The 67,516-nt window shown below is 42.2% G+C and overlaps 1 pseudogene; it reads right to left on the bottom strand.

The window, feature by feature from the left end:
* Positions 1–31,391: 31,391 nt before the first annotated feature.
* LOC123813962 lies at positions 31,392–31,976 on the bottom strand (annotated as a pseudogene).
* Between the last annotated feature and the right edge of the window lie 35,540 nt (positions 31,977–67,516).

The raw sequence follows: 67,516 nt of genomic DNA, 5'->3' as shown, positions 1-67,516 counted from the left end.
CTCATTGTCACTGCACTGTGACGGGCACACAACAAAGCAAAAACACCAGTGACTAGAAACCACAAAAGCACATCTCCCTCCTGCAGGCCACAGGGCATGTGGCTTGAACTGGTGTGTGCTTTCACTGAGCCAAAATGCAGAATTAAAATCATACTACTGCAGGACCTAGAGCGCATCTAGCTAATGTCCATTATTTTACAGTGAAAGAAACAGGCCTAGGGAGGGTATACATGACTTGCCCAAGGTCACAGAACTAGTTAATGATGCAGATGGGACTGCAAGGCCAGAGCAGTGGTCCATTTCATACTGGGCTTTTTGTTACTCTCTGATGGAAAAATAGGATGTATGGCCACAAAGCAAGAAATCATGTGTAATTCTTACTCTTCTTTTTTGAGACATTAATTACATCATGACAATGAAGACCCATAGACAAATATGGTAGAGGTGAGCAGTAGCATAAGCCTTTCACATAATCCTATCAGAGAGAAATAACGGCTGTGTTTTTAGTGAAAACCTATAGATTTGGTTATTTCAGAGAAAAGTGGGATTCTTCAAAGCTAGTGAAAAGAACTTTAAAAGGATATATATTTCCTTTTGCTTCTCTGGATGGGCTGGTGCCACATGCCCTTGACCAGACTGGAGTGGTGTTCCTGCAGTCGCCAGACTCTTCTGCCCCACCCCACACCCCCACGGGAAGGATAACAGGATAACGGGCATTCCCGAAGATCAGGCACTTCAGTTCCAGGGGAGAGCTGCTCGGCAGTTCAATAGCTCTGCCGCAGAAACAGGACTGAATTTTGGGAAAGGACCACTCTTCTAATAAAGTGGCCAGTGCTGCTCACACCTGCCACGCAGCACAGTCATCAATTGCCCCTGGGCTGGGAGACAAGTTCTCCAGCTTTGCTTTCCAGATGGAGTGGCTGGGAAGCCACGGGGCTCTTGACCACCTCGCGCTACATTTTCAGTGACCAGAGATGGAGTTTTTAAAAATTGAATTCATGTCAGTCTGACCCTGAAGTCTTTGACTTTTATTAACTTTTGAGTCTCCTTTAAGAATGAGAACATTAAACAAAACAAAACAAATTTTAACACCTCCACACTGTTCCTTAGATGTATTTATTAATATCTTTAGAAATACTTCATTGGAGTTGAGGTTGGGACATTGATGTTCTGAATACTTTTTCTCCCCAAAAAATCATTTTTATTTTTAAAAGTTTTAAAATGTATATTGTCTCTAAGGAGGGCAAGCAAAATAGATTATTATTTTTAAAATAACAGGTTTATTGAGATGAAAGTCACTCAAGTGTGCAATTCAGGGACTTAAGAATAGTCACAGAGTTGCACATCCATCATCACCATCTAATTCCAGAACATTCATCACACTGAAAAGAAAACATCCTGTACCTATTACCAGTCATTCCCCAATCCTCCCTCCCTCTCCTGCCCCACAACCACTAATCTACTTTCTGTCTTTTTGTTTTTGCCTATTCTGGACATTTTATATAAATGGAATCATAGCATATGTGACCATCTGTGTGTCTGGCTTCTTTCATGGAGCATAATGTTTTTAAGGTTGGTCGATGTCACACGTGTATGAACTTCTCTTCTTTTTATAACAGAGTTCTATTCCATTGTATGGATGTATTACATTTGGCTTATTCATTTGCCAGTTGATGCATATTTGAGTCTCCTACTTTTTGGCTGTTAAAAATAATGTTGCTATAAACGTCCACGTACAAGTTTTCATGGACAAGTTTTCAATTCTCCACCCAAGAGTGGATCACTTTTTAACGACACTAGTCATCTTTGGCGTAATTGGTTTGCAAGCAAGCAAAAGCTGGTTGCAGATACTTCCTTTTTAAAAGGGATATGGGCTCTTTTACTTAAGTGAAATTCATTTCTTTGAACTTCATTTTAATGGCACTTAGTACTTCTGTACTGAAACAAGGGGTTTTATGAAGTCTTACTGTGTGAAAGTGACTCTAGCACACTGTTCTCCATGAGCTAAAGGGCTGGGGAAAAGTCAGTTAGTTCACTAAACCAGGAATGACTCAAATGCTGATTGCCAGCTACGATTTCTTTATCACAACCTCTCCTCTCTGAATACTGTGATGGTTAATTTATGTGTCCCCTTCGCCAGACCACAGGTTGCCCACATAGCTGGTCAAACATTATTCTGGGTGTGTCTGTGAGGGTGGTTTTGGATGAGAGTAACATTTAAATCAGTAGACTGAGTAAAGCAGATTGCCCTCCATGATGTGGATGGGCACTTAGTGTAATGCCTTTCACATGAATGGAGACTAAATGATAGAATACGCTTCCTTCTGATTTTTGACGAGGGTCTGTCTCTGTCTCTAAATGCCAGCAGAGAAGGACTCAGTGGCGTGCTGGAGCTGACTGTAAGGACCTGTTGTGGGCATCTTTTTCCAGCTGCACAATCAGAGAGAGCACGCTCATAGTTGGAAGTTAGCCTGGGTGGGAATAGTTACACCGTGGAAATTGGCAAGTGCTATGACTAAATTTTCAGGGTTTTTTTACCCTTCTTTGATTGCTGGTTATTTAAACATTCACCAGCACACTACTGGGAGAACTAGGTGTTTTCTTCACCATTGTATCCTCCTTGAATAGCAAAGCCCTGGGCCACTTAGAAGCCATCAATCAATACCTGCTGAGTGAGTGAATAATTCAGTACCCTGTGCCCTACACCCCCCTTGATAGGGCTTTTTGTTCTTTATCATCTAACTCTCATTATGACTTCACAAGGAGGGCATTGGGCAGTGGCCTGTTTACGAGTTTTGAGTGGTTTGCAGCAATAAAACCATCAATGTTTTTGTTGATAATTGTTACTGCTTTTTTGGATGGTCTATGGAACAATATTCTTCTCTCTTATCCCCCAAACTTTCTGGTTCTTCAGAGTCCACCTATTCATTTCATTATGGTAAATCAGATGACCCAGAATGAGACAAATGGGGCCTGACAGGAGGAAGTGAGGTAGAGAGAATATATCAAACTTCATAGAATGGGAATCGATTAAAGTTCCATTCGTGCAAAAAATCTGACTGAGGCTCTTCTGGAATTATTTTCTTCAGCACGTGTAGAATATATATGGAGGACAGTCGAGGGCTCAGTGGAAGCTGTTGACCCAGTTGTTAACTGTTGCCTGTGGGAAGCAGCACGATGGAGCTCCAGGTTTTCCACATGGTAGACGCCCATGCTACCATTACAGCTCTGACCATGACCTCATGGACTAACACATCTGCAAACCAGTTGCATTATTATTTGTAACATTTAATATTTTCTTTCAGTTGAGCAGCTTTTAAAAACATAAATTTATTTTTTAAGACATTCTGAATCATGTCCTTAAACATAAAACTATCTTATCCTCAGAAGCTGACCTGGGACAAACACGTGGAAAACGTCCATCTGTGCACACCCACACTGAACATCGTCCGTGCACTGCTGGTGGTATCCCTAGCACACTCCGGGGAAAACTAATGACATAGAAAGAACATACAGTAGACTTTGGAGTTACCTACATTTGGTTTGGTATCTTAGATTTTCCAGAAGGGCACATTATGTCTCTGAGGCTCAGATTCTTCATCTGTAACAGGCAGATCCCTGACTTCCAGGGAGACATAGTAACATGATGCTCAGAACCCAAAGACCAAGGGGTGGAGCTCAGAGGAGATGCTCCATAGATTACTTTCTCTTTCCATATACAATTCGCCTTCATCCCAGGCTCAGTCATCTCTTTCTTGCTCTTATTTTTTCATATTTTTATGGAGTTGCAATTTTTACTCAGTAAATTGCATAAACCTTAAGCGTACAGATTGGTGTTTTTTCGTTGTTGGTTCTAGATTCACTGTTTGAAATGGGTGTCTGAATATCTCACTTCTGATAGCAGATCTGATATTTACTAAATATTTGGTTTGGGAAGTGTTATGACTTCTGTGATTCTCTTTACTTATAAAAAGAATGCTGTGTGAATCTGAGTTAAAAGTACTGATTGTTTACAAAAATACTGCCCAAGCATTCTTGTTAGTAATGTTTTCTATTATTCTTATTATTAATGTGAAGATTGGGGTTTTCTAACTTGGAAAAGTCTATAATTTGTTCTCCACACCCTGCCTAGGGATGCACAGCAGCCTTGCATCATGTGAATGAACCACTTAGTAATCAGCAACTTGCAACTCAAACTCAGCAGCTGGTTAGGGGTAGACTCTGAAGTACAATATGAAATAATTATCCAAGGCTTGCTGATGTGTGTTTCTGCCTCAAACTGCAAGAAATTAATAACTAGCCACCTTTGACATCACAACTGGGTCTTGAACTAAGCTCAGGCAAAAGCCGAAGTCAGGAATGGTGATAAAGGAACCCTGCTTAGAGATACTGGGTTGTCTAATGCCTGCTCAACCCATTCGTCCACACAATTTAATAAAGCAATTTATTATTTGCTTTACTAGGAGCATGGTCATTCTGGTACCACCTCTGCCAAAATCCTCCCTGACCACACCAGTTCTCACTGATCTCTCTTCTCTGAGTTCACATTTGTGGGCTTGCTGAGCTGTTACCGTCTTCACGATAAACTCTTCCCAGTGACCCACATCCTTCATGAGGGCAGGCAGCAACTCTGGGAGACACAATATTTTTGTTACTATTTTGTGGGGAGCATGTCTTGTTTCAGTAAGTTCTCCCTCTTAATGGACACATAGAATGATGAACGATTCAGTGGAAGTTTGGGGAAGAAAAATTTCTCCTTAACATAAGCAAGATCTTTTTCTTGGGCAGAAATGTCTACTAAACAAGATGGCTGTCGCAAGAGCGTGAGTATCCTCCAAATGGGTTTTGTTCAAGCAAAAGCTACACAATTACCTGACAGTGATTACGAGACCAGCAGTCCCCAACCTTTTCGGCACCAGGGACTGGTTTCGTGGAAGACAATTTTTCCACGGACCATGGTGGGGAGGATGGTTTCGGGATGATTCAAGCACAGTACATTCAAGCTCACCTCCTGCTGTGGGGTCTGCTTCCTAACAGGCCCGAAGGTTGTGCACCCCTGATGTAGACAGAGAATCGAGAGCTCAGAAGGACAGTTAGGCTGGTGGAGCTCCAAGTCCCTCACATATGGGTTCTATAATCCCGTGCGTACCAAAGATGTACCCTGGGGGCTACCAGTGCATGGGATAAACAGCAGAGCTGGAGAAACAAGATCTAGAGGCCTAAATAATCAGCAAATAACTTCTAGTGAAAACCAGCCTTCTCCAATGACACACTAAAAAGTATAAAGTTAACTAGCGTTGTGTTAGTTATTTACTTCAAAATACTTTAATGTACAGATTCGGACATTATGGCTGTCATTATTAGTCAGTTAAGGTAAACTCAAGTAGTCCTAGTATTCTAATTGTATCCTCTTGTATTGTAATCAAGAAGCCCACTTTCCAGAGGTAAATTCTATAAATGTTTTGTTATCCAGAAGGGCAGATGACTCATGAAGACTGCAAGCTCCGAATAACAGGGGTCATGTTGGAGTATAGAGAGATTAAAAGTTAGGCAATAAGAAAAAACGAAACACTGCCATTTGTGACAACATGGTTGGATCCCGAGAATATCATGCTAAGCAAAAGAAGTCAGATGGAAAAAAAAACAAGAACCATATGATTTCACTCCAACGTGGATATAAAACCAAAAGCAACAAATGGACAGATACGACAAACAAAAGCTGGTAGACCCAGGCGGCAGCGTGCTGGTCACTAGAGGGAAAGGGTGGGCGGGGAGGTGGACAAGGGTGAAGGGGGTCAAACACACGGTAACGAAAGGAGACAACTTGGGGTGGTGAACACACAATGCAACGTACTGATGGTGTGTTATAAAATTGTGCACTTGACACCTATATAATTTTATTAACCAGTGTCACCCCAATAAACAGCAACATTGAAATAAAAGAAGTCAGGCAAGTTGTTTCTTTTTGGCTGGGTGGATAATATGTACCTTCCTAATATAGCTTTTCTTACACTTTTCAAAAATGCTTTTCTGCACACGGGTACCCCCTAGACCCCAGAACCAGTGGTGTTAGCTCAGATCTTCCTTTGTCTACCTTTCTGCAACGTTTGACCTGTGATTTACTATCCCTTTTGCAAGATGCCATGCACAAAGGTGGCGATGCAGGCCTTGGGCCCCTAAGAGAGGTGGGGCTGGAGACCCAGATTTGGAAAAGGATAAGTGCTGAGGCAGTGGCAAGGGGTCAGATCCCTGGCCGGCACTGGGGTGCAGACACAGAGAGGTGTGATGGCATCTTGGAGAATGACGGCGTTTAGAGCACAGGAAGACAGATGGGCAGGGAGCAATGATCAGAAGACAGGAAGGGCACTGGGGAGCTTAGAGACAGAAGCCGAAGGCCACTGTGACGGCTCAGCGAGGCGTTGTGGCCGTGGGCGGGACTGGGAGTTGCCTGAGCTGGGAGGAGTGTGTCACCGCGCTGGCAGTGAGGAAAGGCGGGACAGTGATTACTCTGTGGCAGGCCGTGGGAGAGCAGGCGATACATCAGACCTGCCTACTGATTTATTAACTTCACGGATGCATCCACCTAGAAAACATCGTGATTCACTGAGATAATGAGTTTTCTTGTCTTCCTCTGGTTAGCTTTCTTTTTATTTTTTAACCTTTTCCTGTCGCTCCTTTTCTCTGCTTCATGGGTAAATTGAATCACCAAATGATGGAACCTGTGTCTCTTCTTGACAAAGCTCAGGCCCTGTTGCCATGGGACCCCCTGCAGTTTTCCATTATGAGAATTATTACAAAGATACGTGCACAAAAAGGTCAAATAAAAGGTCTTACCAAGATGAATGTGTAATTACATTTTTCTACAGCTCTGTCTTCTAATCAGTGGGAAATATTTGCATTTTAAGCATTTGGAGTTTAAACAACTGATTTAATCTATTCAGTGTTTCTTCCTGCAGGCCCTGCACAGCCCATATTGATGGTCTTTCTTCAATTTTTGAGCAGAATGTGAAGGGCAATACTGTGGATCGAGCCATTCAGTGGTTGAGTCATGCATCTGCCCAACAGGCACTTCCTGGAGGCCCCCCGGGGCTGGTGAGTGGTTGAGACGCTAGAGATACAGCAGTGAACCTGATAGGAGGTGGCCCTGCCCACATGGAGCTCACATTCCAGATGCTCTGCAAAGGTCAAGCAGACAACACATTTTGATATACCTTATCAGCTGTTTTACTTACATTAGGTTTTTTTTTAGAAGATTTTATTTATTTATTTTTAGAGAGGGAAGGGAGGGAGATAGAGAGAGAGAGAAACATCAGTGTGCAGTTGCTGGGGGTCATGGCCTGCAACCCAGGCATGTGCCCTGACTGGGAATCGAACCTGCGACACTTTGGTTCACAGCCTGAGCTCAATCCACTGAGCTATGCCAGCCAGGGCTATACTTAGGTTAGTTTGTAAATCTGTCTGCCTCAGTTTCCTATCTATGAAATAGGGCTGTTGTGACGACTTAGGACACAGTTAAATAGCCAACAAATGAAGTCAGGGCACAACGTATGCGAAAGTGCTGTGAAAACTGCAAAGCAAGGTAAGTAATTTACTTAGTAAGTTTTCATGGGTTGGACCACCTTGGAGGCCATTTGACCTCTGACTTTTATACTGTGTACCTTTGGAAGAGGAGCAATAATGTCCGATGCTAAATCCCTTCCTGTTTCTGGTGTACTGCTGGGTGTTCGTGAGCATTACAAATGCCGGGGATCCCACCTGCATGGCCCTCGCCCAGTGGGAACCTATGGTTCACTTGGTTTACATCTAGTACCAAGAGCCTGAGCAAACATCTAAACTCTTTACTCTGCCCTATATCATGTTTATGAAAAGCTAAAATTCCCTTTTAACATTTATAAAAAGCTTTTGTTATTATCATGCTTAATTTTTTCTTTTAGGACAAAATAAATGGAACTTTCTACTACCTTTCTCTACAAAGCTAATCAGGTCCTAGTTAATTTATGATGATTGGAATATGCAGGCTTAGCTGAGGGCCTTGAGCTACAAAGAACAATAAAAGGGAGAGTGTCATTGCATTGGCCTATAAGGCACTGGGTAGGAGTTGAGGGACATAGCTATTGGGTCTGCTTTTGGCAGAATGATGACTTGGGGGCTACAAGGTCTGGGAAAACAGTTGCAAGATGTCTTCCAGCCTTGGTGATTAACATTCACATAAAATCTAATGAACACCTTGGTTTCCATAGTGAAGTTAAGTCCAAACACAGACTAACGTGAAGCTTGAAGTGTGGGTAGAAGGTAGTGTAATGTAAGAACAACTCGTAGGTATTGAATGCTTGCTGCTTGACTAAGCAACTTACTTGCCTCTTCTATTTATCTGTATAATAACTGTGCAAAGTGGGTACAGGAGGAAGCATTTCCAGGAGGAAACAAAGACTCCGATACATAAAGTAGATCTCTCAGGTTACTCAGTTGGTAAATGACAGTGGTGGACCCAGGCCCAGGTCTCTGTGACCCAGAGACTCCCTGTGTGGAAGAAGTCTTCCCCAGGGCTTCTCTCAGGTCGTTTTCCTGGGGCTCTTTGGGAAACTTGGGGTGCTGCAGCAGGTAGAGGCCTTCTGTCCCTGTGTCCCACTATCTGCCCATGACCTCTTGCCCTCTTCGTTTCAAGTGTCCAGAAACCTAGCAGGTCTGGGACTCAGGGGATTTAAGCTAATTCTAACACTGCTTCCCAGCTTTGCCATGCCCTGCCTGGCCTCAGCTTTGCTCCAATGTCCCCAAGACTCTGCCCAGGAGCCATGCCCCTTGCCATGCCTTCATCTCAAAGACTCATTTGATGGGCAGTGGCTGTTCCTAGACCTTGTGTTGGTCTACTTGTGGGACAGAAGAAGCCACCAGGGAGAGGATGGTGCTGGAGACCCAGCTCAAGCAGCATGTGTACACATGGCCCGGTACCCCCAGCACCTCCCTTTATGCCCACCAAGGAGGACTTATCATCCTGGATGGCCAGAGTGGCCATGAGTCAAGACTACAGGCATGGCCCCCCAGTTCCAGAATTGAACATTTATCTTCTTGATAGAGAGATCTAATATGCAACATAAATATATGACAATGATTCATGAGTCTTATATATTGTCTGCGGCTTATTTGAAAGTACTTTAGCACAAATAGTACAAAGTATGTATGGGTATACATTTATTCTACCGTCTATGATGAGTTAGTGTTAGGAATAACTTAATCAGTCTTCTGCACACTAAGAGTTTGTAGTTAGCATCCAAAGACCAAAATCATGAGTACACATTACAGAATGACTATAGCAAGTGCTTCAGATATTGTTAGTGGATCCACACTGATAGATTCCCTTAACTAGCTCAAGGATTGGGAAGAATGCCTTTTTATTGGAGAAATGTAAAACATGTAGTTGGGTAGGGAGACTATACGGACACTCCTGGCCTTGCAGGGGCAAAGTAGGAGAACACAGCAAACCCTGCAGCCTGCCACCCACGGAAGAGTGCTCCAGATTCAGTCATCTCCTACTTACTTACAGACTTTGTCACTGAATCCTACTAGAGAGTTAGACGAGTCCATGATCAGAATAGTGTTATGTGAGTCTTGGGAATGCTCTTGCCAATAGCCTGTAGGGTTGCTTCTGAACAGAGAGCCGCAGCTTTGCTGAGCTTGCAGGTACAGCGTATGTTTGCTTTTGTGCTGGGAGCTCACCAACGCTTGTATCACTCATTAGTAGTGGTGCTGCTTTGCGCAAGCTGTGTAAGCTTTCTGAATCTGCTCCTTGATCCAAAAAAATGGGGATAATAATGTCTATCTTATAAGGATTTTGATCAAGATTAAATAAGAGAATGTGTAAGTTTTTAGCTTAAGTAGGTGCTCAGTAGAGTTTCCTGTCTCCCTTTTAATCTTGAAAATCTATTAATTCACCCCTAAAGGACAATATTTGTTCTTATGTATACCACTCTGTACCATAAATTCTACCTAGAAATGTAAAAAGTATAATGCGATATGTAGCATACAATTCTGTAAAAGAATCATGCTCATAAATTAAGTCAGTCAAGAGTTCTAATTTATGTAATTTCTAACTTGTTAGGACTTTGTGTTTCTCTTCATTGCCTATTAGATTACTAATTCCAATAGTTTTGTATTAACTCTTCAATTTCTCCCTTGAATCATCCACACCCACTCACCTGGAAACCTAGACAAGGTCTTCTACTTCTTTGTCCATGGTCAGAAAACTCCTAAAATTCTTCTTAATTCTTTCTGCAATTTTATGGAATATGTAGTTACTGTTTCAGGTTTGACTGTATCAAATAGTCATAGATACCCATTTACTTTGTGGAATGGCAGGCAGAATTACCAGGCAATTTGAATTGTTCTTGCTCATTTTTCTGCTCAATGTACGTAATTGAAAATGCTTAGATTAAAAGTACAGTGACTTTATTGCTTATGAAATTATGTTGAAAGTTACAACATGCTGCAGGCGGGTAAATGTTGTTACTATTGATGCTATTATTAAAAGCCTTACTCTGGAAAAAGGAAGAAAGAATAGAGATTCCAGACAGGCATCGGTGGGGTCCAGACCCCAGAATGGGAAAATGCTCCTAGTGAATGGATAGCCAAAGTGAAGACGGGAAATGCTTTTGTAGGTTGGGCCTCCCATCCTGAACCAGTAAGTGCATGCCCAGAGAGAGGCAGTCACTAGGGTTACCAGCTAGAGGAAACAAATGACAAGTGGGTGGGTCCTCTGGAAAGCAAGTATTGAGATAAAACCAGCCAACACCAGACTCTGCCAAGGAGCTGCCACCGCAAACTGAACATTTGGTGGGAGTACTGGGCCTGGCCATTTTTGCTCAACACGAGTCTCCTCTCATGAGCCATCTTTGCTCCACTGTTCACTGTTGGACTTTCTGGACTTCATCTGTGGTCTGCACGGTGGTCTGAGGCTCCCTAGCTCAGGGGGCATCCTGCAGGCCCTGTAGCTGAAGGCTGTAGGAAAGCAGCACTCTGCTCTCCCTGCGAGTGAGCGGCAACATGAGACCAGGCTTTCCACAGCACTGTATGTTACTCCAAGGCCAGACACAGGCTTGTCTGGGAGGCACCAAAGCTAAGAACAAACAGTATCTTTTTTGGAAGAAGATGCTCTATAGCACCGAATCCCTTCAAAATCAGTTTTCATGTGGAGTTTGGCTCACTGAGTGGCTTTCCTGTTGCTGTCTGCCACGACTGTGCACTTGAGCTTCTGCTCCATGTTCCCGTGGCTCCTGTGGGTGGCAGACGCAAGTGAAGGCACTTCAAGGACTTCCTGTATCAGATTGTGAAACTTATAGCCTTGATTGAGTTTCTAAGTCATGTGAAAACAAATATTATGTGACCAAAAATAATAAAATTATTTTTAAAATGGAAAAAAGCATGGGTAGGAGATTGTTAACATGTTTATTCCAGTATTTACTACTTGGTAAATATTATCCTAAAGATTGGTCCAAAAACAAGAAAATTCATACACTATAATTTCTAAATTATAACTAATCTTTAAAGCTAGCCCTGGCTGGTGTGACTGAGTAGATTGAGCATCAGCCTGTGAACCAAAAGGTCGCAGGTTCGATTCCTAGTCAGGACACATGCCTGGGTTACGGGCCAGGTTCCCTGTTGGGGGCATGCAAGAGGCAACCAATGGATGTATCTCTTCCATATCAACCATGTTTTTCTCCCTCTCTTTCTCCCTCTTTTCCCTTCTTTCTAAAAAAATTAATAAATAAAATCTTTTTTAAAAAGCCAAAAAACTGTTCAACATCCACAGCCTCTTATTTTTCAAAATGCTTTAAAATAGAGGCCCCATTAGTCCTAGTGGCTGCAGTGCCTACCAGCTAATCCAATTCTTAATGGCACAGGGGACAAAACACTTCACTGTTAACAGAACTCAGAGGATATAAACCAGAGTTGGTTCAAAATATCTCTTCAGTGTTCTAGCTCTACTCTAGACTCAGAGGATCAGCTCAGTTCAGTGGAGGACAGGCGTCCCCATGGACCAGATGTTTGACTTCTTGCTAAGGAAGGTTGTGAGTACATGGGAAAAAGGAAAGTTTTGCTGTGAGATGGCTTACATAGGCTTTCATGTAGATAATTTTTTACCTGCCTCTTCTTAGCAATTGGCTTTCAGAGTTGGTCGCTTTAGAACATCACATAAATACAAAGTATTTTCTGTTTCCGTTTTTATTTTTATTGAATTTAAAATATCTTCTTTGGTGCTAATCATCAGGTTGTCAAATTTCTGTCAGTTTTTCTGGATCTGTTTTTAAAAATCACCCACAGAGTTCAGCGGGAGGGGAGTGCAACATGTGAGGTCTGGTGCCAGCCAGCCCCCTGCGTCTGGCTTCCTTTCTGTCAGGGTCCTGTCTGATGGCTTTCATGTCTAGAATACATGGTCTGTCCAGAAAAAGTCCAGCCATTGTTAATATAACAAGAATGGGTTGCATACGTCTATGTAACCTGGCCGCCAAGGAGAATGGACTGGAATGCACATATGTGAACAACAACTTGACTGTACTAGTCAGTGGGGGCAGTAGACACAGTTGGGTGAGCATGTGTGGCTGTTGCATCCAAAATGACTGAGCAAGTAGAGCAATGAATCTGCCATCAAATTTTGTGTTAAATTTGAACATTCCTCTGTGGAAACTCTTGGGATGATTCTGACTCAGAAAGCCACCGCTATGGGCAACTGGTGATTGGCAGCTTCATAATGACAACACGCCTGCTCACGCCACATCTCGTGCAGAGTTCTTTGTGAAACATCAAATCGCCCAGGTGACTCAGCCCCTCTATAGCCCCCAGATTGGCACCCTGAGACTTTTTGGCTTTTCTCAAAACTAAAATCACCTTTGAAAAGGAAGAGATTTCAGACCATCTATGCAATTCAGGAAAACATGACAGGGCAGCTGATGGTGACTGGGAGAACTGTGTGAGGTCCCAAGGTGCCTCCTTTGAAGGGGACTGAGACGTCCTTGTCCTATGAACAATGTTTCTTGTATCTTGTATCTTCTTCAATAAATGTCTCTCTTGACTTTTCATATTACATGGCTTCTGGAAAAATCTTTTATTTCCTCTTCCTTAAATCAGCCTGTTTGGTCCCTGAGATAGTTTGGTCCTTGCTGTGGAGATGATGCATCAATTTCTCACAGACAGGTGTGTTCAGGCATTTATTAATAATATACTTTACTTTTCTAAGTCCATTATCTCCCTTAATTTGGTCCTGCCAAGTAAGTCTGCATTTGTCTCAGAAGGGTCTTCAGAGTCGACAGTGGAAAACAAAGATGTCATGTTCTTAGTTTTCAGGTGCAGCCTAGGTGTCAGACAAACATATTCAGGAAAAATATTTGCTGACTGAACACGATCCTCCCTCCAGCCAACACTAGAGGGGTGCCCTGTAAGGCAAGAGAGGGAATGGCAGCAGAGCACCGGAATCAGATTTAAGGGCTGCTAGACTGGGACTTCAACAGCTTGATTTTGGGAAACACAGGAGTAGAGCAACATGTGTCCTGCTTTTTGCCTTGAGACCAAGAGATGGTCAGCCCCACCCAGAGCAACCTTGCCGCTAGAACCCCGGAAAGAGAGTAGAGATGTCTATAGGAGTGCCCAGGAACAACAGGCCAGGCTGAGGCATCATGGGAAAGAAGCCTTATTATGCAGGGAGTGCGTTCCCCCCACAGCTGAGAGAGGGCCTGCTGGCCCGCAGGGTGAGGAGGTTGTGGCTTTCCACCAGAGAACCGCAGGCCTAAGAGGTACCTGGCTGTGTCAGAAGGAGAGTAACACTCTCCCAGGGATTTCAAGGTCAGAATAAGGAAGATGCCAGGGATCCACGAGAGAGACCCTCAGGGACATCAACAACCCAGGAGGGGCCGCAGAAGAGAGACGTTGGGTGCCATTCATTTGCCTGTAGTTGAGTCACCCTGAGTAAGGGAGGGATCTAGGAAACCAATGGAGTGACTTCCATCCGAGACAACGAGAATCCACACCTTGAAGTCAGAGCCTTCTTCGGCCCCTGTGGATTATTAGGATTACATTTAGCTGATTTTCTTTTCTGTGCCTTATACTTGGAATGATACCTCTCTTCATTATGAGATATTTTACCACCTTCTTTTTTTCCTTTACTCCATGCAGGAGGGTGAAGTCATTAAGAATGCCAGTGTTGGGGACTGACTGCTGAGGTCGAACGCTGCTCCCAACACTACTGGCTCCGGGCTTGTGGCTGAATTGTGTTCTCTACTTGGTTTCTGTATCTGTGAAAACATTTGCTTCACAGTGTTGTTCTGAGGATTCAATACGTAATACATGTGCAACATTTAGAATGGTGTCTGGTGCCTTGTGCTTGCTCAGAAATATTAGCCAGTAGTTATCCATGGCTAGTAATTAGTTTGATTCTACCCAAGGCATTCTTCTGGCCTTGGGGAAAGGTTAGAGATAGCTCTTGGTGTCAAAGGGTTAGCTCTTGGTGGTGGAAAAGAGAGTCCCTCAGGAACCCAGGGTCCCTGCATTTGGAGAGGACCTCACTTCTTTCTCCATTCCTGTTTTATGCCCCTGTGACTTCTGCAATCCCATCCCTGCCATTTTCTGAGGAAGAGTGGTTGAAAGCTCACTGCACTGACTTTGTGCATCAGGACCTGCCTGGGAGCCCCAGCTGCCCTTGCTGTGACTGACAGGTCTATGAGGTGTGTTCTTTACCAAGTCCCCACCCCCAAGCCCTAGACCCTTTGACTCCCTATTTGGGTGCAGAGATGTCTTCACTTTGGAAGAACCTTCTTTCCTTGTGCAGGCCAACTAATTCAAAACAGGTTTGTCCTGACTAGTGATGCTTACAACTCAGGGTACCAAAGTATCGTCAGGTTAGACATGTCCTTCAGTCCTTTATTTCAGTCTAAACTGAAGCATGATTAACTTCAAGTGTTGTTAAAAACAGAAACAATTGCTTTAAAAGATAGAAAAGATCGCATAATAGAAAAGAACTAGAACAGTTATGCAAAATGATTTCAATTAACGTATTCTATATGAAAAAGAATACTTCATGGCTGATACATAGAATATGTTGTTTTACCATTCCTTTTTTAAATAAGAAATTCATTTTCTGTTTTGATAATAGAAGCTATGCAAGGACATTGAAGGCAATTGAGAATTACCCACAATCTCACCATTCATATTGAGGCATATTTAATATTTTGCTAATCTTCTGGGCATAGATGAGGGTAATTGTTAAATACAAACCAAGATCCATTTAAGGATTTTTTTTAAATCACTGCTGTGGAAGGAATGTAAAAGGAAGAAACAGTGGACAATTTCTCTTGGGGCAAAAAAAGTCTCACCTCTCTCTTATTTAACAATGAGGAAACAGAGGCCCAGGAAAGCAATGTCATTGTCCAAGGTCATACTCCTTCTTAGATTTGTTTTTATTTTGCTAAATTCCCCTATCAGCGATCCTCATATTGGCTCCTCCATTTTTCTGAACAAGGTGCAGAAGTTCTGCTCTTTTCTGACGGTGCATGTGAGCAGAAGGTTTTCCTGGAAATGCGATGTGAGCCTTCTGCTTTCTGTCTGTGTAAACTATGTATTTTAGGTTACCCTGGCAATAGCCATTCTATCTTAATGATGTTGTTGTCTGTGAATTTGGCATTGTCTTGCATGATCCAAAGCTAACAGGTACATTTAGGACCCTAATTTTGAGAACTATCCCGGGGACATTCATCTTCAAGCAGTTTTCTTTGTGAAATGCTTTCCTGGCACTGCTGGCCCCAGCCAAGATCACGTGGCTCCCTCTGCATCAGGAGTTCACGTATTCCCAATGGAAGAGTCAGCTGGCATTTAAGTGAATTAAGAAAACAGTGTAGATAGATGGGAAATATGTGGGCTACTCCCAAAATGTCAGCAAAATATCTGAACAAAATCCAGGGACATTGAAAATACTCCATGATTGCCAGAGTCATTCACAGAAAGCCTCACAGACTCTGTCTGGTTCAGCTCTGTCCTATAAAACCCAAGTGTTATTATTGTTAATAAGATTTTTATCTATGTAAGCATTGACTCAGTTCCTGCATTTCAGTTCTCACCTTTTTTTAATCTTCACCCCAGGACATTATTTTTTTCATTGCATACAGAGAAAGGGGAACGGAGAGAGAGAGAGAGAGAAACATTGATGTGAGAGAGAGACATCGATTGGTTGCCTTCTCGTACGTGTCTGGACTGGGGATCAACTCGTTTTGCTGTGGCCATCTTCTTTTCTGCCACTTTCTCTCCTGTCTTCACGCTAAATCCAAGCTCAGAAGGACAGAAGTTGAGCTACCTGCTCTAGCCGAGTCTCCCAGAGCCTGGTGATTTCCCTGCAGTATCATTTGCTGTTTCTGAGCATCTGTCCAGAATGGATGATTGTTAGGTACAAGGGATTTGTTTTGGAATGGAAAGTGAGATGTCTAGATTTCTGGAGTAATGGATTGTCCCTGAAAACTCAAATCGAAGGTAGGTCAATATGCCTTTTGGCAAAAGTCAAAAGTGATTTGAAGGAATGTAAAAGAAGATGGTTGAGGGAAAGTTGCTGGTGAGGTACAGGGGATACTCAGGCATAAGTGGGACCTGAAGATCAGAAGAAATAAGCTTTTGTGGGCACCTGAAAAACTCACTTGGGGATGCTAAGCCCGGCCTGAGGGCAGGGTAACGTTAAAATGGGACTGGCCTCAAGGAAAGCCAGGACAGAAAGGAAGAGAGGAAAAAGGCAGGGATCTCTGCTCCCTCGCCAGCACGCAGAGGTCCTCTTTTCTCTGGTTCTCTGGCTAGAGAGAGGGCTAGAAAGAGGGTGTTCTTTCTGGAGCTTCCATCGTCCCTGCCAGTTCTGAGACTTGCCCACTTTGGGGTAAAAGTCTAGAGATAAGTCAAGGGAAACGACCCCAGTAAATTCACTGCTACTTGTCTTTTACCAAGGTTTTTCCCTTCCTAATTGTCCTTCTACTGTTTCATTTTTGGAGTTTTCAAATAGCTGCTTTGTCATGTTTTCTCCAGAGTTTATGGTTGTAACCAGTACTGGGCTTACTCCATCCTGGTTGGTACTAGCAATCGGCGATTCCTTTGAAAATGTTCATTGTGACATGAAAACCATTCTGTATGTGCCTTTCTTTGCACCTTACTAATTATCTCTCTTTCAGTAAACACATATCAAAATTATATCTTAATCTGGAAAGCAAGGGTCACCCCTGACTGCAATTCATATGCGTTCAGTCACTCAATCCGGCTGACTTCCACAAGGAGCCCGTAGGGTGGTGGTGAAGGTTATTGGCTATGATGCTCTACTGTCTTTTTTGGTTTGACTCCTGGTTCTCCTACTTACTAGTTCTTTATGCTGAGATGTTTATATAACCTATTTATTCCTCAGTTCCTACAACCACAAAATGGGGATGATATTACCAATAATATTAAATCTTACAACATTGTTTTGGGAATTGAGCCAAAGCATATAAAGCAATTAGAATAATACCTGGTATATTATAAGCTATGGCTATTATCCCCCTCATCTTAGCTATTTCTCAAATGTGTTTAATTTCCACCATTATCATCCCAGTTCAAGCAGAAATTTGAAACACTTCAAACAATATCATCCTGGGCCCTGAGAACTGTTCAGCATAAAACGTAGGAGGATTTAAGTGATTTTTGCAGCATTTCAAACTTTTGTTTACTGGCTCAAAAAAGTAAGTCACAGTGGGTAAGGCAGGATTTAAAGATAGGCAAGAGGTAAAATGCTCCTTTTAGGGGTTCTCATGTTCTATGCTGCTGCACAGAATCAAATGATTTAGAAATCCTAATTCAGTGGGTTAGGAATCTACCATTTTAACAAACACACCATCAACATTGTGATACAGATGATTCTAGAAGCAAACTCTGAAATCAATACTGCTTCTCTGGCAGTGTGATAAAAGTTGGTAATAATGCTAAATTCTGTTGGAAGTTGAATTCCTTTGCTGTGTATAAAAGATGACCTGTTACAAATCACCTCAAGTCTGAGGGCACAAGAAATGGCCAAATGACCCATGCATCAGTGTTAGCCTTCCCCATGAATGCTCTGTGTTTTGTTCAGTGGAAAATAATGTGTCCCTGAGCGACGATAACCTTTTACAGCTCACTCTCTGTTGACGCGGTTATCAGCTATCAGCCATCTCTCGGCTCTCACGGCTGACCGCTCTCCCCAGCTCGCTGCAGTGTTTCAGACTGTAACGCGACACATCATTTCCTTCCAGAACGCACTGCTGAGATTTTGATCTGGGTTAAAGGACAGAGAGTGGGCCAGACATCAGGAGACCTGGCTTTTCCCTCACTGTTGCGGTAACTTTTGTTCATCACGTCAACTAATGTGTGTTGCTGCTCTACAAAATGATGTGATTTCTTGGACTTTACTTTAATTTTCAGTGCATTCTCTCTCTAAAGGAGACTAAAAAGATTATAATTATGATAATAAATGGAAAGTCCATCCAGTATGTTACTGTTTTGTGGGCATCTGCCATTGGGCATTCAAAGTGGCCTCATTTCTAGATTTAGGAATTTGTTATTAGGTTAGGATTCTTTTTAGGTCCAGTAGTCAGATGGCAAGATTATTAGGAATTTTTCCAAGTAAAAGTCTTTTGAGGGCTATTATGTTTAGTTTTCATGTTTTTAGATTTATAAACCTCCACTGAAGCTCTTTGGCAATACCTTCCAACTCTTCCGGCACCTAAACACAGCGGCTAAGACAGAGCACCCAAGCACAGCATATTAGAAACACCTTGGACGCAGGAACCCTCCCTATATCTGTGAACCCTGGTACACAGCGTGTTCTCCATAGTACTCACCGCACACTTGTATGAAGCTTGTACCCCGTAAACTTTAGTAGACCGCATGCCCCCTGCAATACTCAGCAAACACTTGGATGATGGAGTCATGTCTGTTTTGTTGAAGGATCTCATTTCAAAAGCAAGAGAATGAAGTACTCTCATCCCTATCTTATAAAGATTCAGAATTTAGGATGGAAATGTCAATGTTTGGATACGGCAGACAGAAAACAACCTTCTTGAATGGTGCATATAAATTTGAAGTAGCTCATGTTACAAAAGCAGCTCAGAAAATAGCTTGTAGAAAATTGGGGGGATTGTAACAATTTGGGGAAAGACATCTGCTCCAGTTCACAAGTCTCACAAAACATTGTTGATGAGATTTCTTTCCCATTTCCAGTACTAGATTTTTAAATATCAATTGCTTTTTATCTAAAAAATCCTATATTGAGACTGATATCAGGATTCCACTAAGAATTCATTGGTGCACTGTTTAGGCAGTTTATCCTTGGGTTATTAAGTTTAGTTTTATAAAATTAAATTTCTTTTTTTCACTTCTTATTTAAAAATTTCTCACTTCTTATTTTAAAAATCACAGTTGGCATTCAATATTATATTAGTTTCGAGGTATACAGCATAAGGGTTAGACATTGACATAACTCTCAGAGTGACCTCCTGTACCCACCTGACACCATATAGTTATTACAATATTTTATTTTTAATAATATTTTTAAATTATATTTTATTGTTTATTCTATTACACTTATCCCATTTTCCCCCTCCCCTTTATTCCCTTCTGCCCTGCACCCACCTCCCACCAGCATTCCCCCTCCCTTAGTTCATGTCCATGGGTCATACATGTAAGTTCAGCTTCTCCATTTCCTTTGCTATTCTTAACCTCCCCCTGTCTATCTTGTACCTACCATTTATGCTTCTTATTCCCTGTACTATTTTCCCCATTCTCCTCCCCCGACCCTCTCCCTACTGATATATTTTTTTTAATTTTATTTTTCAATTACAGGTTACATTGATATTATTCTGTTTGAGTTTCAGATATGCAGCATAGTGGTGAGACGCCCATGTACTTTATAGTGTTCCCCTGATATATCAAGAACCCATCTAAAATCACACATGGTTATTATAATACTACTGACTATATACTCTATGCTGTACTTTATATCCTTATGACTATTTTGTCATTACTCACTTATACGTCTTTAACCCTGCACCTTTTTTGCCTGGTCCCTCCACCCCACCCCTCTGTCAGCCACCAGTCTGTTCTCTGTATCTATGGGAGTATTGCTATTTTGTTTGTTTGTTTGTCTTGGTCTTTAGATTCCACATACAAGTGAAATACAGATGGTATTTGTCTTCCTCTCTCTGATTTATTTCACTTAGCATATACTCTCAAGGTCCATCCATGCTGTCACAAAAGGTGAGATTTCGTTCGTTTTTATGGTCAAGTAGTATTCCACTGTGTAAATGTATCACAGCATTTTTACCCACTCGTCTGTTAATGGGCATCCGGTGTGCTTCCATTTCTTGGCTATAATATTGAATTTTAATTCTCTTTGTGGTGATCCTTTGGTTTTGGGTGGTTATTATTTTTAAATTGCACAGTAAGAAGAAAGATCTAAATTTGAGGATCAATGAATGTTAAGGTAAATGGATGATTCATTGATCCCAGAAATATCTAATTTGTTGAAATTTTCAGGTAACACTGTTTACTGGTCAATTAAACTGGATGCTGTTAACTTGTTTTCCAAAATGAAGGAAAATTGAATGAATTAGGCCTGAACTTTTGTTTTAATGACTCCCATAGAAAGCCTGTAGGGTAGCAGCTGAGAACATTGGCTATTATGCTCAGTTGTCTTGTTTTAAATCCTGGTCTCCCGCTTACTAGTTCCTCATGCTGAGATGTACATTTAAGCTGTTTATACCTTACAAACTGCAAACTGGGAAAGATGTTATCAGCGATAATAAATCTTACAGCATTTGTTTTGGGGCTTGAGTTAATGCATATAAAGCAGTTAGAATAATGCTTGGTACATTGTAAGCTTTGACTATGACTCCCCTCACCCCGGTCATTTCTCAAATGTGTTTAATTTCTACCATTATCACCCCACTGCAAGTAGAAATTTGAAACACTTCAAATAGTAGTATACTAGTCTTTAAACCAAGGATGTACTCTTTGCTAGCCAAGCACACTATTTCACAAGCTCCAGACTTACCGTGATGCCCATCAGCTTGTCATTAGGATAAGGGCTCTGTTTCAAAGCCCTCTGTTACTGCAACAGGGAACAGAGAGAAAGGATCAGGAGCTAGAGGGAGATACAGGGTCAAGGCATTAAAAATATTAGTTGTTACTGCATATTTGATGCTGGTGTGAATAATAGAAAATCTACCTTTTGAGCGGCCTAAGCTCTCATTTCACCATTTTAGGGACATGCCTTGGTCTGTAATACACCCATCCTTAACCAAATGTCCCTCTTTGTGTCTGATGGTTTAAACAGAAAGGGTCCTTAAAGATCATCCAACTCAGCTCCCTGTGTTTTATAGATGAGAAGGCCAAGGGACAAAGAGAGCAAATATCTCTTTCCTAGACGACCCTGTCACTTCCTAACTGGGCACCACGTCCTCTGCCCCTCCAAGGCATTCTTCGCATGGAAGTCAGTGACCTCTACAAAGTGCAGATCTGATGGTTTTCAACTCCTCTCTCCAACCCCCTTGCTCCTAAGGGCCCAGGTCTTTAAACTCCAAGTCCCAATGATCAATTATTCCATTAATATTAATTGACTCATGGTTGGTGTTTTTGCTGTTTATAAAAATAAAGTTATAGATTAAATTGATAAAGGCTAACCTGGTTGAAAAATTTTGAAGAAGTATTGTCTAATACAGTGGTTCTTACTGCTTCTAGAAACTTCTCAAGTCCTCCTCCAATCTGGCCCCTGCTTTCCTTTTTAATCTCCCATTCCCTAGCTCCCTGTACTTTGTCACTGGGGCCTCCTGCTATTCCTGGAGCACACCACGTTCCCTCCTGCCTCTGGGTCTTGGCATATGCTGGTGATCTCTGCCAAGGTTTTTTTCTCTTCTCAATTGTATGCTTAAACCTGACTTTCTCTTTAAAGATATCACATCATTTTTCTAATTGCCTTTCCTTGACTCAACAGTCTACATGAGGATTCTGGGTTACCTGCTCTCAGGAGGGCTTGACTCCTGTCTTTCACTGCAGTCACCTCAGCATGTAATTATGTGCTCCTTCCTTTGGGTGATTACCGTTCCTCTTCCCCACCTGACTGGGAGCCGCATGTGCGTAAGGTCAGACACTGCTTTGTTTGCAGCTGTAACTTCAGTTCTTAACAAAATTGCTTCTTAGGCACTCTGCAATGTTTTGTTAGGCGAATGAATGAATAATGATTTGCCATGGAGAGGTTTGAGTAGTTTCTGTGAGGCAGATTAGACATCAAGGAAATAATGTAGTTATCTGACAATTGTTTCTCAGTGTGTATTGATTTTTCTCCACCCTCCTACAAGTTTCACCAGTTTTCTACAGGACACACGGGGAATAGAGCTTTTATTGTTAGGCAGAAATGTCTAAAGATGTTGGGAGATACTTAAAACAAGCTTCGGCATGAAAAATATATTCAAGTTTTACTTTGCTTTGTTAAAAAGTCTTTCCACTCGGGGCTTAGACCAAATATTTCAGTTTGTGTGTCCTGCGAGAGCAATGTTCTAGCTGATACACCTAATAAAAATATTATAACTGTTTATTGGGATGCTCAAGTAATTCCCATGGTCTCCTACTTTCCAGTCATCATTCTAATACAATGGTTTTCCTTCCTTGCATTAATTAATGTTTTATTAATATTCCAGGAAAAATAGAATTACAAAATTCTCCTTGAAGATACATGTTGTACATTAGTGTAGATCATTAGATTTTTATCTCGAGCATCTTCCCAGGGTTGCTATCTCTTCTTATTTCCTTTGCCCTGGATTTCCTTTTTAAATGAATTTGTTTGGTGGCTTTTCTTGCTTGAGTCACATTCTGAGGTTGGGTCCCATGCATTTGTTAAGCCCTTTAGTATAAGGAAATGTAAATCCCATTAAGTAGAATGATTTTCTTTTGGGTAGTATCTATCATTGGCTCTTTGAGAAAAAGAATAAGATGTGACAAATTCTTTCTATTTTTTATCACAGTAGGATACATTTCTTGAGCAAGTCATAACTTTGATCACATTTGTTTCTGATTTTCTACAAAATTTTAAGGCTTAGGGGGCCTCCAAAGAGCATCAGGGTGTTAGTGGGATGAGCTGGATGTGGGGGACAGTCAAGTCAGGTTCAAGCCCTCATTTTCACAGTTATGTGAGCTTGAACAGTCTTAATATTCTTGACCAAAGGTGCTCCTCCTCTATCAAGGACAGTTTGCTTCTCCCGCCAGGCACACAGCTTTGGAAGGGAAGCACATGCGGTGCTGAGGGAGGGAAGGCCTCGCCAGGCTGATCGCAGAGTGGGTGCTGGCCCTGGGGACCCATGGGGTCACAGGTGCTGCAGCCAGGTCATCCTTATACCTTCAGTACGTCTTTTCCATGGGAACCTCCCACGACCTTCTCTGCCCTTCCTCTGTGACCATGTTTTCCAAATGTGCAAAGTCAATGGAAAGATTGAAAAGTTTAGGATTCACAATAATACTACTCAGTATTTAATGAGCACTGTAATCGACCCTGGTCCCAGCAGGAAACAGGTGGCATAATGAGTTAGGGGATTTGAAGACATACTGTGTGAAGGAACTATTTACGGAGAAGTGAGCAGGATGAAGGGAACCAACAAGAAACGAATGCTGTAGCGTCCTGGAACTAGCTCGGTAGAAAAGTCATTGTCAGCCCCTGACATAAAGGGCCAAGAAAAGAACAGTATTCCTGGCTGATTCAGAGTTGGAACTGTTATGAGAATCTATTCAGCCTGAGCTGTGGTCATGAGAGGCCCCTGCAAAAGGCGAGAGCGGGAGGCATAATTTCCCCCCAGTTCTCACTCTGCCTCCTCCTGTCCTCTTTTCCAATCTCCTGACAGTTCCTCCCATTTGCTGGAACCAGACGGGGTGCAAGTTTGGGGGCCTGGGTAATGTGGTCCTTACTGGTCAGCAGAGAAGGGGCAGAGAAGTAGCGAGAATGAGTTGGAGCAAATGGAGAGTACAGCAGACATCATATGAAGTGGGTATTAGTGCCAGTTTACAGATGAGGAAACTGAGGCACAGACAGGTGAAGGTCACACAGGTGGTAGGTCACTGAACTGGGATTCAAACCTGGGTCTATGGACCCCCGCAGGTGAAGTCCTTCCATCTCAATCATCAGTCACGCACTGCCACCTCCTCCTAACCAGACTGGATTTTCCTGCGGGGTGGCATTCAGTGGAGAACATAGCAGCTGTTCAACACAATATAGACTCAAAATGTCGCTTGAACTTATGTCATAATTCTAAACAAGAGTCTTTTATTTTTAGTACTTAAGTTATTTAGTTTTTTTCCATTGAGGTATAAGGTACATACAACATATTAGTTTCAGGCTGACAGTTTGTGATGAGGGCTTTTAAGACCTCCTGCCTCAGCCACCTTCAAATCTGCAGCACAGCGCTGTGAACTAACGCCCTCTCGCTCTACAGCACGTCCCCATGGCTCATGGTTTTTTTTTTTTAAGATTTTATTGATTTATTTTTAGAGAGGGAAGGGAGGGAGAAAGAGAGAGAGAGAGAGAAACACCAGTGTGTGGTTTCTGGGGGTCATGGCCTGCAACCCAGGCATGATTCCTGACTGGGAATTGAACCTGCGATACTTTGGTTTACAGCCCACGCTCAATCCACTGAGCCATGCCAGCCAGGCCATGGCTCATGTTTTTATAACTGGAAGTTTGCACCTTTTGACGCCTTCACCCAAAGAAAAGGCTAACCCAAATGTGTTTAACACTAAAATTAAAAGTTTAATTTTCAGTTTCAACACGTTTCATCACACTTTTTTGTTCTTTTTGCCACATTCCCATAATCATTACCTGTTGGATTTTGGAACAAGATAAAACACAAAAGAGAACACAAAGTTATTTTCTTTTCAAAAAAATTGTTAAATTGAATTATGAGGTGACATGGGTTAATAAAATTGTAAGGTTTCAAGTGTGCAATTCTATAACGCACCAACTGTATACTGTATTGTGTGTTCCCCACCCATAGTCCAGTGTCCTTCCATCACCATTTATCCCCTTTTACCCTCCTCTGCCTCCCCACACCCATCCCCTCTGGCAATCACCACACTATTGACTGTCTCTGAGGGTTATTTATTTATTTATTCTGCTTAATCCCCTCCACAGTTGTTTTCTGTGGGTGTAAAAGTATAATGTTTTAAGCAAGAATAGTGAATATTCACAATGATGACCCATATCTGGCACCTAGAGGGAGAGAGCTAGCAGCTTCACAGAGGTGAGTGACAGACTCCGTGTGGGCACCCCTGAGAGCGGCGCCAGCAGGACCAGGGTCAGGGCCTGGTGTGAGGTCTGAGGCCCCCACTCCCCCGCCCTGTGATCCGGAAAAGTGCGTGGATGTCCCCAGGCTCTCATTCTCAGCTCTCACACGGAAAAACTACGGGTATGAAATTACGGAGGCAACAGTGAGATTGAGTTAAGTAATTTTTTAAGATTCCTTTCCAACTCTCAGAATTTATACCATGTATCTAAAAAGTGCTTTATAATTGGTGAAGAACTATTCAAATATTAAAGCTTACAGGATAATATGAGGCTCTACATGGCTTAAACCATTCTAGTTATGTATGGCACTTTAAAAATTGAAATAATGTTGTATTAGTTTCAGGTGTACAGTGTAATGATTCAATATTTGAATATATTGCAAAATGTTCTCTCTGGGATGTTTTATGGACAAAACTTTATTTTAATTTTAAGACATTATTAGAAGAACTAATTGTTACAGAGCCAAGATAATGGCTCCCAATAAGGAGGACGTTAGAATTTATTTGAAAGGGATTTTTTTCTTGTCATGTTCCCCTTATATTAACTTCATTTGAAATTACTCTTTGGATTTTGTACATTTGGCACCTTGAATCAGGAGGAGAAGGCAGAAAGGATGCTTTGTCCCCGTCATGCCATTGTTCTTGGAAGCAGGTGATGACTAATTGGTACACGGTGTCCTGAGCAAGCTGCGTGCGGCCGGCAGCCGCAGTCCCAGACTCCACTCAGCAGGGAAAAGTGGTTCTTGGGCTGTCAGGGGGAGTGCCAAAGATGCCATTACTGTTGCATTAGGTAGTAAAATAAGGGAAGAAAAGGGAATGTTACAGTTTTGTTTTAAAATTTCAAAAATGTTGCTTCCTTTTTGATGCTTAACTTACCTGTTTACAAAGGAATTCCTATGAGATTTGGTGTTTGAATGAAGTAACATGTGTAAAGCCTTCTATTAGAACATAGACAACTCTCAATAGAAAATAAAATAGTTGCATTCCTCGGTTCTTCCGAATGGAAGGCAGAATTAAACCAATGGGTAGAATTCACAGGGACATTTTGGTTCAATGTGAAGACTATTGTAACGATGAACTCTGCTTAAATAGGTCTTTTTGATACTTCTTCAACTTGCCAAATGAAATAACAAAGCAAATGACATGCACATTTACCTCTCTCTCTATATTTGTAAGTATCAGTCAACAAATGTTTACTGAGGGCCTGCTATGTCAAAGAACTACAGAGTATATATAATACAAAGCATTAAAAGCTATGGCCCATGCTCTCAAAAATTTACTAATATCAGAACATCCTGAAAATATTATTAAAACAGCATTTCAATAGGAACAGAGCAACATCTATCCAAAGATTCCATGAGTTCAATGTTTTTATAAACAACGTATCTTCTGGGGCACTGTAGTCTGAACTGAGCTATTGGGGTCAATAACATTTTAATTTATACACAAAAAATAGTAACATTTCAAATTTCAACCTTTCTATATTTTGTATATTATAAGGTGGGGGGTTTACTAGCTGAGATTCTGAAACTTGATCGCCTTTTCCATCTGATTGAGCATTTAAAGATAAAAAGGAATCCATAAAAGTTTTTTGCAATCAAAATTAGTGAGTAATGTGTACCACAGTTATGGCTATTTATTTTCTGTCTTCTTAGATGTATTTCCCTTAGGACGGACTCAAATGTGAATAAGACCAATCTCAAAAGGACAATTTATACTTTTTCTAAATTATTTATCCTTTGGTCTTCTGGTCATCCCTTCAAAATGATATATCATCTCTATCTTTCTATTTGAGATCATTGCATGTTTTGGAAAATAGAAACTTTTGAAGTTAAAAAATATTTTCTCAGGTTTTTTTCAAGCCTTTTTCTCAGAGGTCTGTGCTTTAATGAGGATTGTTCTGGCCATACTGTTTAAAATTCCATATGCTCTACTCCCTGGCCCTTTTAATCCTTCTTGCTTAGTTTTGCTTTTCCTTTTCAGTGTTGCCATCTTCTAATATGTGTTATAACTTTTTTATGTATTGTGTTTACCACTTCTTATTTATCTCCCCCTGGAGAATATAAGCTCCTTGGCATTGGTCTGGGCAATTCCTTTTGGACGTGACAACAAAGGCCGTGCAACAAAGGCAAAAATAGACGAATGGAATTCTATCAAGGAACTAATGTAACTCAATAACAACAACAACAGCAGCAACAACAAAGACAGGAAAATGGGCAAAGGACCTCCTGAATAGACATTTTTCCAAAGAAGATAGGCAAATGGTCAACAAGTACATGAAAGGTGCTGACACTTCTAATTATTAGGGAAATGTACATTAAAATCACAGTGAAGTGTCACTCCACACCCGTTGTAATGGCTGTTATTGAAGATTACAAGACAAGAGATTACCGGATAAAATTACCAGAGGATCCAGCCATTGCACATCTAGATTATATTTCCAAAGGAAATGAAATCAGGATCTTGGAGAGACATGTGCACCCCCGTGTTTGTTGCAACATCATTCGCAATAGTCAAGACATGGAAACACCCAAACTGCCTGTAGGTGGATAAACGGGTAGAGAAAATGATAAAATGGGACATTATTCAGTCTTAAAAACAACAAAATCCTGCCTCTTGCAACAACTTGGATAAACCTGCAGGACATTACACTGAGTGAAATAAGCCAGACACAGAGAGAAAAACAGTGCTTGTTGTCCCTTACACGTGGAATCTAAAACAGTCAGGCTCATGGAAGCAGCCAGTAGAACGGAGGTTGGCAGGGGCGCAGGAGGGACGAAGGGGGAAGGAGCTGGTCAAAGGTGCAAAGCCTCAGTTGTGCAGATAACTAAGCTCCGGAGACTGCACATGCGACATCATGGCTGCAGTCGGCAACATTGTATGGCCTGCTGGACGTTCTCTAAGAGGGTAGGTGGGTCTTCGTTCCCCTCCACACACAGACACAAAGAAGAAAGTGGCAGTTAGGCTAGGTGATAGATATGTTAGCGTGATTGTGATCATTATTTTACAAAGTCTAAACACATCAAAGCATCATATAATATATACACCCAAAATATAGGCAATTTGTATTTGTCAGGAAAAGAACACTGGAATTGAAACCTGCTAGAAAGTCTAGTTTGTCCCACTGAATTTCCACAGAGTAGCCTGACACGGTGCTCATCACATAGCATGTTGGCTTAATACCTCTGGTTCTTGGCTAAAAACCTGATCCTCTTACAGCTCAGGGTTTTCTAACGACTTAGGGCACTGTTTTTTACAATCAATTTTCTGCTTTAACAGATTTTTATTGCTTTGGGTGAAAGGCTATCTCTGTAATGGTTAAGGGTCCGAGACAGATAAAAAAAAAAGAGCAGATTCAAATATAATCTTTAATCAAAATCTCCAGGGAAAATTTCTGTACCAGGCATGTTTTTGCAACTGTGCCTTTTTCACCTGGGCTATTCTGTGCTGCAGAGTCGTGGCTGTGTACCACTGGTGACTTATTTATTTAAAGATGGTTAACGATTCTCTCCAGCTCTCCTGGGGACGGTGGAGTGTGAGATAGCGCCGGGGAGGCCTGTGGCCTGGAGAGAGAGAGCGAGGATAGTACAAGGCCCTCAGTCTGAGTATATTAAGAAACAGAAGCAGAGCAGAAAAGCCTTGCTGGGGCAGAATTTTGTAGATGATATCTTGCTTTGCTCATTTACTTTGGAGAACACACCTTTACAATGGTCGCTATTCTTGACCGATGCCTGGAAAAGCTCCTGACTTGGGTTTCATAAAGAAAACCAAAAAATTAATTTGAGAATAAGAACCCACATTGGGATCAAAATTTTGAACAGTTAAAGAAATAGCTAAGTGGATGATGATCATGATGATGTCAATTTCCTACGGTTCTGATAGTCATTTATAATTTCATTATACTGGGAAATCGTTGAGTCTTTACCAGGTGCAATTGCCGGAAATCTCTCTTTTCTGGTCTGCCCTCTGTTCTGCTCTGCTCTTACTATTCTACTTCCCTGCTCATTTTCTTCTTGCCCTGCACTTGTTTTGCTCCTGTGTGCACCGTGAATGGCCGCTGCCTGGTGTTAGGCGTGTGACACCAATTTCAGAGAATACCAGTTCTTGGTACTTATTTGCAGCTGCTTGAAGGGCAGGGTTTGCAGTAGAGTTGTGGCCACTTGTTTCTACTGAACGGTTTTTGAGGGAGCTTCAAGGCTGTTTTATCCATTGGGCTAAAATATTTGAAACCTTGAAAAAATATTTAGGACTTAAAAAGATCAGTTAAAGAAGATGAAACAAAAATTGTGGCATCAAAATTGATAGTACTTTTAAACACAAAATCATATGTATTTTTTACATTTTAAGGCACACAATTGCGTTTTATATGGGATGTTTTGCAACATGTTTGATGTAATCAGGTTAGTCAAGATGCTCTCTTTCTGCCTCACAGCTTTCTCCAGCCTAAAGAGGACAGTCTGTCCTCCCACCAGCTGGGCCTGGAAGTGCCAGGGAGTTAGTGTTCCTTGGGCAGCCCTTGGCTCGCGGGGAGTGGGAGCAACGGACCGATGCCAGCCCCTGTGCTAAGACGGAGAATGCGGGAGTATTCCGTGCACTTCTCGGGGGTCCTGGGAAGCAGCGCCTCTGCCCACAGCAGGACCTGGATCACAGACCCTGGTGTTGGCTCGTCACTGTCTCTCCTCGCTCGGCCCTGCCTCCTCACACTGCCCCCCAGCCAAACACCTGCAGCCAAGCCCTGGTCTCAGGCTTTGCTCCCAGGGGAGCCCAGAGGGAGGCACCCAGCAATCCATGTTTCTGTTGAGAGAAGAGCTGTGGCTCTTTCCTTCTCTCTCCCTGAAGTGCTAATAGCTCTTCAGGTAAAGGTTTTAGAAGCTGTTTTGGCTTCTTTTCTGTGAAAAAAAAGATGTTTCAATGTAGATATCCCAAATGGAGACCTTAGAGTTCACTAGAGAGAGGTCCTTGTCTTCCAAGATCTTTCTTGGCTATCATTCACTTACACCCCTGTGCCGTCTGCATCTTCCTGGGGGTGTATTGATGACCAATCACCTCCACTGTGGGGGGACTTCCAATAGCTTGGAAATATAAGACATGGATAGACACTACTAGAATGGTACTACTTACTAACTGACTGGCGAAATATGAAGTTAGGCACTACACATTCTGTAGGCACATTTAAAAGAATAGCCCAGACCGGTGAAGCGTGGTTTGCTGCATTCAGACTGGAGGTAACAGGATTATTAAGAGGTTGCTCTCAGAATATCTGTCACACGTGCAGAAGCTTGGACCAGGATGATGATGGTTGGGGAACACTGAATCTGGGAGGCTTTGTAGACCAAATTCCTTCAAGACTTACTAGGTGGTGAAGATGTGTGATGCAAGTCAGAAAGCAAGCAAGCAAAGTAACTAAGGAAAATGGTGACACTACCACTGGCAGTGGAGAATTGTGGCAGGAAGGGTGAGTTCAACTTCTAATGAGGAACTTCTTCCTGCCTTTGAGACCATCTAACATGTAGTAAAGAGTGTAGGTTTTGGCATCTGAAATCTTTGCGTCCTATTCCCAGTTTGACTTTTTTTTTTTGCAAGTGATGTGACTTTCAGTAGACATTAACTTCTCTGACCCTCAGTTAAAGGGGTTAATAATAATTACTGCAGTGTAATTTTAGGGATTAAGGATGCTAATTATTGATATGTAAAAGCTCCAAAATGGTAGTCATTGCTACCATCCCAGAAGAAACATTCAGAAGTGGTTAGGGGATGTGGCATTGGGAAGAAAGATGCCGTACCTGGACAGGTAGATGTGCGTATAGGTGCGAAACTAAATTAGAATGAAATGCAGGAAAGAGGCATTCACTGAAACTCAGGAGAAACAGATAGCCCAGGTCTGACACCTGGCTGGTGATTTTGGCAAGGCAGGTATAAAGCAGTATTTATAACCAAATTGAGGTCTGCTAAATTCTTTTTTTTCTGCAAAAAGCTTTATTGTTTCCATTGATACAAGGAATGGGAGAGGCTCCAAGGTATTAAAAGGCTGACTACTGGTTGCAGGGAGAGGCTCAGGTGAAAGCCGGACACCAGGGGGATGCAGAGGAGCCCCTCAAAGGCCTCTGGGCTCCAAAGGCTCCTACTTGCGCTTGAGGGTGAGGCTTTTGAAGACACACTCACCCGGCCCAGCCTGGGGGCCCGCCTGGCCTGCAAAGGTTAGTCAGGTGGTTGCCCACCTTCTTGATGAGTTTCACCTCCTCACGCAGGTAGTGGTTCTCCAGGAGGGCTAGAAGGTCTGTGTGGGTAGAATCGAGGGTCTGCAGATCCAAAAGGGCCTGGTTTAGGTTCTTCTCCAAGGCCACAGCAGCTTCCATGGTGTCCTGAGTTTCGCCCCACTCAGTTTGGGAAGGTTCTGCACATCCTGGAAGAGAACTCGGCCACTGCACCGGTTTTGCATCTTTAAAAGATACTCGGCTCCCTTGCACTTCTTGGCCAGCTCTCGGAAGAAGTGGCCTACACCGAGGAGCCACGCTGTCCTAGTGGAGATCGAAGCCCAGAGGGAGGGAGGTGTGTGAGTCCTGCAGGCTGACCAGGCCCAGGCGGTTGACGTCAGCCTCCAGCGTGGTGGAATAATTCGGATGAATTTGGGAGCTCATGGTTGTTTGGCAATAAGCAGTTAAGCTAAAAAAAAAGGTGCTGGCTGGTCTCAGAGGCTGAGGATGGCTGAGGTGGTTCTGAAGGTGGTGACTGGAAAAGAAGGATGGTGTTTGGAGGCTGGAAGAAGGGGTGTCCCTGGGTCTATCCATCCAATCACTGTTGAAGCAAGGGACGGATCCAGGGGACCGTCAAAGGGACTGCTGGGACCCGTTAAATTCTTGTGATTAATTGCACTCCAACTTACCTGTCCTCAAAGACAGACAAAAATGAAGTGCAATTTAGAGAGAATGACTATTTCCCCAGTCATTCTGGGGAAATGATATAGCACTATTTGGAAATACAGCAATTTGAGGGACAACTACTTCCTATTCTTATTATTTTTATAGTATTTTGTCTTAAGAAATAATTCGGTTTATTACAGGGATACTTTTTGTCTGAAATAATGAGCCGTTGTTCATTATAGGAAAGAAATGACATGTGGATTTAGTTAGAAATTTGTTATTTTCTGTTGGAATTAGTTATTAATTTGCCTCTACTTAAGAAAGCATGAACTCTAGGCTCTAACCTTTGAGGCTGGAGGACAGTCTCCTTCCCTCAACACCCCCTCAGTCTCAGCAGCCCCCCATGAGAAGGTGTCAGAAAGCCCTGTTATTTAGCTATTTCTATCTTGTAACAAATGAGCATACACTAGAGAATAAGGGGACTGTCAGCCAGCAACTGCAGGTTAGGGATTTGCCCCTTGGGCTGCACTGAAACTTGGGCCATGATTCTGCAGCCCACTCTCATCTCCTCAGGGTTCAGAAACAAAGCAACCAGGAGAACCTCAGCCAAAGAGACCCCATCTTGTGTAAGCTTCTGTCAATTATGAGCATCTCAACCATAAACTGCTAAGCTGTCCTAAAGAAGGTGGCACTTCTGATCACATTATGCCTACTAGAAAGGGCAGACAGAGGTTATGCGTGAAAAGAGCAAGGGAGTGAGAGATTCCTAGTCTTGCCAACACTGAGTCCTGGCTGGATCCAAACCCCCAGCCAAGCCGAGTGGTGAGCTGACCTTCCAGCAGAGGGCAGCACAGCAGGCTTTTCTGGTGGAGAGGGACTTGCATCCAATGGATGCAGGTTTGAGGAAAATTCCTAGTGAAGGAACACTTGGGTTACTGCTGCTTTTCTGGGTTGTGTGGCAGGATGAGGGCCTCTTTCCCCATTCGCCTTTTTGTTTCTTCTCTTTCTCACTTTTGAAGGGAAGTGGGTACTTTTAGCATAATTCTGTATTGGAGTTATGAAAGATGGTATCACCAAGAGAAGGCTATGTCTTGCTGAATGAGACGTTGGAGCATGGTTTCCTGTGGACTGGAATGGGATCCTTAAAAACAGCATACATTAGTCGTTTGCACGAGGCACAGCAGTGATTAGCTCCAGTTTCCTCTGGTAACGTGTGCACCTGTCCCTGCTTTAAGATGCAGCAGTTCACTAGGGAAAGGCTGCAGAGGTGTGTTCCTCCCCTTGCAATGAAGCTTGTTTTTGCTGCTCTGAGCTCTGTGTTCCAAGGAAGGGTACCTTGCCCTGGTGTCTCTAAGGGGGGATTTTCCTGTGTCTTGGTATAGAAATGGTAACAAAAAGAATCGTGATGTCCATGAATAACCCAGGACTTTTAATGTGTCATGAGTATTTCTGGCCCAAGGGCTACAGAAATTCTAGTCAAGAGTCATTTTAATAATAACATTGGAACATGAAAAATGGGTTTTGGCACAGAAAGAGTGTGCACACATATACTACATTTCAACTTAATAACCATCACATCTTCCAAGTCATTTTAACAAACCCTTTGTCCGTGGAAGTTTTTACCCACTCCCAAAATTTGGACTGGTCTGACACACATTTTTCAGATACAATCTCTTTATCTTCCGAGATAAACCCATTGCCCCTACTGTGCCTGGAGAATGGATTGAGCACCTCCCTCACGTGCCTGCTTTTCATAACTCATTATGTTACTCACTGACCATTCAGCTGTGAGAGGGCTCTGAAGTCGTATCTGCTGCTGTTGCCTCGTGCTCATTGCTGCTCGGGCCACCACCTGCAGGGTCCTGGTGCACATTTGTCTTAGGAGGGCACCTGTGGTGCATCCAGGTTTATGAGGGACCTCTGACTAATGGGAGCAGAGCTCGCCAAACCTGAGATTTGGAAGATGGGGCTGATTAGGAGGCCTGGTAATCCCTCCTATGATTCTTGGAGGTGCCCCTACCCCAGTCCTTCTGTCCAATCAGTAGGAAAATGTGGTGGCTTCTTCTTATTCCTCTAGCTCACATCAAGCAGGAAATGTCTTCGTTTGCCACCCTGCCCCATTCTGTGGATCTATATTACCTTAGTGGTTCCAGAATTCAGACTGCTTGAGTCTATTTTCTAGTTTTACAATTCAAATGACTGTAATATATTCATTCAATACATTGTGTTGAATATTTTTCACCCCAGGGGTAAAATCAGGTTGATGATTTTGGACCACCTTTTTAGTGCTGTGAGGATTAAAGGGGATAAATTTGTGAAGTATGTGACCTACATAATAAAAGTGTTTCTATTTATCTTGCTTGCTTTTTTTAAATACCTTTTTTTTATTTTTCAATTACAGTTGACATACAATATTGTGTAAGTCTCAGGTGTACAACCCAGTGACTAGACATTATGTAGCTTACACAGTGATTACCCGTACATAGTTATTACCGTATCACTGACTATATTCCTTATGTTGTAATTTACATCCCCATGACTATTCTGTAACTACCAATCTGTACTTCTTAATCCCTTCACCTTTTTCATCAGTTCCCTGCAACCCACCTCCCATCTGGCAGCTGTCAAGATGTTCTCTGTATCTATGAGTCTGTTTCTTTTGTTACTATGCTTTTGAAGTGTCTTGTGAATATATGTTTTGTTTGCTTCCCCATCCTCCTTCCTGTAATCTGTTTAAGGCAGTTGTGGGATTGTTGTGATGAACTCTCAGGCGGCCCTAAGGCTAGAGGTGTGGGGAGGGTGAAGAAGAGCGAGGAGCGTGTATCTGGAGAACTTACGTTCTGTTTCAGTGAGGTCTGGAATCTCTACAGTCCTCCTCTGCACTGGAGTGGACACGAGACATCGCCACAGTGAGTAACACATGCCACGGCAGTGGTGTCCTAACCTGCATGAGGCCCAGGATTCCCTGGGAAAACTGAAAAACTGTTCCCTGAGGTTGGTCAGTAGATCTGAGGTATCTCTGGAATCTCTATGTCTAAAATGTTCCCCACTTGACTCTGATGATAGATCTTGTTTAGAAACTCGAGACTGGTGCTACTAATAGTGGAACTTGGGAATGGATATTAGAGTGAAGGCGAGATGAAGGATGTTCCTTTTTGCCCTTCTTTTACAGAGAAAGGTCCAACTGTGGTCTTGAATAAACTTGACTTTGGCAACAGACTGACTGTAGGGCCATGCGTGACAAAAGTCCCTTCCTTATACTGGGGACCAAAGGGTGGAGGTGGGTCAAAAATAGGTGGATATGTTGCATCACCTATTTTATTTCTGCAGCTTTGGTGTCAAGTTTACATTGCTTGATTGGGATGATGCAGTCTGGGGAGAAAACTACAAATCAGAATGAGTGCCAAAGAGTGTTTTTTCTTGAAACCTGCTCAGTTACAGTTGAGGCCATCCACTATCCACCCGCATGCTTCATTGCCTTGAGATGATTCTTTCTGTCTGCTTGCCTTCTGGCCAAAAGAGGGGAAGAAGAGGCTTTGAACATCAGCCCAGCCAGCACTAAGTGTGAAAGGGTGTAGCTCTATTCTCTTTGCAGCCAATAGATAAGCAAAAGGAGCTCATTTAAACTTTGGTATTACAGAGAGCAAAGAGATTTAAGGAAAATTTCCCTTCATCCTCACTTTTACTAGATCTTGCAATATGCATCTAAGCTAAAAAACAATTCGAGGAATTCAGTTAATGGCTTTTCTATGGAATAAAAAAGATGATAGTTGTTTTCACTGATAAGGTCCCCAAATAATTGCTCAAGCCCATGTCACTTCTGCCAGCCTAGACAATAAGAAAAAGCAGCAGTACCTAAGCTGAATAATTCTCGACGACCTTGAAGTCTACTTTTGCCTGTCAACTCATCCCTAAAGATTAGGTAGGTCAGTTTGATGACAGTGGGGACGTCCCACTGCCTCTTTCCCTGGAGGAGTGGCGCAGCATGTCACGTGGCTCAGCCTCCTCCAAGTCCTCTGTAGACATCTGCCTCACAAAGCCCTCCCCCCTCAAATAACTGCTCAAAACTCCCCCAGTCTTGCTCTCACAAGGGTACGTGTGATTACGCAGAGGGCCCGCTCAGCTGAGCCAGCGTTAGCTTCTCCTTTTAAGACCCTTAACTTGATCACAGCACTGGCCATTATCAACTGACGTTTATTCTTTTATAATAGAATATTTACAGGCTCTGGGGAGTGGGTCGTCCTTCTGTTACAGAACAAACAAGGGGGGCCTGGGATGATATACTATTATTGAAAGAAGGCCCCGGGTCCGTTATGTCCGCCGCCCTAGGAAAGACGTCTCTCAATGCCAGAGATTCGTGAAAAGGAAAGGAAATGTTTATTTAATGCTATACTAGACTTCAAAGTAGTGACCTAATGTCTTTATCAAAAATCCTAAAGTCCCTAAAAACACCCACAAACAGACACAGTCCTTCCTTCCTTCCCCCTTTGCCCAGTCCAGAGTACCGTATCTCAGGAAAGGAAATAGAAGTCCATGGCTCAGGCAGTCCTCTGGTTCTTCCCAGCTAGTACTCCATCTCGACTGGGAGACCTCCCTGGGTTCCCGGTACCCTCCGATGAGTCGCTGGGATCTCTGCTAAAACCAGGTGGTGGTTCCCCCTTCTAAAGCTGTGGGGGTCCCCACTCTGGCAAAGGCACGTGGTCCTCTCTCCCAGGGCCATGGGAGTCCCCATTCTGTCAAGGCCACATGGTTCTCCCTCTCTCAGGGCTGCGGGAAGAGAGAGTCCCCACTCTGTCCAGGCTGCATGGTTCTCCCTCTCAGGGCTGCGGGACTCTCCACTCTGCCAAGGCCGCGTGGTTCTCTCCCAATGGCTGCCGTCTCTGGGTTCAAATCCCTGCATCAATATTCTTCTGCAGCCCCATTTCCAACTCCTCCTACACTTGGGCACACTTGCCCTCAATCTGCTGTCTTCTCCAGCTTTTCTGGTCGCCATTGTGGGTCTGGGCAGGTGTCACCCCATGTCATGGAGCCAATCTTCTCCCAGCTCCCACGCAGGCACTGTAACTCAGGGGACCTGCCCCCCAGTCACATCTTGGCGGGGGGGATCCCTTTCCATCCCCCTGGCCTTGAGCATGGCCATAGCTATTTAGGATATCTAAGTGACCAGCCAAAGGCTATAGGTATGCTAAATGACCATGCCATGGACTAGCTGCAAAGCTGCCCTGCATGTTCTTGCTCTGTGTGTCCCTTCCCCCAACTCACACCTGTGAGGGAAGGGATGAAGACACCTTAAAATCTCCTGGACACCTTGAGTTCTGGACCCCATTTCAAATGCCTATTTGGGGTCCCCCCTCTTGGCTGCACCCTGTAACACTTCCGCTCACTGCAGATGTAAAGCAGTTGTTGTTGGATTTTGTTTTGTTTATTTTAGTTTATGAAGTGTCGGTTTGCCCGCCTAGCTCTAATCCTGGGTTACATAAAAACGTTGAGATGGCGTGACACAAGAGCCAACCGGTTAGAGCAAACACCACTGGGAGATTATGGCTGCAGTGAGCGCTGGGCGCACTAGTGGGGTGTCGGCCCCATCTAGAAAATACTCTAATCGCGTCAGAGGACAGGCAAAATTGATTAAATTATTGAGACATTAGAAGTTGTTCACACTGCTCCTTGTAACAGATGGCACTGGTGTTGTAAAAGCTGTACAGTCAGATGCAAGGAGAGCGTGAGAAGGACTTCACCACGCCACGCCCTTACCCGGTCACTGGGTTGTTTCCGCAGCCTCCTGAGACGGTCTGTGTCTACACGTTTCCTTGTTTCCTTTTACTCCACACATCCGCTCTTCTTTCTTTAAAGTGTTCCGATGATACATTTTCTCTGAAATAATTCCATTCTTCGATTTAAAGAATCCATTTTTAAGGCAGGGATCAGGAAATGTTTATTGATATTTGGAGTAAGTTCTTAATTTAAAAAATCAAATTCTGGGGATACCACCCAATCAAATAGATACTTAAAAATAACAGTAGGTAGAGGGTTTGTGACGCCGCCTCTCTAGATGGATGGGAATGCCACCATTTCCATCACTTCTGTGGCTGTTCTCCATTAGGTAGTTATTTAGCCACAAGTTGCTGCCTTGAAGATGGATTGGCTCTTCAAAGCAAATTTCCTCAGCATGGAGCCTGCGCGGATCCAGGAAAGTGATCAGGCTTTGAATTGCTTTTCAGACGCAGCTGGTCCTAAGGCATGCCGTTAGCCATCTGCCTCCTCTAGGACTGAGGCTCTCCGTCTCGGCTGCACGTTAGAATCACCCGGGAGCTGATAAAAACCCTAAGGTTCAGGCTAATTACACAGGAATATTTAAAGGTGGTGCTTAGGCCTCAGTCTTTTTAAAACTTTCCAGTTGGATGCACCATGTGTGGGTGAGCTCAGAAGGAACTCATTGCTCTGGGGGAAATAATCCTGGCTCTTCTCCCCCCCGGGTGAGAAGGTCCTTAGAAACTGTCTTTTACCAGAGATCCTTAGTGTCCCTAGTGTCATCATGTGACTGCAAGACTGCGATTATGTACTTGTAAAAATTAGACACTCAGGTGTTTCTGGGACTTGCTACTAATAACCAGGTTTTAAAACCAGACTAGGTGTAGCAGAATCAATTCAAATATCACTTAATAATTGGAGGGGGTATCTAGCCCTCAATTATTTGTGGCTCTTTCTGTCATAGAAAGAACTTTATATAAGTCCTCCTCTTGGGTCCCTGTTCCCAATTACAAGACAGTGAAGCAATGCCACACAGCATCTGTTTCAGGGGCTACTACGGAGTGATGAGAAGGTTCTGGCAGCTCCTTTCTTAGCAGTAAATGGGGAGAAGTGAATTGATTTGAGGTATGTTAAGGAGGTAGAATGTTCCTCGATGACCCTGCTCTCTCTCCCCTCCCCCATTATCAAGGAACATGTATAAAGGACACATGGACAAAGCCAAAGGGGGATAGGATCAAAGATGGGAGGTGGGGATGGCGGGGGTGAGTGGGAGTGGTGGGCAGAAAATGCAGACAAATGTACTTGAACAACAATAATAAAAAGTGAGAAAAAAGAAGGTAGAATGTGTAACACTGTGTGAGTGTTGGAGGGTGGAAGGTGAAAGAGAGGGCTGTGACAAAAATGCTTTCAGAAGGGATCAGGTATGTTCAGGGTGGATGGGAGAAGATTAGACCTTGGGTGGTGGACACACAATGCAACATACAGATGACGTATCATAGAATCACACAGCTGAAACCTACATGATCTTATTAACCAGCGTCTCCGTGATAAATTTAATTGAAAAAGTAAACTTCAAGCCTCTGGCTTGAATACATAGGTGGTGTCATTCCCTGAGATAGTGAACACAGGAGGGGTAGCCATGGGACAAAGGTCACAAGTACAGTTCTGCACAAACCCGAGATGTCAACAGGATGGTCAGGGTACAGGAGAGACTGGAGGTTACAGGTACCTGCAACCGGGCAGATGAGGTTGTCCACAGAGAGCAAGAGAAGAAAGTGAAAGGGGAAAGTAGCTCATCTTGAGTTGTTTTTGTTTTAAATGGAGTACATTTATTATGACAGGATGTCGACGGGAAGCAATCAGTAGCGTGGGGGGTGCTGAAGACACGGCAGCTGGAGTGAGGTCTCTGAGAAGGAAGAAAAAGTAGGGTTTAGAACACGTGAGGAGGGACTGGCCCGTGGTTGGCCAAAGGACACTTTTCTTTTTATTGTAAGAAGAAGGAAAGAGGGAAGGCTGGCCATAGATTCAGATAGGTTTGCAGCCACAGTTGTGGGACACTGAAGGAGTTCCCATCTGGTGGCTGAAGTTCAGGAAGGACTCAGGAGCTGAATGTCTCTTTTATGCCTAAGAATTATACGCCACTGTTTTCTGGAGGTATGAAATAAATAGAGTTTGTGTTTGTAATTTTTTAGCAGAAATTCTATAATTGTCCTTTCTAAACCATCTTTTACAGGTCTATATTTCTGAGGAGGGAGAAACTAATATAAACCTTTACAAAAGCCAGGGCTCTTAGTGAATCAAAGGGCGGGGTGGGGGGGGGAGGTTGAAAAGCTTCATAGTACATAACAGTTTAAAACTAAACTTTGAAAATCAAAAATATGCATTTTCTGAAGGAGACAAAAATACACCTAACAGTAATTACCAGCACATTTTATTTTAAATCAGAGCTAATACTCTTTGAAAAAGACCTAACTTTCCACATCCTCTTATTAAATTTTCTTTTCAAAAGCCACCCACTCTCAGAATACTGACATTTTCTAGGCAGGTAACTAATTAACTTCTTTTACTATAGAGCACATGGCTGAGATTGAGGTATAAAACATACTCTACTGTGAAATCATTGAAAACCCACAGCAAAAGGATGGGGACGTTGACCAACGGGACACGAGTCTTCTGTAGGGCAGCATTTTTCTCAGTGATGCAGGACCAAGAGGCAGAAGACGCTCAGGCAAGACTGGTGATGTTCTTGCAAAATAACTGCATGACAGTCTCAGCCTCTGTCGTCCTCAGCACACATTGGGACCATAGAGAATGGCAGCATTGCACACCTGCTGTGTTTGCTGCCATTTGGGCCACTTAGCATGAACATTAAAAGGATTAGGCACTTAATATTCACAGTAAAGAGAAGGGGAGGGGTGGGGAAGATGACGGAAGATGATTTCACATGCCACTCCCTGTTTCCTAAGCACGTTTCCTGTATAGGATGCTTGGTCACTTTAGCGTCCAGTTCATAGCCAAGTATGGGGTCTGCTGGGCCTGATTAAATGGGCCAAATCAAAACACTCTGGTCCTGAGGATCCAACCCTGATGCTTTGGGGAAAAGAAGACATATAAGTGAAACAACTAAACAGAAGTTCAAGGCAATAGCTCAGTGAGCATTAAATTGTGAGGAAGTGACTAGATGCTGTAAGAATTCAGTGAAAAGTCTAAGTGACTTTGGACAAGAAAGGAGATTTTGTGGAAGGAATAAGTTTAAAAAAAAGGGAGCAGGGGTGAGATGATTAGAAGGAAGGAGAGAAGCATTTCAAATGAGGACTATTGCAGTGGGGTTCCCCTGGAGCAGGCACCAGAGAGCACCTGCTGACCAGCTCACCGCTGCGGGGGCTGCTGCAAACAGGATGTGGAGAATGGGAAGGAAAGATCTGAAGTGACCCTCTATTGTGTGAATGCCAGCCCAGGGAAGCCAACCTCTGGCTTTCTGCTGCCCTTTATTGGTGATTAATTTAGCAATGAACACCCCTATAATTCAGTTTCTTGTTACTGGTTCATTGTTCATTCATTGCCCTTATTAACAAAAATTAACGGATTTTTAAATACCATGTAGCTCAATTTGCCTGCATTTTAAAGCAGGCTGTTGATCAGGGCTCCTCTCTGAAACAGAGTGACACAGGTGAAGAAGAGAGCAGGACAGGTGAAACAATGAACTTGTGTGTTGGGCGGCCTCCCACGGCCCGGACTGACGGTGCTGGGAACTGAGGATCACGTCACGCAGTGTGGATCTCTGGGTTTACTTGTTTGTTCGTAGACCAAATAGGAGAATCATGTCTAGGCGGCTGGCTCAGTGGTTCCGTGAGGGCCCTGTAGCTCTGTGTGTTTAATCAGTGAGACAGAGCTCCCCGAGCACTGCAGACCGTTTGCCCAAGCTGGCTAATCTCTCAGGGTCGCTCCGTCCCAGTGAACGGGCCACCACAAATTGCCAGGCTACACCTATTGGCATGATTTTACTCTCCCAGCAAAGCCGAAGCCTTCCTGTTTCCTTACTTAAAAAAAAACTTATTTTCCTACTGTACTTGACTATTTCTGTCACCATAATACTTTTGTATTCTAAATTTTTGTAACATTATATGTATTCTTATAAGTCATCCCAAATCTTTTTTGGAAGGAAGTAAAATATAAATGCATAATACTTCTCTGGTCGAAAGAAGGAATTATGAAGGAACGACCCTAGAAGAAACCATCCAGGTTCCTCATTGCCCACTGGCAGGATTAACTGACCCTTCAGTCTGTTTTAGACTTTCCATGAGAAATACCTTGTATCTCTGTGATGCACATTACTGTTTGCCAGTGCTTATCAGCAGAAATTTCTTCATATTTAGCCTAAATCCGTAGGTTACATTTTTCCAATTATATGTTTAATAAAACACTTTATTTTATAACAAATATTGTCTCTTCCGACCCCTCCCATCAGTGGCAGGTAACTAGGTTTGTCATACTAGATAACTAGGGAAACTCTCTACAAGTCACAGGACTGGGTTCACATTTTTCTTCTATAAATTTTGAATAGCGAGACCTGAGCAAATCAATAAACTCCTCCATGTCTCAGTCTACGCCCATAGGCTACATTGTAGTAATAGGAGTTCCTCATTTATCCTGTCTCAGGGGAGCTCTCTTTCCTTGTTCCAGCTCTTGGTGTCCCAGTCCAGTTTCAATGTCATGGATGACAGGTGCTCCCGCCCCATCTGTTACGGCCTTCAGGGCCTTAGCTGTGGGGTGCAGTAATCGAGAATCCACCAAGGGAAACTAAATTACTGGTGTGTGTGGACTTAGACCTGAGGACCATCTGTCCCACTCACTGGATGATGAGCTACTTCCCACCAGGGATCCTGAGGTTTGAGCAGGTAGTGGGTTCCAGGCCCGAGGGGCTCTGTTGGGTTGACCCCAGGCCACCGCAGCGCAGGAGTTAATTCTGTGGGGCTGCTGCACCTTTGCGGGGTTTCCCTCTCAGGGTCCCGTGTTCCAGCCCCAGAGTCTGCTGTGAGGTGCATCAGGGACAGTATCAGACACGCTCCTATCCCCCCTCCTCTCTTCCAGCCCCCTCCATGTCTCATGCCATTCCTCGTTGGACTGTTATCCTCAGGGCTGCAAGGCACAGGAAACATGGTGCTCTCTGCCCCTCACACTCTCTAAATAAAGCAGGACTACGTCTTAGAAACTCGGCGTTAATTTCTTAGAAACTCTCCTGTAGGTGAGATGAGAAGCTTTCATTACATCTCAGTGAGTCACTTTTTCCCGAGGAGGACGGAACAATTTTCTCAAGGAAGCAGAACAACAGACACACACTGAGTAATGTGTGTGTGAGGTTCTGACTCCCGAGGAAAAGGAGCTGAACCGAACATCGTTCTGATTTTATTAAAACGGCACATCCTGAGCTTGACAATGATTATTAAAATCAGAAAATGGGCTCCTTTTCTCTGGGCACAATAAACACAAGTCTTTTAGCCTTTAAAAATTAGATATTTTGCAAACCTGGTCATCTTTATTGTTTTTCCTGTGTCCTCCCCCAGATCCTCCTATTTTTCTTCAAACTCAGGGCTGCTACTCGGTGCTCCGTGAAGGTTCTGTTTGATGCCAGGTCGCATTGGGGGTTTTAAATGCCGTCTTGGTAACCATGTCTTCTTAGCAGACTTTAGACAATGTTTATGATTGTACTGCTTTGCTAAGTCATGCTCAGCTTTGCCCCGTGATATCTAGATAGCCAGCTATTCCTCAAACCATCAACATTTCAGATAATTTTATTCTTTTCCTGTGAAAAGTACTGCCCCAGCTATAATTGCCTGAGTATGTAGGTAGGGATAAAATGATAAAAGGACGCATCACAAATTGATTCTAATCACTTACCCTCAATCCATTCTTTCCTTAAAGACCTAGGGAAGTGGTTTCTGAGACAAGTCGCAAGCTCTCCCGGTCTTTTAGCTCTTAAGATGTTACACGATTGCTCCCAGAGAATCTGCATGTGCAGCATCAACACAGCTCCCAGGACTGTTGTGTGTAGGCTCCTTTGGTTTTTCTCTGGGCCACAGAGGCTGTTGTTCTTTGGACAAGCAGCTTCTAGCTGAATGCTGAGATGCGGGGAATGGAAGAGCTCACACCTTAGGAAAACCACCTCCCATCATGCCTGACCCCTGTGCTTGGGTCAGTTTGATGGTTTTGTTTTAGTTTCTATCCTGGGACTCCACCTGTTCAGTTAAAGCATATATCTGCCTTAAAGATGGCTTAATTTAATAGGGGTTTGTTTGTCTCTCATAACAGGAAATCTAAAGGTGATTGGTTGGTTGGTAGCATTGGTTCAGTTGCTCATTGGCACCACCAGGGACCTAGCTCTGCTCTTCTTACTTCTGCTGCCTTCAGTCTTGCAATTTTTTCTTGTGGTGCCTGCATGGGATCTGCAGCTGCAGATGTAATGTCAGTGATGTACGTGCACAAGGTGGAGGAAGATGTGAAGATCAGCCACACCTCTTCTCTCTTTCCCAGAAACCTGAAGCTATATCCACACCTACGTGCACAGCAGGCTGAGAAAAAGATTTCTTTTTCCATTCTCAATAGTGCGAAGGAGCACAAGAGAAGGTGGTTGGAGGTGGATGTCTGGATACCCAATGAACAGTGCTGCAAAAGGGAGGCATTCTAAAGTCATCATTGAAGGCAATCCTTAGACAGCAGCTTATGCCAACTTGATGTTGCTGTTGAAGAATCCCTCAAATTATGAGGCAGAGACTGTCTCCACTACTGAGGACAAAAATGACAAATACCCACTTTCCCAGCCTCCCTTGCATCAGTGTGTGAGAGAAGCAACAATCTGCTGCCTCTCACATGCCCCCAACCTGGACCTGGTCAGCAACCCAGGACATGTGCCCTGACTGGGAATTGAACCAGCAACCTTTTGGTTTGTGGGACAAATTCTTAATCCACTGAGCCACACCAGTCAGGGCAAGGTCCTGTTTTTTCATGAGACATGGTCACAGGCTTGTCCTAAAGATTTTGGCAGAGAGTACAAAAAAGGGAGACACAATTAGTACAATCAAGAAAGAAATTTGTCCAATAGATCACCAAAAGAACATTGTACAGTATCATGAACAAGTGCTTTAAAAACAATTTTGCAGTAGAAATAAAATTCTCTGTTCATGTTCATAATTACAATCATATGAAAAAAGGGGCCCAACTAAATTATGTTTGTAGAGGTCAGGATTGATGATCATCCTTGGGAAGAAGGGTGGTAAATGGGAGGGGCACGAGGTGGGCTCCTGGGTATTGGTAAGATTTTCTTTCTTGATTTGCATGCTAGCATCATGGATATGCCCACTCTTCACAAACATATACCCTTGTTGTACAAGCTTCTGTTTGAACATTATCTTGCAATAAAGAGTTAAATATAACCAAAAAGTAAGCAAGCAAGCTCTTAAGTTAGAAACGAATCAACAAGATGAGAAATTATAGGACAAAAATAAAAAAGAAAGAAGTATAATAGAAGGCCCTGAAATCTGTTAAAAGCAAAACTCAGCAGGATTTGGATGTCATGGTGTTTGACACATTGTAGGAGTCACTAAAAACTTCTGGAATGAATGAGCAAATTAACATTTCTCTTCAAGTCTTCCCTCAGTCAATTCTTCAAGGGCATGATTTCAAACACTAATCTTTTAGAAGCTCTTTTCATTTGTTTTATCCACATAAAACATTTTCTACTTCAGCATTTAAAGATTGTCAATTCTTTTGTTATATACTTTTTTTTCAATCACACGTAATACTTTTAGTGTGCAGTATGCAATAGGCAACTGGAATAATGAGATCATTGGAAATAATTTGACACAATATGCTTCAAAGAATGAGACAGCAATTCCTCTACTTACAAATTAAAAAGGTTCAAAAACCTCTTATATTTCCTTAGTCCAATGTGACACTTAAGCAAGTGACTGCTGATGTCATCTGTTGGTGACTCGCAGATTTGCCTTTTTAAACAATTCCCATGAATAGGCTCTTATTTGATATTAGGAACGTTTAATAATTCAGGTTTATAACAAGAGTAGCTTTTGTGGGCTGCCTGGTGTAACCACCCTCCTAGAATTCATCGGTTGACATAGGCAGAAGTTTTTATTAGGCAAACAAAATTATTTATTCATTGCATAAAGTATATGATATGGATATATTATTTTTATCTCTTCTTTAGATCTTACCTTGTTGAGGAAGATGGATTTAATAAGAAATGGATTTTACCCTATTACATATCTTTCAGGAATCTCTTCATAAATATGACTTCTCTCAGCTAAGCTTCTGACTCAGTGACTGTAAGTTTGGGTGTATAGCTTCTGATAAATACCTGGACTGCAGTCACTGGTTATGTTTGAAGCCATGTGGTGCAATAACCAGAAACCTGGGAGGTCAGACTGACATCCACTTAAGGAATGTTAAGGAGCATAACACAGCTCTTAAAATCCAATCTTAATAGGAGAAGTGGCCCCTAAGTATTGTGATAATGAAGTTAAATTCATATTCTCCCCATTGAGAGTTCCAATATTTTCTCTCTATTGTTTGACTGATTGAAATTATACCTGAAGAATCTACAATGTGAAAAGAGTTCTTTATTCGGCAAGATTTGCTTTCTTTCTAGGCTCAATATCCATGAAGTGGAGATGGTAATGATAGCTTGGGGGGAATTATGCATTTGAATTAAAATATATCAGTAAAGTGTCTTTGTATCTTGTAGGAGGGAAACGATCCCCTCAGGGAAATGTCACTGCATTTCCATTGTTTCTGATTGGCATTTCTTTGAGTTTGATTCAATTTAAAAACAAAAAACATACTGAGTCCCTAATCTATCATGTCCTCACGTGCTGAGGAGGGTGCGAGCACAGTTCAGAGTGTGCAATTCCTGTGGTTAATAAGCTTCCACAGTCTTGGGGGAGACAGACACACTTGTGTGAAAGGGACACGTGCACCATACAGTGGGTCCCCTGGGACTTGAGTGCTATTGGAATTTAACTGTTGCTCTGAAAAGGGGATGAGGAGGAGGGTCCTTTGCAGACATATATAGGAAACACTGTCAAGTTTAAGTTTACTCGGTATGGTCACTTCAAGAATTTTCATAACATATAACATGCTAATATTAATCTTGAATTTCCAAGATAGAGAGAATATTGTATTTTCCAGACTTTTGTATCTTAGAAATCTTCCGTCAGGGAACAAGACATTACAACTGAGGATGTAGCAGCAAATTGCAGCGGAGATAACATAGAATTTGTATTTAGAAGACCTGCATTTACATCTTGACTTTTCTAATTTCTAACTCTCTGAATTTTAGAAATATTACTGCTGGGTTTTAGTAGAAGAATAAAGCTATTTTAGGTGTTTTCCTTTTTCAGTGGTTCACTGAAGCTGGTTCCAGAATTTTCAAGAATTTTTCAACCTGGTTGTTGAACACAAACATTATTAAAAGTTATATATTTACATATACAGACACACACATATAAACTTATTAATATATAATATATCAACACACTAATATAGTAACTGTTTAATATTCATTAATGAAGATCAACATATTCAAAGCTGGGGTTCAATGGTTTCCATGACAAAAAGCAAGTACTACAAGAAAATGAATGTGGAACAGAAATGAGGATGCCGTTGTCCATCATTGAACATGTGCAGGAAGCATGAGTGGGCTCTGGGTTTCTATTGGATGGTGAAATCTTCGGCTACCTTTCAAAGGTCTATTTATTCTCACAAAGTTTAGGTTTTTGTGTGTTTTCAGCAGCCAGTCACTTGCGTTCCTGGTCCTGCTGACCAGATGGTCAGCAGCTTACAATGACCATCATCTTTCTCACCCTGAGAAACTTTATAAACATGATTAGAAAGATTAAGGAAGTGTAGTCCCTTCAGAAGTGTTATAAAATGGATTTCAAAAGAGACTTGCAAATTAATTAATGCTCTTTTAGTCTTCTGAGCATGCATCCCCCCAATGGCTCAGATAGAAAATGAATGTACATTGTGCATATTTGTTTTAACAAATGATCTGAAATGTACAGTCAGAGGTATAGTCCCAAATGTTAACAATGGTTATGTTATTGTGACATATATCATAAAACTGTATTGGTTTTTCTTCTCTTATTTTTCTTTTTTTCATAGCACTCACCACCTCCTGTGTCCAGTGTCCAAAGAGACATTATTTTAATGGACATGGTGTGTATGCCTTCGTTTGCCCATTAGTCAAAATACCAGTGACCAATATGTATGTTGAAGAGACACTGGTGTACAATTGGAGTTTTTCTTCTCCGTCTCTTCCAACCTTTTCTTATCTAACCCTTCTCCCCTATTCGCATCTGGCTCTCTAGTAATATTAAATAACATCATTCTATGGCCAATACATGATCAGTGTTAGCTTTCGGTTACTTTCATTTCTTTTCCATTCTTGAATAGTTATTGACTCAATGATCTCCAAATTTTTACCTTCCTAATCTCTCTTCTCCCTCCCTCCTTACTACTTCTTCCTTCCTTCCTTCTTTCTTTCTGCACCCCTAATTATCATCCTGGGCAATACTGTAATATTGTTGCCTTATAGTAATAATACACTTAAAAGAAATTCTAATTCCTGTGTGATCAATCACTCAATTCCTCCTGTTACCTGTTAAATTTCTGGTGTGGAGATGTTAATAGGGTGTTTAGAACTAAGGGAATCAGAGATTTCAGATAATCTACACTAACATACACATTTATTTTTATGCTGAGCCAGAAATTTGTAGGAAATGAGGTCATATATGGTGTACATCTTTCATGTCCAGTAGCTAAGAGAATAGCATCAACATTGCCTTCCCAAATTTCATAATATATTTTGACAAAAATCATTCTGTTCGGTTGAATTATTGTTTGATGTTTTATAAAATTAAGTGATTTATTTTAAACCCAGGTTTTTCGGGTTTTGTTTCACGAATATGCATCAGATGGTGCCTTTCCCTAGCATTGAGCATGCGCAGAAAACACGAGCGCAGTCTGGGGCTGGGCTGCCACAGAGGCAGCGTTTCCCTGCAAGGGTGGGGGAGCGGGGGTGCTGTACCAGCCTGTGTGCCAAATGCTTAGCCGTTTCGAAGTCAAAGGGTATGGAAATTGATAGCAGCTGCCGGATACGGTTGGTGTAATGGAAGTTTTTAGTAATAGGCTTTGTATAGCGGTTCTTCACAGAATTGTGTAAATCTGACTTGTTTTTAATTCAATGTGGGTTATTAAGAAATGGTTGAGATGTAAAAGCAGAAGTGATGCCAATGATTATTTACTCTTTGAAATTCAGCCTTTATTTATTCATTCATTCATTCATTCATTCATTTATTCTTTTTAGCCTGCATTTGCTCAGTAACATCCCAAAGGTTTCTATTGCTCTTAAACACATACTTTAGGGCAAACAGCATATTTTAGGAGCTAATTAACAAAGAGATCTTCAAAAGTGAGACTCAATGAGGGGTACTGATACCAAGTAGCGAGGATCTGGAAGTCGAAGCTGTGTGGTCCTTGTGTCTGACAAACCTCGGTTAAGATGTGATCAGGACACAGGAGAGGTCCGATGGCTCTGGAAGAGGTAAAGGGGGGACACACATGTTTATTTCTGTAAGTTGGGGACACTGCAACGTTCTGTTACCTTGGGGATGTAACCCCCTCAGTTATGCTCTGCCCGCCTGTGAGGCTTTGATGTCAGCTTTCCCCTTCCTAATCAAGAATCCATTTCCATGGAGACACAAACAGGAAGAGCATCCTGAAAGCATTTGTCTGCTTCTACTCCCATTTAAATGGAAATAGAATTTACAGCAGTCAAAATAAAATCTTTAATAAGTAATATTTTCAAATGCATCCTTCAAAATTAACCCTCTCAACTTATAAAGTAGGTTCTTAGAGCTGAAAATTTGAAGCACAACAAGGCAATTTTATGGCTTGGGGCAAATTATGAGGCCTGCACTTAAGCTAACATAGGCTTCTGACCTTGAAATGCATGCTGGGCTCAGCTGCTGTTCCAAAATCTGTGTACCTTTTCTATCCCAGGGATAGAGGAAAAATTGACTCATAGTTGGTGCCTAGTAGATGAATATCTGCAGTGATCACCTTGCATACATTGGGGATTTTCCTCTGTCCATATTAAGTACTCTTCAGGTCACTTAGCACGTGTTCATTTGGCAGAAGAGTACACAAGAGTACAGCTGACTTCACGCCAGCTGGCCTGATTGTGCCAGTTGGCTGGAGCAACTGCAGTTTTTCCAACAAATACTCCATTTCCTTTATGCTGGAACTGGATTGCCACGTGATTTTCCTCTACTCTTTCCAGCAGATTGAGGGGTGCCTTACTTCAGCCAGTCAATGAATTGCTCCACCTCCTGAGTGCCGAGGCCCCCAGTGTAAGTCATTTCTCTTCTCAAGTACTTCTCTGCCCTTGGGTATCATGGGATTAACAGAACATATAGAAACCATTATTTTTTATTAACACCCTATGGTGTCTCTGATGAGACTAAAATATAGAGTTTGAGAAATGACAATGCAAATGGTGAAATGATGGCTCTACAGTCTTTTTTTAAATTTATGTATTTATTTTTAGAGAGGGGGAAGGGAGAAAGAAAGGGAAGGAGAGAAACAGTGATGTGTGAGAGAAATATCAATCAGTCAGCTGCCTCTTGCACAGGCCCCAAGCAGAGACCACGCTCACAACCCATGCATGTGCCCTGACAGGGAATCAAACTGGTGACCTTTTGGTTCACAGACCAGCACTCAATTCACTGAGATACACCAGCCAAGGCGACCCCATAGTCACTTTTGCAGAAAAGGCAGTGTGGGTGATGATGGCGGGCAGCATTCCCCCTCGGTGACAACTGCTTGCTCGCCCCCATAGAGTGCTCCAGAGCCCGGAGGCAGCCATCCAGACAGGCTAAAGCCATCATCCTTGAGAAAAACTTTTTGCTTCTCCACCTTTTTATAGGGATAGATTTTTCTGGAGACTGACAACAGCAGTGCAGTTTGGTCCCATCATATGCCACTGTATCTGCTCCACCTGTTTTTCCCTTCAGTCCTCATCTGGGCCTGTTTCTCCAGTTTTTAACTCAGATTCATTCGTGTTGAGTTGCAGTTCAAAGAGAGTCAGAGCTGTCAATGCATTGACTTACCCAGCCAGAGGATGGTTTAGGGCTTTCACATGGCAGGTTAGCTCCGGTCAGCCCACCAGAACCCCAGGTGTGCTGGGTTGAGGGTTTAGAGCTGGTCTCTGAGCCCAGAGGGAAGAATGTCATGATGAATTAGAAGCACCTGCCTTGGGAAAGGGAGGTGCTTCTCATTCCTCTCCTGCCATAGGCTGTTGTCACTAACTTTTCTGACTGAACGCCTCCAACCCCATTTTTTCCCTTGCATCTTAACTGCATAGGTGGAGTGAGTCCAATGCACGTGGGCATCGTGGTATAAAAGCATTCATACACGAAGTGGCAAAGGTGAAACCTAAAATTCTCCCTCCCCTGTCTCTCCATGTACTGACTCCTGGAACCTCTCTTCAAAGCCAGTGTCAACCCATCTTTGGATATCCTTCCACAAAATGCTGGAATAGAATTTAACTCCACATTATTCTTTGAGCCTCCTGCAAGTTTCCAGGAACTATGAACTTGAACAGTGTGGTTTCTGCCCACAGGAAACGTACAGTCTAGCTGATAATAACCTGCTGGTAGGGAGTGGAGGAAAGCTCACAGGGAGCAGGGAAGCAGCATTTTAACTGGGATGAGCCTGAGATCACTCCAGCCGCTGTGTTGTCATGGCAATGCTGTCTTCACCCTGGAGTGTCCCGACTTTAAGGCAGAAAGCTCAACCCTCCTCCCACTTGCTCTCTGCACTCTTGTGTTGGAGGGGCAGGCACCCTTGGACCCTCAGAGGCCTCTGAGGAGTACATTTGGGAACAGTTAATTGCCTGAGGTGTGAGGCCTTCGGGTTGGAATGATCTCTGTGGAGCTCTAGAATATTCACGGGACACCTCCCTCTCACTCTGGCAGCTGCACTGGCTCGGCGATCCCCTTCCTCCCAGCCCGTGGGATTGGCCTCCTCCTTCTGGGGCTCATCAGCCAAGATTCCTGCCAGCTCCTCGCGGTGATGGTTGTGCCCTGATGCTAGATTATTCTGAGAAGACTTTAGGCTGAGATGCACTCAACTTGTTCCTCTTCTAGGCCAAGGAATTTCCTGTCTGCATCTCCTCAGAGGCATTGCCTTGTAGAGGAGCGGACAATTGGTTGTTTAGCCCATTCACACACAGTCACCCTGGGACCTTCACTGGCTTTGTAAATCTCAGACCATCACACACCGGTACTGGAGGTGACCGGGTACTGATCTGCATCCAGTTTCAGGGTTTTTTCCTCTGTCTTCTCTCTTCTTATTTCTGTTTAACCACTTGACAAGTCTGGAGTGCTACCTTCTGAGAACAGAGGCTTAAGGACAAGGAGACACTTAGAAGCACTTACACAAGCCTGGTGTCGGCACATCTCAGGTTCAAAAAAGGGCCACTTACAAGGCAAAGTGCTCTGTGCACAGAAAGGTGCTTGGATGGACTGAAAATGTGGCTTTTCTGCACTCTTCCCAATGAATGAGCTCCGCATGCTTGTAGTCACTCCCTCCATCTGATCAGACAGATGTATGTGTCTCATCCTTTCATGGACCAAACAGTGCTGTCACATTCTTCCGCCTCTGCCTCAGTTAGCCACCCTGCGAGCAGGAAACACTCTTCAGAAGGGCAGCAGGAGGGAAATACATCTGTGGATCCATAGAAATTCACAACCATGACTCTAACATGATTCAGACTTGAATATATTACTGTCAGCCAATTACTGTATTATTTTGGTCAACATCATCTCTATGAAAATTCAGTCTTTTTCAGCATTACAAATTTCATTTGAGAATAAACATCTTAACTTCCTTTGAAGGCTAGGGGCAAGAGAAAGTCATCATGAGCGCTAGCTTCTTTAAAATAGCATTATTACTTTTGAGTCTAGCAAAAAAGACCATTAATCCTTATATTCTTTATCTTGATTAATTATATTGCTGGAGGTCACTTACCTGGGTCCTTGCCATTTTTTAAAAAGTACACTTAGCTACTGGTGTAATGACAGAGAAGAACACGTAGCATTTTCCAGCTTGTCTGGTTATTGTTTGTCAAATATATAAATGTATGTTTGCTCTCTTTGTTTGAGGGAGGAGGCCTTCTGGTAGAATGATTTACCTAATTTATATCATGCGCCCTGTGATACTGATGGTCAGGTGGTGATCGAGTCAAGGCACAATGCTTGCATTATCCGTGAAATGATTTTCAAAGTCATTTCAGCGGAACAATTCTTCAGATGAAGAAGGTCCTAGTTGGTCCGAAGGTTGTGGGTTATTGTTAAGCAGATAAAGAAGGTCCTGATAGAGGGGTGAGTTGTCGGAGAGATGCAGACATGAAATAATAGCTTTAGTGATTATTCATGTTCATCTTCTGAGCAACAGTTATTAAATTTTTCTATGTGGTTCAACGTTTATTAAATTTTATGTGGTCTTTTATGTGTTTCAAAGCAGCCTGACTGTTTGAACTCTTGTTATTGCTTTGGTTTTTATTCCCAGCGTATGTCTGTGTCCAGGGAAGTCACAAGGCCAGGCTATCTGTCTGAGGGTATTCACATGCGCAATTTATTCCACTCCCTCTATAGAGACAACCGTGTATTCATTACAAGTTCATTTAGAAGGACAAAAGTCTGGCTCCAGGGCTCAATTTGGGACTTCTTTAAGAGGCTAGTCCCACTCCCAAGTTCTCTGACTTCTCTGGCTTCTGCTACCGGGCATTGAAGTCCAACTTCCTTCTCTGCCCAGTTCTGCTTCCTTCCCCTGTTTAACCAAGTTACTCACCCATGAAGCAGCTGACTGCTAATCTCCACCTCAGAGTCTGTTTTCCAGAGACCTGATCTGTGACAATTGACATAAGATATGGTTGTGGGAAACAGCTTCTAAATGGATTTTTGGAGCTGAATCACCTACTACCTGGCTGGCAGTGGTGATGTATGTCATAGATAAAAATGTGATAAACCCCAGCATGTGGTAGCCTAGTGACTTTCGAAACTGTCACTTGGTTTGGGGGGTGGGGAGACTGAGAAGGCATAGTGTTGGGAGAGAATGCACTGGTGGGTGCAATATCTCATGTTCTGTATTACAATTACAAAACATTTCAATATTACAGAAGAGGAGACTGAGGCAGAGAGATGATCATGTCCCAAGTCACAGAGCTAGTGCATTAAAGAGCCGGGATTCAAACTTGGCAGACTCGCTCAGAGCCTTTCACCTGCACATGTGCTGCAGCTCCGACAGGCATCGCGTGGAAAGAGAGGCTGCCAGTGACTCAGCGGTGGCTTCTGGGGCCCGTGACTAGTCTGTGTGGTCCCTCAGAGGTTGTGGTGGTGGAAATGAGCAATAGACTTAGCTTGGGACCACCTTGATTTTGAGTTCTGACTCGGCTACTTCTTAACTGGGTAACTGGGGGCATTTGACCCCTGTAAGAGTTTCTTCATCTATAAAAGGGAAAAATAATATCTTCTCTGACTTCTTCATAGCCTTGTGGTGAGATTCAAACTCAGATAACATACCTCAAGAAGCACTGTAAGCTTTAGGGTTTCATATTAAGGTGGTGGAAGGCCAACAATAACACATTAAAACTGCAGCAGAGGCCCAGCTTTGCAGGTTATCGTGAGCCCTGGAAGGTCTCAGATGAATAAGCATGGTGGGAAAGAAACATCTCTTTCCAGACCAGTCTTTCGAGCTGAGAGGTCTCCATTACAGTTTGAGGATCGCTCTCTCGCCAGTCTCTTATCCGTGCCCAAGGAGTAGCTAAGCCTAGTTTTAAATAATTGACATTTCACAAAATTCCATATCGAAAATTATTATTAGGGTTTTTTTGTGCAAAAAAGTTGGCAGAAGGTAAGTTACTTTGAAGTATACTCAGCCAATGGAACTTCCACCTCCGCCTCAGGTCAATGGCTCAGCAAACCTTTCGGAAATCTGGCTGAGGCGGCAGCTGTGGCTTGGGTGAGCCAGCTCTGAAAAACTCACCCATCTCGACAGCTCACTTCGAATTATAACACCACTCTTGAGTCAGGTGGGGTCCAACTTTTATGACTGTGTTATCTGCAGTTCAATGGCAAGTGGGAAGAAGAGAAATGATTTGATTTTTATTTCAACTTGCCCTGATTAGGGGGTGGTGGAGGACTTTTTCCTGAATGCACCATTAGGGTGGCTGGCAGATGTCTTCTTAACATTAGTTCTGAAACTGAATGTGCTCATTTAACACTTGTTCGGTTTGGGTCGCCTTGTTTTGACATGGAATCAAAGAAGGCTCTTAAGATCATTTTGAGGGAGGGTTATTTTGGAACGTAGTGACAAGCCCACAGACTAAAGGTCATAACTAACCGTGACCAGTGATCACCACATTGTTTTCCTGCTTCTGGGCAGACCAGATCCTGTGTATTTGCAGCAGACCTTAATGCTGATTGTTTAAACAATGAATGATGTCTGCGTTTTCATTCCCGTGTTCAGAGGCTGTGAAGTGTAGATGAAAAAGTGCTGAGCGGGAAGGCTTCAACCTGAGGTCTTACCTCGTTTCTACTCTGATGAGCCCTTTACATGTCTATGTTTTTCTTTTAAACTGTGTAAATCTGAATTGATTGTAGGCTGTAAGAAAGAATAAAAAGCATTTATTTGAGCAAAAGGAGCCGCAGCTCAGGACACAGAGATTCAGGCAGCAACCCAAATTATGTCCCACTGAGACAAAGGTTCCCAATTAGGTCTGCTTTATGTAAATGAGGTATCCAAATATGTACACTTCTGATTGGTCTGAATCACCCACTCCTAACTGATTGGCGTTATGTGTCCTGATTGGTCGTTACAGAGCAGTTCTGATTGTATGGGGCAGGTTTTAGTCCATTGGTTGAAAGGAGAAACAAGGAACTTCCTTATAAAAGTTGACTTAGCCAGTGTAAATGAGCAGGCAATGGTGCTGGAAGTCTAAGGTTCTTCTGGTATACAGCATTTATGAGAAGCGCCTCTCAACAAATGGCCACTAGGCTTTTACTATTTAAAAAATGTGGGCTCTCAGTTGATTTTGGAGGGTCTGTCTCAGCAGATAAATTCCTTCTCAGGGTTCACGTCAAAGGAATCTTTCTTCTCGGGGTCCACAACTGGTACAATAAAAAAAACTACCAATATATTTCTGGGGCTAGTTAAAGAAATTACTTTTCCAGGAGTTCTTTTTTCTTAAAATTAGGTTTTGTATTTTCTGCCTTGGTTGGATTCATTAGGCAAAAGGTTGATACAGTTTAAAATAATTTTAAGAAGTATTTAATAGAGCACCTTATCAGTAGCTCAAATAATGGAATGAGAGTTTGGTTCTAATCACAGTGGACCCTTACGTTTGTAAGTAATGAGGGCACTTATTAGCAATCTTGCTTCAAATTAATCCAATACATCCCAGATTACTTCAGAAAATAAAGATGATGCTTTGGAGTCTAGTCCTACCTGTGATTTTTTACTGCAGCACCGTTATTGGGAAGTGAATGTTCCTGTCCTCTAGATTCAGCTTCTCCTCTGCCCTACCCCTTACCAGATCCTCCTGAGAGAGGGTAATTATGGATTAGACTAAGCAGAGCTTGGAACATTGATTGGATCCCATCTATTAGGCTAGGATGGATGGGCTACTGTGGCTTAATGGTTGGGACTTGAGTATGACCCTCTTTTCTGCTCTCCTAGGGAGACCTGGCCCAGTGGCTCTCTCCTTTTTTCTTCCTTCTGAACATATAATTGAGCACCCAAAAGGGTTCACGTTCCTTTGGTTCCCCGCTTTTCACACTGCTTCAGCTCAGGCCTTTCAAGGATACACAAAATTTACTTTCAGAAGAAAAACATCCTACGTAGGCTCAAGTCTGACTCACACACTCCAACTCAGCTTTCACATTTGGACAGTGTCTCATGCTGGCCCGCTCATGAACAGCTGCTTGCTTCCCTATATGACAAGTCCTTCTTTCCTAGAGTTCCCAAGGACAGAAAAGTAATAGCTCAGGACTTGCATGTTCCTGAGTCTGATGATAATATTCTCAGAATGAAACAAAACCTCTTTTAGAACTAATAACTGCAAGTGTTCCACACCTTGCTTGTCTGGCTGAAGTTGCCTTTGCCTACATAAAATTTGTAAGCACAGTGACCTGGTCGTTCTTGGTTCTATTGTATTTATTCCAAGCTCTGTCTCTTACTTACTTCAGTGACCTTGTCCCTTAATTTCCTAATTTGTAAAATAAAGGAGTTGAACTAGATCCTCTGATACTTAAGATTTTGTGACTTAAAGGCCCAATTTAGATGACAATTAATTAAAAAAAAAATCTATGAGTTGCCCTTTGAATTTCAATCACTCTCATACGCACACTTAAATATCAGGGATTTAAATACATTTTCTGTAAATGAAAAAAATTTACATGATGTAAAATGTTTAAGAGGAAATGGAAGGAAACAGGTCTCAAAGAGTCAAGCAGGTCTCACCCATTTAGGGGGCCTTTTAAAGACGACTTCAAAGGAAATCTCCTGGTGTCCAATGAAGCAGATCCAGCAGCCTCTAATCTGCCTCCTTTCCAACCTTTTCACACAACCCAGGGCATCACATTTTTCTAAAAGAGTGAGCCATGTCTCACACTGAAAAGAGCTTAACGTTTCTGTGAATAACATAATTAAAATGAACTTTCACATCAATGACTTAATCTGGGCTGCTCCATTATGAAGAAGTTCAGAAAGAAGGATCTATTCAGGAGGCCTGCAGAGATGATAGTAACAAAAAAATGAAAGTGCAGCTCAGCTACAAAATGTAGTATTTCAGAATGAGTGCATTAGGCTCCATCTTAACACCTGCATAGCTGCAGAGGAGAGCTTGTTAGCACCTAGGAATTAACAGAGCAATGGGAGGGAATGAATATTCAGCACCTGCCCCTCAGCACTTGCCCTGTGTAAGTCTCTGGAGTGAATTGTCTTTTATCTTCTTTAGTCTTGGAATCTTCCTAGGAGGCAGTATGCTGTCTTTTCACAAACAAGGAAATGGAGACTTGAGGAGGTTATAACTTACTCTCAGGTGTTACCAAGTGTGCAAGGAACAGAAATTCATATTTAACACTCACGCATCTGACCCCAAAGATCTTCTCTTTTTACTTTGAGGTAGTCCCATTTGTTTATTTTTTTTCTTTTGTTTCCCTTCCCTAAGGAGATATATCAGATGAAAAATTTCTACAAGCAATGTCTGAGAGTTTGCTGCCTATGTTTTCTTCTAGGATTTTTATGGTTTGGGGTCCAAGATTTAAATCTGATCCAGTTTGAATTTATTATTGTGTGTGGTGTAAGAATAATCAATAGGTTGTGGTGTATTTTTGCATATATCTGTCCAATTTTCCCAACAGCATTTATTGAACAAACTGTCATTAGCCCACTGTATGTGTTTGCTTTCTTTGTCAAATATTGATTAACTCTAAAGGTGTGAGTTTATTTCTGGACTCTTTATTCTGTTCCATTGATCTATGTGTCTGTTTTTATGTCAGTACCAGGCTATTTTGATCACTCTGGCCTTGAAGTATAATTTGATATTAGGTAGCATGATTCCTTCAACTTCTTTCTCAGAAATGCTGTTGCTATGTGGGGCCTTTTGTGGTTCCATGCAAATATTTGAAATATTTGTTCTAGTTCTGTGAAATACATCATTGGAATTTTGATAGGAATTGCATTCAATCTATAGATTGCTTTGGGTAGTATGGACACTTTAATGATGTTAATTCTTCCTATCAATGAACATGGTATATACTTCCAGTTATTTGTATCTTATCCAGTTTCTTTCTTCAGTGTCTTATAATTTTTTGAGTACAGGTCTTTTACATCCTTGGTTAGTTTTATTCCTAGATATTTTTTTTGAAGCAATTGTGAATGGAATCATTTTCTTAATTTCCCTTTCTATTAGTTTGTTATTGGCATATAAAAATGAAGCTGATTTCTGGATATTAATTTTATATCCTGCTATTTGGCTGAATTCATTTGTAAGATCTAGTCATTTCTTGGTGGAATCTTTGGGTTTTCTATGTATAATATCATGTCATCTACAAATAAAGACAGTTTTACTTCTTCCTTTCCAATTTGGATGCCTTTTATTTCTTTTTCTTGTCTGATTGCTATGGCTAGGACTTCCAATACTATGTTGAATAAGAAAGGTGAAAGTGGACATCCCTGCCTTGTTCCCAATCTTGAGGAAAATGCTTGCAGATTTTTCATTGAGTATAATGCTGGTAGTGCATTTGTCATATGTGACCTTTATTGTGTTTAGGTATGTTCCTTCTATTCCCACTTTGCTGAGAGTTATGATCATAAGTGGGTGCTGAATTTTGTCAAAAGCTTTTTTTGCATCTATTGATATGATTTTGTAGTTTTTATCCTTCATTTTGTTTATATGGTAAATTGCATTTATTGATTGGCAAATGTTGTACCAACCTTGCATCCCTGGAATAAATCCCACTTGATTGTGGTGTATTATCTTTTTGATACATTGCTCTATTCAGTTTGTTAATATTTTGTTGAGGACATTAGCATTTATATTCATCAGGGATATTGGCCTGTGGGAAATCATCAACAAAATAAAAAGACAACCCACAGAACAGGAGAATATATTTGCTGATACATCTGATAAGAGGTTAATATCCAAAACTTATAAGGTACTTACAAAACTCGAAAAAACAAAAAAATAAAAAAAAACAATTAAAAAGTGGTCAAAGGACCTGAAGACACTTCTCCAAAGAGGACATCCAGATGGCCAATAGACATATGAAAAGATGCTCAACATCATTAATCATCAGAGAAATGCAAATTAAAACCACAATGAGATACCATCTCACACCTGTCAGAATGGCTGTCATTAATAAATCAACAAACAACAACTGCTGGCAAAGATGTGGAGAAAGGGGAACCTTTATGCACTGTTGGTGAGAATGCAGACTCGTGCAGCCACTGTGGAAAGCAGTATGGAGATACCTCAAAAAATTAAGAATGGATCTACCTTTTGGCCCAGTGATCCCACTTTTGGAAATATAACCTTGAAAACAGCATTTAGGAAGCAAAACACTAATTTGAAAGACCATAAGCACCCCTGTGTTTATTGCAGTGTTATTTACAATTTGGATGCCTTTTATTTCTTTTTTGTAAGGGGCTTTAATATGGGAGCCCAAGTGTCCATCAGTAGATGAGTAGATAAAACAACTATGGGACATTTATGCAATGGAATTTTACTCAGCTGTAAAAAAGAAGAAAATTTTAACCTTTGCAACAATAGTGATAGAACTGGAGAATATTATGCTAAGCGAAATAAGCCAGTCAGAGAAAGACAAATACCACATGATTTCACTTATATGTGGAATCTAATGAACAAACTGAACTAACAAGCAAAACACGGACAGACTCATAGATGGAAAGCAGATGACAATTAGTAGGGTCAGGAAGGTTAGAGGTTGGAGAGATTGAGCAAAAAGGAAAAAGGACTCATGGACATGGACAACAGTATGGTGACTGCTGGGAGGAGGGGAGTATAAAGTAACTAAATGGGAATGGGAAAAAATACAATAAAGATTAAATTAAAAAAAAAAGATCTTGACATTATTTCCTCTCCAGCAGAGGGATGGCTTCACTGGAGAGGATCCCTGCACCTCCTACAAAGCTAAGATGAGTTTGAGGGCTTGATTCCAAGAGTCTGCTTTAGTCACACCATACCTTTATAGAGGCTAAAAGCAGAGCTGTCAGACACCAAGAATTCTTTTTGTGCTTGATGCAGGATCTTTCAAAGGTTAGAATGGATTGTATAGTATGTGTTATATTCACATACTACACAGTATTATCCTCATATCCTTGAGGAAATATTTTTTGCTCTGACAAATTCCCATTTGACTTCAGTCTATAATCTCTGCTGCGTACCTGGTGCTTCCTGTGTTTTTGTTCTGTCACCTCCTGTGTCAGAGGGGGGAAGGGCAGTTTTCTCATCTGTAAAATGGAAATGATAAAGTTTCTCTTATTTTTTTTAAGTCTTGTGGTCATGAACCAGAATAAGCAAAGCCATGAACTTGTCCTTGAAGACAGCATTTAGGAAGCAAGGCCTGAATGTTGAATGCCAGTAGCGGGGATATCACACCCAATGTCCCATCATCATTAAATAACACCATTTCTAACAATCATACTAGGAGATTCAGATGGCACAGTTCTTTCCACATATGAAATGCGTATGTCTTGAGGCATTCGGAAATTGGATATAAACAAAGATGACAGAATCTATCTAAATAAAACAGTGCAGACGCATCTGTTCCTAATGCTTCTTGTTTTTTTGTTGTTGTTGTTGTTTTCTGTGCTTTTCTATTTCTTACTCACCAGAGCATTTTAAAGTACACTGCATTCAAACAATACAATTTCAGGTCACAGAAGCCATGAAAAATAACTCTCTAAATAGAAGTGCCGCCTCTAAAAAATGCTGCTTAAGAGAAAGAATAATTCTACTTGCAAAACAGATTAAAGTGTAAATTAGAAGCAAGGCCAAAAGAATATAAATCTATTTCTTCTGGAAACTCTGTTAAGCACATTATTTAGTTTACTTCCTCTTTCGGTAAGGAAATTGGCTACAGAAGAGATTTGCTTTTACTCTTAACCCCAGGGACTAAGTATACATTCAAAATGGACACACTGCTGTTGTTACAGGGTGCAGCCAAGAGGGGGGACCCCAAATAGGCATTTCAAATGGGGTCCAGAACTCAAGGTGTCCAGGAGATTTTAAGGTGTCTTCACCCCTTCCCCCACAGGTGTGAGTTGGGGGAAGGGGCACACAGAGCAAGAACATGCAGGGCAGCTTTGCAGCTAACCCATGGCATGGTCATTTAGCATACCTATAGCCTTTGGCTGGTCACTTAGATATGCTAAATAGCTATGGCCATGCTCAAGGCCAGGCAGATGGAAAGGGATCTCCCCCACAAGATGTGACTGGGGGGCAGGTCCCCTGAGTTACAGCACCTGCGTGGGAGCTGGGAGAAGACTGGCTCCATGACATGGGGTGACACCTGCCCAGACCCACAATGGCGACCAGAAAAGCTGGAGAAGACAGCAGATTGAGGGCAAGTGTGCCCAAGTGTAGGAGGAGTTGGAAATGGGGCTGCAGAAGAAGATTGCTGCAGGGGATTTAAACCCAGACACGGCAGCCATTGAGGGGGAACCACATGGCTTTGGACAGAGCGGGGACTCTCCCTCCCGCAGCCCTGAGGAGGGGGAACCACACGGCTTTGGCAGAGTGGAGACTCCCGCATCCCAGAGGAGGAGAACCACGCGGCCTTGACAGAGTGGAGACTCCCGTGGCCCTGGGAGAGAGGACCACGTGCCTGTGCCAGAGTGGGGACCCCCACAGCTTTAGAAGGGGGAACCACCACCTGGTTTTAGCAGAGATCCCTGCAACTCAGCGGAGGGTGCCGGGAACCCAGGGAGGTCTCCCAGTCGAGATGGAGGACTAACTAAGAACCAGAGGACTGCCTGAGGCATGGACTTCTATTTCCTTTCCTAAGATACGGTACTCTGGACTGGGCAAAAGGGGAAGGAAGGAAAGACTGTGTGTTTGTGGGTGTTTTTAGGGACTTTAGGATTTTTGATAAAGACATTAGGTCACTACTTTAAGTTAGTATAGCATTAAATAAACATTTCCTTTCCTTTTCACGAATCTCTGGCATTGAGACGTCTTTCCTAGGGCGGCGGACGTAATGGACCCGGGGCCTTCTTTCAATAATAGTATATCATCTCAGGCCCCCCCCTTGTCTGTTCTGTAACACTGTCTCCTTTGAGGAAGTCTGGTATGATTGTCATTTACAAATGTCTTGCTATGGAATAAAGCAGGAGTGATGTACTGTCCTCTGAATAGCTTTTTGTTTTGTTTGTTTTCTGTAATTGCTTCCTCCACACGCACTAATGAATTATAGTAGAAACGTTGATGCTACGTTTGCACTGACAGAGTCCTTTTGTTACTGCATAGGGGCACAGGGAGTCAAGAATACTATTAATTCTAAAGGTTACACTTCTGTAGCCTTTTCATTTTTGAAATTCGTTTTTAGTGTGACATAATTTCTCCATTGCTTCAAAGAGACCAAAAAACTGCTGTTTCGCTTGTCCCTGCTGCCCAAGGTCATTTCCCAGACTATGGTACCCAATTTGGATGGTTCTGTAAGCAGCACAAATGATAACCAAATAATAACTCAGACAATGGCTCATATTAGGATAGACAGATGCAAGAGAAGAAGCTGATGCCTGGTTGTTGTGGTTTCATCTCTGACTCATCCTGAAACCATTCAACATAGTTTGGAGCTAAGGTCCCAGTGTAAAGAGAGGGTTTTGGATGGGCATGATACAAAATCAGAGAACAGAAGTATCAGCGTTGTTGGGTGAGAATCTACACAGTCGGGAGTGGAAATAATATTCAAAGTATCAACTTACCGGCAAGACTAGGGCAGCATTGCCTGCACCTTCCTTCACATGCTTTCATTCCTTTACTTCTTTCCTCCTATTGTCTGTGCGCTGGGAGCTGCTCCTCTGTCGAAGGGGCTTACGGTCATATGAACGTGGGGGCCGCGTATAGCAAGCTCTTCTTGAGTATTGAGGGTGTGCAGCAGGGTGTCAAAGGTTGAGGAGTTCTGTGTAAAGAATTTGGCCACTTTGTTCAATTCAACTTTTCCCATAGCTATTTAATGCTAACACACTTTTGGGTTTTTTAAATCATATGACATTTACATGAATAGTACAGTAGGGAATCTCTTCTGACAAATAAAAGTAGTAACCAAGAGCTAGGGAATTTTAAACTGTGCTTTTCTTCTACTGGGTTGGGTAGGTGATCAAAACATTCCAGGTTCTGTTTTCTCTGCTGGTGAGATGAGGACTCCAATTGTAGTGCGGAGTGCAGAGAAAGCCAGTACGTCTTCCCTGCCAGTTCCTGCAAGTCTCCAAGCTAGGTCCAGCTTGCTCCCTCCCTCCTCTGCGCCCATGCTGGGGACTCCTGCCCTCGGTGGCACTAGCTCAGAGCGGAGGTGAGACACCCTGCTGTTCTCTGTCTCCTGGATGCTCTGATGCGGGCATCAAAAGTGGGCTGTGGAGGCCTGGCTGTTAAGATGATATATTACTCATTTATTTCTTCATTTATACATTCACTGTTTTTTCCAAAAAATGTTTTGTTATTTATCTTTGGAACATCTCTATCTATTGCCCTTTGCTCCTTTCAAATAACAACACTTCAACATTTCTGTGTATAAGTATCTGTTAGTTGAAGTGCACTGCCTGTAGGAACAGGCAAACTCTCTAATTTAATCCCTCAGTCCAATCCAAGTCTATTTCTCCCCTCATGGAGTTCAAAGTGAGTGTTCCCGATCCAGGCTCCTCCCCATTTGCGGCTCCATGGCCTTCCTTACTTGGCCTCCAGAGTCTCTGCGCGAGAAGGGTAGAGCACCACGGAGTTTACCAGCCCCGGAAGAGGCTCTCGTTCCCTGGGCAACAACTTGGTCGCCCAGTACACACTACGGTCAGGAGGATGGTCGAGCTATTTGCCAACGAAGGAGGGAACAGGCCTCCTTAACAACCTTCCACGCAGCTGGCACCAAGCCTCTCTCATCTGTGGAGGGCTGTGAAGGCTCCGTTTCAGTTATTTTGGTTGGACTTTCAAGCTGCTAGCTGAATTAAAATGAGAGGTGAAATGTATTTCACCAGTGCCCTTCCATGTTTCCACAAACATAGATACTGCTAAACAAAGGAATTCACCAAGAAGACAAATTCGACAAGCAACACCCAGATCACTCATTAGCTAGGAAGCTGAATAACGGAGAAGATGCAAATGTTTATAAAACATACACAATTCCCTGAAGCAATCCTTGTTATGCAAACAATGAGCACACTGTACTTGCATTTCATTAAAATTTTAATGAACAGTTTTGACTTTCAAAGTCTTTTTCTTATCATTTTTTATTATAAAACCAGTATTTTTAACTTCTTAACCAGTCCCCTGAGCAGCAACACACTTCAAAACCTTTCCAAATGGGACATTTCATTTGCTCTATGTGCCATATTGAATTGCTAGAAGATGATTTTGTAATGAGCCCCAAAGATTTAATATTTTTATTAAGAGAAAAAAGTTTTCAAAGTCATCACCTTTTGGAATATACAAAACTACTTCTAGCTTCAGAGAAATAAAAGGGACACCATATTATAAGTATTTTCATTAAGCAAAAATATGCAGGAGAACATCCTTTTCTCTCAGGGTGCTATAATTGCTAGTACTTAGAAGAGTAATTACATGGGAAAATTGGGGTTTGGGTTTTTAAGGGAATGTATTTTTTCCACTCAAGGTCCAGATTGACTTTAATGACTGCTTATGTAGTTGCTTTCAACAGGAGTTAATGGCCCAAGTATGCAAATTGCTTTTGAAAAATAGTGGTGCTTACAGAATTTTTTTTTGATGTTTTCCTTGGCTCTTCCTTCTGTGTTTCTTCTCTTCCTGGTTTTTACCTATTATCTCCAAATTCCTTCCCATATTCTGTTTCCAGACCTCTTGACTAAAACACAATGAATTTTCCTCCAACAAGTATCCTTATAGTCTAGGTTCATATACAAAGGTTAAAAAATAAAACCACCAAAACTAGGAGAAAGGCGGAGTATATGTGATTCCATATAGTGCAATATATTGACTAAACCAGATTTTGCTTACTGTCTTTTTTTTCTTAGTCTGTTCATACGTTGGACATAGAAAGGCCAAAATATTTTATTTCTAGATTGCTTATCTTTTAGACTCAATATCACTATGTTTTGTTCACATGGGTGGACAGGGTTAGAAATGTTGCTGCCACTTTAAGGCCAAGCTATAGCATCGACCCCCCCCCCCCCGCCCACTGGTCACTGTGGCTCATGAGGAAGCGATATAGACATTCAAAGGTGCTGTTAGTTCATCAATGCCATCACTAAGAGACTTACCCTGAGGCCTGACATTTTACTTTTACTAATTAATTGTTTTTACTAGGATTAGTCTTTCTGTAATCCATGCTGGAAGAAAAATTAAATTCCCTTGGGAAGTCTAACTCTTCAACGGGGAGAAAAAAGCATCTATTTTATTCTTCGCTTTAACTTTGAATATAATGTGTGTTTCCCTCTATTTATTCTGTTTTACGTTATCTACTTCCTCCTGCTAGATGAGCTTTTCAAGATAAGACTAAAATTTGATCTTTTTTACTCATGAGTTCTGAACATGGGTAGAATGCCAATGATCATTTATATAATGGTAATTCTCTAAATGGACACACCTTAATTAGTAATTCAATTTTTATATCATATTTGACCTGTCAGAAGAATCTAAGTATTGTTATGTTATTTTATCCTCTAATATCCAAAATTTAAAAATTAAAAGGAATATCCTTTCACAAGTAATTGGCTCAAAATTGGGAAGTTAACAGTGGTTAGATGTGGGAGATTTTAGGAGATGGGAATGTTAAAGATAGTAAAGAAGTAGTATCAAAACAAAGCAGTAATTCATGAGAGAAAAACAATTGAAAGCATTTTGTGCCTGTAAATTATTTTAGAAAATGTAGAATTCTTTGTCATAAGCAAAATACTAAATATTCATTGCACAATGCTCATTTATCAGCTGTAATCAGCAATCTATAAAAGTGTTGCAAAATGATCAGAACATGTTAATTACCTAACCAATTTCACTAAAATGAAGTGTAGCATATTAAATTAAGTTTAATTTAGACCAACTTACATGTAATCATTTTAACTTGAAGGGAGCTTTCACCAAACACAGAGTTCACAACCCGCCTATTCACTTACCTGACAGTAACACAGAGGCATGTTTTAAGTTTTTTTAGATTCATGTATGAGCACCCACCAGGAACCAGGCCCCGTGCCAAGGGCAGCTTTCCCAGAGCAGCTCACACAAAGGAAGGAAGGAACTTGCTCATCTTGGAACTTCGGCTCTCCACCCAGACAGCCCCTCCCTGAGCCGGCCCTGACTGGCCCCTGCATCAGGTTCCGCAGTAATTGCTGTGTCAGTGCCTGCGTGCTTCCTTTGAAGGACTGATCACCACTTGTTTGTCTGCTATTATATTAGGTCTCTGCACTGTAAGTTTTATGAAGGCTGTTTATAAGTCTCCAGTGCCTCCAACATATTAGATGCCCAATGAAGTGAACGAAAGAGACGTGTAACACTGAAGGTAACATAAGCTTCTGTGACAGATAAATCCTGTGATTTTGGTGGCTTAAAATAAATAGGAGCTTTTTCCTCAATGATGTAAAGTACAGTTAGAGTGAAACCATCAGCCAGTCTTAAGAACACACATCGTGTAGACCCATCTAGATACAAGAGTACATATTAATGCATAGTATATGTATATATTAACACATGCCGTGGATTACTATATACTAAATGTTTGTGTCTCTCCTCCCCC

This window comes from Phyllostomus hastatus, unplaced genomic scaffold, assembly GCF_019186645.2.
Source record: "Phyllostomus hastatus isolate PE091 unplaced genomic scaffold, TTU_PhHast_1.1 phas_contig_159, whole genome shotgun sequence".
NCBI lineage: Eukaryota > Metazoa > Chordata > Mammalia > Chiroptera > Phyllostomidae > Phyllostomus > Phyllostomus hastatus.
Note: the sequence above shows the minus strand (reverse complement) of the source record. Positions and strands in the feature narration are given on the sequence as shown.